Source organism: Castanea sativa, chromosome 1 (genome assembly GCF_040712315.1).
Source record: "Castanea sativa cultivar Marrone di Chiusa Pesio chromosome 1, ASM4071231v1".
In the NCBI taxonomy this organism is placed as follows: domain Eukaryota; kingdom Viridiplantae; phylum Streptophyta; class Magnoliopsida; order Fagales; family Fagaceae; genus Castanea; species Castanea sativa.
The window spans coordinates 64,898,931-64,960,452 of record NC_134013.1 but is presented as its reverse complement, the minus strand read 5'-3'; the positions used below and the strand labels follow the sequence as shown (position 1 = coordinate 64,960,452).

At 36.2% G+C, this 61,522-nt stretch overlaps 3 protein-coding genes and 1 non-coding gene across 4 annotated transcripts; 3 read left to right on the top strand and 1 right to left on the bottom strand.

The window, feature by feature from the left end:
- Positions 1 to 13,208: 13,208 nt before the first annotated feature.
- Positions 13,209 to 13,280, top strand: TRNAP-AGG (transfer RNA proline (anticodon AGG)). The gene has a single exon. It is a non-coding gene; the product is annotated as a tRNA-Pro (tRNA).
- A 3,801-nt stretch (positions 13,281 to 17,081) lies between these two features.
- On the top strand, positions 17,082 to 23,359 carry LOC142624341 (uncharacterized). The gene is made up of 3 exons (XM_075797909.1): positions 17,082 to 18,212; positions 19,549 to 19,806; positions 22,640 to 23,359. The coding sequence occupies exons 1-3, from the start codon at positions 17,412 to 17,414 to the stop codon at positions 22,661 to 22,663; spliced, it is 1,083 nt and encodes a 360-aa protein (XP_075654024.1). The 5' UTR covers positions 17,082 to 17,411; the 3' UTR covers positions 22,664 to 23,359.
- Positions 23,360 to 41,204: 17,845 nt separating this feature from the next.
- On the top strand, positions 41,205 to 41,978 carry LOC142622899 (17.8 kDa class I heat shock protein-like). The gene has a single exon (XM_075796459.1). The coding sequence runs from the start codon at positions 41,365 to 41,367 to the stop codon at positions 41,776 to 41,778; it is 414 nt and encodes a 137-aa protein (XP_075652574.1). The 5' UTR covers positions 41,205 to 41,364; the 3' UTR covers positions 41,779 to 41,978.
- Positions 41,979 to 52,105: 10,127 nt separating this feature from the next.
- Positions 52,106 to 53,364, bottom strand: LOC142621842 (BAG family molecular chaperone regulator 2). The gene is made up of 2 exons (XM_075795210.1): positions 52,976 to 53,364; positions 52,106 to 52,559 (listed from the first exon to the last, which is right to left on the bottom strand). Exons 1-2 carry the CDS (start codon positions 53,229 to 53,231, stop codon positions 52,333 to 52,335), a joined length of 483 nt encoding a protein of 160 aa, XP_075651325.1. The 5' UTR covers positions 53,232 to 53,364; the 3' UTR covers positions 52,106 to 52,332.
- Positions 53,365 to 61,522: the final 8,158 nt, after the last annotated feature.

Below are 61,522 nucleotides of genomic sequence, written 5' to 3'. Positions count from 1 at the left end.
AGAAGGTTCTATTGATTCCTTCATGGAACTCACACAGGCATTTGGGTCTCGTTTCATTAAGTGTAGTAGAGTTCCTCGGCCCTTGGATTTGTTATTGTCCATGGCCATGCGAGAAGGGGAATCCCTGAAAACATACTCTAACAGATACTGGGAGATGTTCAATGAGATCGATGGAGATTTTGACGATGTAACAATAAGGACTTTCAAGGTTGGCCTACCTACCAAGCACGACTTAAGGAAATCTTTGACCAAAAAGCCTATAAGGAGTGTACATCGGCTTATGGATCGCATTGATGAATATAAACAGGTTGAGGAAGATCAGCAACAGGGTAAGGGAAAGGCGAAAGTTATCCCTTAGGAGAAGAGAGATTTTAGGCCGGATAGATACAACAACAATAGGCCCTAAAGAGATTTTTCCAGACAATCTGGTCCTACCACTCCTCACTTGGTTAATACTATATTTCGGGAACCAGTGCATCAGTTGTTGGAGAAAATTCAGAAGGAACCATATTTCACATAGCCCAACAAGATGGCAGGGGACCCCATGAGGCGTAATCAGAACCTTCATTGCTAGTATCATCAAGAAAGGGATCATACCATTGAGAATTGTAGAACCCTGTGGAATCATTTGGAGCAGTTAGTTAAGGACAGAAGGTTAAATTAGTTTGTGTATCGGCCCAATGGGCAGGGAGACCATTCAAGTTCGGTAAATCAAGGCAACACTTCTTCAAGACCTCATTTCGGTACGATCAATGTTATCTTTGCTGCTCCTAGGAGGACTAGTTCTCGTCCTTCCAAGGTGATGTCTATAGCATGAACACTTGCCGAAGATTCTAGTTTTGAGCCGAAGAGGACTAAGGGAAATATCCTACCAATTTTAGGTTTCTTAGAAGAACAAGACCGAGACTATCCAACCACATAATGATGCTTTGGTGGTTACGCAAAGGATAAGGGGCTATGACGTGAAGAGGGTGATGGTTAACCAGGGTAGTGGTGTAGATATTATGTACCCTAACTTGTTTAAGGGGCTAAAATTAAAGCTTGAGGATCCTACGGCTTATGATTCACCACTGATAAGCTTTGAGGGAAAGACTATCATACCAAAGGGGCAAATTAGGTTATCTGTGCAATCAGGCCCAAAAGTGGTAAAAGTGAATTTCATTATGGTAGATGCCTATTCTCCCTACATGGCCATTGTGGCAAGACCTTAGCTGCATGCTCTAGGTGCCATTTTCTCGACTCTACATGTCAAAGTGAAGTTTCCATTTGGGGATCAGATCGAGGAACTAGTTAGGATTCAGTCTGTGGCAAGACAGTGCATAGCAGCTGCAATCCTACATCATCCTAGGTCGGAGTCCTCGGCCTCTGCGGAAGGGGGCTTATAGCAATCAATGTCTCTAGCCACACCTAGGGTAGCAACAGTAGAAGAACTTGCGTGTGAGGAGTTAGAGGAAGTTATTATAGATAATAACCCTAAAACATTCTTTCAGGTAGGAGTCTAGTTGCCACCTCAAGAGAAGGAGGAGCTAGTTATGTTTTTGAGAAAGAACGTTGATGTGTTTGCATGGAATGCTTATAAGGCCTCTGAGGTGGATCCGAGTTTCATTTGTCATAATTTAAATGGCAATCCAGCTGTGGTGCCGAGGAAGTAACCACCTTAGCGCTCATCTAAGGAGCATTCTGAAGCCATCAAGGAAGAAATACTCAAGCTCAAAAAGGCTAGTGCTATCAAGGAGGTGTTTTATCCAGAATGGTTGGCTCATATAGTAGTAGTAAAGAAGAAAAATAAGAAGTGGAGAGTGTGTGTAGACTTCACAGATTTGAACAAGGCTTGTCCTAAAGATTCTTTCCCAATGCCTTGTATAGATCAACTGGTGGATGCCACTATTGGGCATCCTCGGATGAGTTTTTTGGATGCCTTTCAAGGTTATCATCAAATACCTTTGGTTTTGGATGATCAAGAGAAGACACCCTTTGTCACTCCTATAGGGAATTATCACTATAAGGTGATGCCTTTTGGTTTGAAGAACGTAGGAGCTACCTATCAAAGGATGAAGACCAAGATGTTTGAGCCACAACTAGGAAAGACTATTGAAGTGTATGTGGATGACATGGTAGTGAAAAGTAAAACGGTTTCCATGCATGTGGAAGACCTACATGATACCTTTTAGACGCTAAGAAAGTACAATTTACGCCTTAATGCTTCTAAGTGTTCTTTTGGCGTGGGATCAGGTAAATTTTTGGGTTACATGGTAACTCATAGGGGAATTGAAGTTAATCCTATGCAGGTCAAGCAATTAATAGCTTACAGCCTCCTTGGAATCCTAAAGAGGTTCAGAAGTTGACAGGGATGACCACTGCTCTCAACCGATTTATTTCTCGGTCCGCTGACAGATGCAGGCCTTTCTTCTAGTTATTGAATAAGTGGAAGGGGTTTAAATGGACCAAGGAGTGTGCTTTAGCTTTTTAGCAACTTAAGGAATATCTTTCGCGACTACCCATTATGTCTCAGCCAGAAATAGATGAAGTTCTGTTCACATATATTGCTGTGGCTAATCATGCCATTAGCTTGGTTCTGATACGGGCGGATAATGGTGTACAAAGGCCAACTTATTACGTGAGCAAATCTCTACATGAGGCCGAGATGCATTATTTACTGTTAGAAAAAATGATCCTCACAGTGGTGCATGCTACGCGTAAGCTTCCCCATTACTTCCAATCTCATACAGTTGTTGTTTTAACTTAGCTTCCTCTTAGATCTATACTTCGAAGTGCTGACTATATGGGAAGAATTTCCAAGTGAGGTACTATTTTGGGGGCTTTTGATATCAAGTATATGCCTCGCATCTTTATGAAAGGCCAAGTCCTTGCTAATTTGGTGGCGGTATTTGCTGAGCCCTCATTAGAAGAAAATGCTAAGGGGTTGGACATGGATGAAAAATCAATTGGCATGATTTTGTGCAAAGAACCTTTGATATGGAAAGTGTACGTTGACGTAGCAGCGAATCAAAGAGGATCTGGTGTAGGGCTATTTTTTGTGTCTCCTGAGGGAATTACTTTTGAGAAATCCTTGAGACTGGGGTTTTCGGCCACCAACAATGAGGCAGAGTATGAAGCTTTATTGGTAGGAATGGCTATGGTTCAAAAGATGGGTGGAAAAATAGTGAAAATATTCTTAGATTCGCGATTAGTGGTGGGCTAGGTGGAAGGAGAGTTAAAGGCCAGAGATCTGAGAATGCAAGAGTATGTATCCCAGGCCAAATGTTTACGATCAAAATTTGAATCTTTTACCTTGTTACATATCTCTAGGAGCAGGAATACCCATGCGAACTCCCTAGCCACCTTCGCAACGTCCTCGGCTCAACGCCTTCCTTGGGTCATTCTCATTGAAGATTTGTGTAAAACTATTAGGATGAACGGTGACACCATCCGAGTTCATCAAATCAGGGTTGGATCTAGCTGGATGGATCCTATAGTATTATTCCTTAAGGATGATATTTTGCCCGTAGAGAAGTCTAAGGCGGATAAAGTACTCTAAAAAGCACCTTGGTTTTGGTTGTCCGAGGATCAAAAGCTGTACAAACGCTTTTTTTCTAGACTATATCTGCTATATGTACATCCTGAAGCAACAGAGTTACTTCTGGAAGAGTTGCATGAGGGAATTTGTGGAAGTCACACAGGAGGAAGAACCTTGTCTCATAGAGCTCTTACTCAAGGGTATTGGTGGCCAAATATGCAGAGAGAGGTACAAGATTACGCAAGAAAGTGTGACTAGTGTCAGAAGTTTGCTCCCAACATCCATTAACTAGAAGGTGTCCTTAACCCCCTATCTAGTCCTTGGCCTTTTGCTCAATGGGGTTTGGATATTGTAGAACCTTTCCCAAAAGCAGCAAAAAATAGGAGGTGGTTGCTCGTTGGAACAAATTATTTCACTAAATGGGCTGAAGCTGAGCCATTGTCAAACATTAGGGATGAGGATGCGAAGAAATTTGTTTAGAAAAACATTATCACTAGGTTTGGAATCCCTCGTACTCTTATTTCAGATAATGGCCTGCAATTTGATAGTAAGGCTTTTAGAAGATATTGTTGTGACCTAGGCATCACGAACAGATATTCCACTCCAGCTTATCCGCAAGGGAATAGACAAGCCGAGACTATCAATAAGGTTATAGTTAATGGGCTCAAGAAAAGACTAGATGATGCTAAGGGAAGTAGGTGGAAGAATTGCCACATGTTTTGTGGACGTATCGAACTACACCTCGGAGATCCACTAGAGAGACACCTTTCGCTATGACTTATGGAGCCAAGGCTGTAATCCTTCTGGAAACTAGGTTTCCGACATTGAGGGTGACCTCTTTCATCCCAAGCAGTAATGGCAATTTATTAGAAAAAAGCTTAGACCTAGTTGAAGAACAGCGAGAAAATGACATGGTTCAGCTAGCTTATTATCAATATAAACTCAAACAGGGGTATGATTCCCATGTGAAGCTATGACCATTTGCACTTGGAGATTTGGTATTGAGGAAGGTTTTGGGTACTACAAAGAATCCAGCATGGGGAAAATTGGGACCTAACTAGGAAAGACCTTATCGTATCACTTCGGTAGCTGGCATAGGGGCATATTATCTTGAAAATCTAGATGAACACGTTGTATCACGTCCCTGGAATGTAAATAACCTACGAATGTATTATTATTAATGAAAGACATTTCTGCCATCTTATTTTTGTTGACACTGTGTTATGTTGTTTACTATTTTTCTAAGTATCAAATTGAAACTTTGTTATGCCTGACTCCTCGGACCATATACCTTGTATAAATTGATATTTTATTAAGTGTTGAACAAAACCTTAGTTATATCTGGTTCTCAGATCATCTACTTTGGAAAAATTAACACTTCTATTCATTTATCTAAGTATCAAGCTGAAACTTGGCTATGTCTGGCTCCTTGGACTACATACCTTGTATAAATTAATATTTTATCAAGTGTTAAACAGAACCTTAGTTATGTCTAGTCCTCGGATCATCTACTTTGGTAAAATTAACACTTCTGTTCATTTATCTAAGTATCAAACTGAAACTTAGCTATGTCTGGCTCCTCGGACCACATACCTTCCTTGTATAAATTGATATTTTATCAAGTGTTAAACAGAACCTTAGTTATGTCTGGTCCTCGAATCATCTACTTTGGGAAAATTAACACTTCTGTTTATTTATCTAAGTATCAAACTGAAACTTGGCTATGTCTGGCTCCTCGGACTACATACCTTAAATAAATTGATATTTTTATTAAGTGTTAAATAGAACCTTAGTTATAGCTGGTCATCGGATCATCTACTTTGGGAAAATTAATACTACTGTTCATTTATCTAAGTATCAAACGGAAACCTGGCTATGTTTGGCTCCTCGGACCACATACCTTGAATAAATTGATATTTTTATTAAGTGTTAAACAGAACCTTAATTATATATGGTCCTCGGGCCATCTATTTTGGAAAAATTGACACTTCAGTTCATTTTTCTAAGAATCAAACAGAACATTGCTTATGCCTGGCTCCTTAGACCACATATCTTGGCGAAATTGATATCTTTCATTGTTTGCCTAAGTATTATATAAAGCTTAGTCTTAGATCATATTTCTCTTGTTTAGGGTTTATGCACATTCTTTGGTATTCATTTGTTTACTACTGCTTGTTAATCTTGGAAAGAAAATAATCCCAATATACAAGTTGTCAAATGAAAACATAGGTGTATCCAAATTAATGATACAAATGTTTTAAGAGTTCATTTATTCATTTTTGAAATGAGATTATTTCCTTGTCGGATTACATATATTATCAAATTCTATATTAAGACTTGCCCTATTCAATTGAACTTCAAATCATTCATATTGTGTATGTGAGTTTCATTAAGACAAAGGGTTAAACATCCCAAATAAATAAAATCTGTATGGAATAAAAGATAAAAAAATCTTGAAATTGTCATTATAAATTTGCATAGTTACATTGTAGATAAAGACATATGCAGAATCACCAAAATAAGCATATGATAAGCTGGAGTTATCATAAAGGTGGGCAGAGAGAAAAGGGAATTCTGGTCTACGCCTTAGTTTTCAGTGGAGGGTCTTCCTTGGACTTAGCTGCAGTTTTCTTTGTATTATCTTCAGTCCCCTTTGATTTGGCCTCAGTCTCTTTAGGTTGGGGAGCCACTTCTTTGATCGTGAGGGGAGCAATTGAAGCTTTAGCCTCGGACAGGGTCACAACTTCTTTTCCCTTGTCTTTCTCCCCTGGCCGAGGATCACCCTAGCTAACCTTCCCGCTCAAACCCTTATCAGTCTTCTCACCTTGTTCCTCAGCTTGGTCAGGACCTATAGATGCTTTAGGAGGTGGAAGAGAGCCTTGGACGGTGGAGGGTTGTGCAGGGAGCATTATTTTGGGGGCAGTTAGAGGGGGAGGGATGGCTTCAATCGCACAGATATCTAGGGGATACCATATGTTTTCGGCCTTCCTCCACTCGGAGGTAGCAGAGCCTTCTGCCACATTGAGGGCTTCTGCCCATACTTGCTGGCAGTAGTCCCTACATACTTCAGCAAGCTCTTCAGCTAGCCGGATCTCCGTTTCTTCGACCCCCTTGTTGAAGGAAGCTAGTGATGCGGCCTCCACGGTCACTTTGATGGTGCGAGTTGCTTCCTTGGCATAAGTTAACTCACCCTTCAAACCCATAATTTATAGTTGGACAGTGGCTAGCTCTATTCCTTTGTTATGGAGCTGTTTGCGTTGCTCCTCTTCTTGAGTCTCGGCAGTCTTAAGTCCAGGCTCAACACTTCTCCTCCCTTTCCCCACTTCTGCCAGCTTATTAGTAAGCTCTTTTTTCTCTTGCTTGGCCAAACCAAGGGCTTTTTTAGTATCGGCCCTGAGGTTGGCCTCGGCTTTGGCCTCATTCTGAGCGTCATTTACCCATTCCTTTGCAACAAATACCTATTCAATAGTCTGCATAAATGTGATAAACCAGTGCATCATAACCAAATAATACTAATAGATAACGAATGATAACCAAACAACATAAGAGGCGATGTTGATGCTAATAATTACTCTTACCAAAGCTAAGTCCCTTTTGAGGGACAGGAAGAGCTCTTGCTGCCTTATTTTTCTTAGAGTGACCATATCCTTAGGCAAAAGTATAGGCTACTCTAAGGCCTCCGCTAGATAATGAGCATGCCCTTTTTGAAATTCCCTTATGGTGGAATTTCAGGGAATAGCAGCTTTGTCCAACTCCAACCGATGAGCCCAATTAGACTGAGTTTGACGCACTTGTACCACATCATGGCTTTCTTTGCTCTCCACGGAAGAGGCTTGTGTTTGGCCCTTTGCCTTCTTTTGTTGCTTCGGTTTTTTCTGCTTTGCCAACTCCCCTTCCTCAACCTCATTTGTTCTTTTCTTTTTGAGTTTGGTTATTGGAAGAAGGGTACCTGAAGGAGGAGGAGGGGGTGAAAGATTGGTAGGAGGTTGAGATCCCGAAGTGCCCTTCGTAGTGGCCTGCTTACCACTTTTAGCAAGAAGAGTCTTCAAGTTTTTCCCTTTTTGTAGAGACATGTCTTCGTCTTCTTCCTCTTCCTTAACGTTGCTATCCACACGCGCAACTACGAAACCTCTAATATCGAAACTCTTGTCGGATTCTTTTTCTTTGTTCGAGAGGTTGACAATGTGGCCCTTTGAAGTTCTCTCTACTTCCTCAAGCCGAAATTGGTATATTTCTTCCTCAAAGGACAATCGTGAAGATGCAAACTCCTCTCGAAAGGCTGCTGCTTTAGGTTGTATAGGTAAGGGGACTTTTGTTATTGGGCGTACGTAAAGGATGATAGAAGGGTCGTCCGACAGGTCACGTGAGGCAAGGAATCCTGTTTTTGAGACATCTATTCTTTTACGTCTCTAGTCACTCGCAATGATTGCGTTACCGATGTCTGAAAGGTAGTCAATAAAGGTTCGTATCCTAGGATGAGATGTGTTGCCCTCAACTGCCCGTCTTCACTCACAAATACCTTGAATCTTAAAACTCTATTGAGGCCCTCGATGTTGGATAGGCTCAAACAAGGTGATACGTACTACTTATCTACAAAGACGTCTGAGAAGCCAAACATGCTCAGACCAATAATAGCCTCCAATCAAAGAACAATTGAAGTGCAATGTAAATCTGAATGATAAAATTAGAAGAACTAAACCCCATGCCAGGGTACCTAAATTCTATGGAATTATACTTGGTGTTTCCTCTTTGACGGGATAATGAGGACCGTCGTACCACTCCTCACAGACGATTAGGTAGTTGTCCTTTATGCATTTGTTAGACTTGGGAAGACACAATATGAGTCTAATGATGTTAAACCTAGACTTGAGGCAATGCCCCGCGTCCTTAAGTGAGTGACACTCATACATATGGACAATGTCGTGCCATGTGAGTCTCAAACCCATTTGCTCACTGAGAGCATCGACACAACCTAAGATTCTAAACATGTTAGGTGTACATTGGTCTGGACATAATCTATGATTATAGAGGTAGTCACAGGTTACGTTCCCCATAGGAAGTGTCATTCCTCCTTCTAAAAACGCGATTATGGGAATGACAACTTCCTCTTCTTTCCTATCGTCGTATATGGCATCTAAGGCACAATACCTCAAACCCTCTCTCTGGGGAATGTGGTATTTAGCTCGGAAGCCCTCCATATTGGCGGCAATATCTACTAAAATTTTAAATCTACCCATTTGGACGAAATAAAAATGATGATTTAGAAGAAAAAGGTAAAATTAATGGATCTGAGAAGAACGACCAAGAAGAAAAGAGCTTAGGGTCGTGAAAACTTACTGGAAAAGAATATGTGATTCTTCAAGAGCTTCTTGGGAGTTAGGAAAATAAGTATCTCTTAAGGGCTAATCGATTTCTGAAGTAATGGAATAATTGCAACCTTCCAGGCGTTTTGTATGAAATGCGACACTGAGTGAGAATTATCCCGCTCGAAATTTAAGGGAAAATTCTGATCGTCAAATTTGCATCTCACCGTTAGACGTGAGGGACAGGGCGCTGCATGTAGTATTTAATGAAGACATCGTGGGTTTCGAAGCGTCAAGAGCCGTTTCAAAAGTGGGAGGTGACGTTCTCACATGTGAAAATTTGAGAAGTGTGCAAGAGTTGTGGCATTGGGTCAAAACTCTCATTTTCTCTTCGGATGGAAGAGAAAAATGAAGTTTTGAGGGGCTATTGTGAGGATAAAAGGCCCAAGGCGTATTTTTGGGCCCTGGGCTTGATTTGAGAATATTGCTTGCCCGAGGACTAATTGATGGTAGTAAGGATGTCAAGCTTAAGCGCCTATGAGCAAGTTATTGTGTATTGGGTTTGCAGAAGTAGTATGAGAAGGGTTATCTCCTCGACTAGGTGAAATGAAGATCAGATGGTACGTCATGTTGACTATAGTGGTGTCTTGGAAGGCCTTGTAGATGAAGATATGTTTCACAAGGGAACAGTAAGGAAGAACGGATGGGAAATATCTTGAAGAAAGTTGCTACCACCGCATTAAATGCTCTGTACCTAAGTCTCTTGCTGCATTAATGAGGAAGTGATTTTTGAACAGTGATCGTCAGTCTTACAAATATTACCTAAAAACTATAGGAAGGTGCGGATGAGACAAGTATCCAAGGGAACTGTCTAAAGCTACACATGGAAAGGGAGGAGGAAAAGGGGGAGGAGGTGTAAGAAGGAGAGAGGTCCTGGAGATAAGGGGGATGGGAAAAAAAGGAGAGAAGAGAACACTGTAGAAATGAAAATCAATAGTTACAACTCTGTACTTGAGAAAAGTGAAATATAAAATCTGGTATTCTTGGCTTGAGTCCGAGAAAGGTTACTGTTATATAAACTACTTCATGTGTATGATGTTGTGATCCAGCCTATCATCGTTGTCGTAGAATCACTAGAACCTAAGTTTAAAGCCATTGTCTTGGGTTTTTTGGGGCCTATCCAAATCTTAATCTTGGGTTTAGGTACAAATTGTGACCATACAATAATAATAATAATAATAAATTCATTAAGATGAAATTCTTTATTTGTTATTTTAATTTTTTTTAGATTATACTTTTATCCTTAAAGTTTAAAGTTGTTTTCATTTTGGTCCCTTAAGTTTGAAATTTTTATTTTAGGTTACCAAATTTGATTCCATTATCAAAAATAGTTATTTCATCCATCTCTATGACTAATTTAGCCGTTAAGTGCCAACAAAAAAATGTTATTTATTTATTTTTGTTCTCTCTCTTAACAGTAATATTAGTCACGGACATGGATAGAATGACAATTTTGAAAACGGAATCAAACATCGTGGACCAAAATTTAAATTCTCAAAATTAAGAGACTAAATTGAAAAGAGCCCCAAAATGTAAGGATTAAAATGAGAAATAGCTATTTTAAAATTTTAAAATACAGTAAAAAATAAAAATCCCACCCTTTAATTTTGGCAAAAATCAATTCAATACTGTTTTTTTTTTTTTTTTTTCAGTTCATTCCTTTAACGTTCATTTGTTCTCAATTTAGTTTTTTCGTCAACTTTTGTTTGGTGGTTCTTTGTTTGATACCCAAAGATGACACAGTTCTTTTTCTTTTTCTTTTTTTAAGTTTCTTTAATAAAAAAAATTCTAAAAAACTAATTTTAAAATTTTGATTTCAAAAAAGACAAAAAAATCTATCGGTGAAAGACAAAAAATAATCAAGAATTAATTGTAGTATGAGATTTTTTCCCCCTCTCTTTGGGCGACAAAAGGCCAAGGTTGTTAAAGGTTTTACTCCACCCACAAAATAGATGGACCAGAAGCAGCAGGCTTAGCCTCAATTTCTTATAAGTTCTTTGAAACCCCTCTACGCCCAATCTTTTTCTTCTTTTTATTATTATTATTATTTTTTATTTGTAGATCACCGTTTAAGTCAAATGTAAGCCCAAGCCTTATAATGAACAACCAATATATATATATATATATATATTAGAGAAAAAAAAAATAAAGTCCCATTTGTGGCTCAAATTCGGCTCATTTCATTCAGATTCTATTTTTTTTCTCCTTGTATTTTTCAAAAAGAAAGCGACTGTACTAGACCACTTGCATCAACTATTCAATGTTGATAAATAGAGAATCTTTTGTTAGAGCATCCACATCAGTGGATGTAAAGTCCTGCATAATAGAAAAATACACAAATTTAACACATTTTATTTCAAAAATACTCCACATCAGTGCTTCTAAAAGTATACATATTTGCATATTTGCAAAAGTAACCGTGCATATATACACGGTTACTGTAGCACTTGCATTTAATATTTTAATATTTTTTTTTATCTCTCCTTCTCTCTGGTTGCTCTCACTCTCACTACTGTTGTCATCAGAGAATGCCACATCAACAGAGAATGCCACACCATGCATCAACAGAGAACACCACATCAAAAAATTTCTTCCAAAATCAAGTAAAACAAGAAATTAGTATTACACATGATTTGTTTGGTTGTCGAGAAAAAAACAAAGAAAAAAAAAAGAATAAATAAGTAAATTTGCGATAAACCTTACTCAAATTTGAGTGGAGTTGATTGTCTTTCCCTCTATTTCTACTCTTTTCTACCACTTTCTCACCAACCAAACAAGAAAAAAAAAAATTAACAACAAAAAAGGTGTACCCTTGAAGGACCTGGATCTTTAGTGCTAAAAGGAGCATAAGAAGATCGGTTAGAACCAAGAAGCGAAGCCATTTTGATCACTGGACCACTAGAACCGGACGCCAACAAAAACAATGGAGCTCGCGTCAAACAAACCAACCACTACTTTCCTTTGCGCATTGGGTTTGTGAGAGAGTGCGGGGTCTGTGAGAGAGAGGGGCAGTGAGAGAGAGAATAATAAAAAAAATGGTAAAAAAATGAATATTTTATTGAATAAATGTGTAGAATAGATAAACTGATATGATTAATTTGTAAAAATAGATATGCAAAATAGAAAAAGTAGTTTTTGTGTGCAAAATAGATGGAAATTTTGCATCTACTCATGTAGATGCTTTAATTCGAAATAGCCCACACTCTAAACTTATGGGATTGGTATAGTGGGTCATGGTCATAGTTTAAGTCTTTCAGATTTTAACCAACATCTTGAGGAGTTCACTCCCATAAAGTTCCTTTTTAAAATTATCCAGTTTGTATAGAACCCAAGACTAGTCAAGCAAGATTAATCTTATTATGCTCTTAGCCTCAGGAGGTCTACCAAAAAATTTTAGGTGCTTTTGAAGCACATAAAAATTTGTATTTCTTTTTCTTACATTTATAATACATCTTATTATAAATTTAATGAGCAAATTTTATCATAAACGTAAAAGAAAGAAACACTATTATTTCAATTTATTTGTATTCCAAAAGTATCTGACAATTACTCAGATCTCCACACCCATGTCAAAAAAAAAAAAATGGCCCATCACTCAGGCCTGTACTGCATCTCCTGTCTCCAATAGGGTCCCTTTATACAGGTTGGCTGCCAGGATTCCATAACTTTGAATGGATAATCAATTCAAGAGAATCAAGACAAGTCCAATAGAATTCTATGATCTGACCTTTCTGTACAGCTGCATCTCCCGTTTTTTTGTTTTTTCATTCAGCAAAAAGAAAATACAAAACAATAAGTTGAAAATCATACATTGCTCCCTCGATCAATGTTTTACTTTACGTTGAGTTCAGAACCGTAACTTTTTTTTATAAAAAATAAAATAAAATTATATTCATTAGTTTCTCTCTTTCTCTTCTCATTCTTAGCAAATTACCTTTACTGTGATTTTAATAAATATCATGTTTATTGTTTTAGCAAATTTGAAATTGCATTAAGATCTTTTAATAGACACCAAGTATATTCCACAGTTCTTCTCAAAAAGAAAAAAGAAAAGAAAAGAATATTCTACAGTTTGTTTATACAGAAACATGATTGGTCAGACACACTGTTTCAGAGGTCATCTGTCACAAATAACTTTCAAACAATGAGCACTCCTATTAAATCCACCCAACACCAAAAGCAGCATTCAAGAAACACCGACACCTTTCCCCAATCCCCAGTCCCCACCTCCAAATTCCAAGGGTAGCTTCACTATCTTGGGCTAGTAGTGGGCCCAAATAGGTATTTAGTTATACTAATATAACTTGTTGTTAACACACCCAACAGAAGGGCATTTGGTCTAGTGGTATGATTCTCGCTTAGGGTGCGAGAGGTCCCGAGTTCAATTCTCGGAATGCCCCCACATCCCTTTTTTACTTTAATTTTACTTTTACAAAGTAGCCAAAGAGAGAGAATTGAGAAAAAAGTGAGAGCCCTTTCATGGGGATATCTTTTGCCAACTGAGAGAGCTTTGTACAGCAAAGAAAAGTGTAGACAAAAGCGATTGGGATGATGGTCCCACACTGCACTTTCTCGTGTATCTATCTAACTCTGCAATTTTTCCTGTTGTGCCAAACACATGGAAACCCATACGCTAGCTAGCTAGTTGTTGTAGTTGATTCCCTTTGATATACATACGTAGATGATATGAGTAATGACGAGTTGTGATTGTCATGGTGTGTGCAATGATATTCATTCAGACTATATTAAGCCTATCATACAAAACTCTTCATAATTTTTGTTTTCATATTTATATTTTTGATATTCAAACCAATAAGTCATGTAGTTTGCCCCTTCAAAAAAAAAAAAAAGTCATTTAGTTTGCTTGACTATATGTTGGTGCGTACTTACTGCTTATTAAATTGCAATTTTAGGAAAATCATTGACATATTTTAAGGTTCAATCTTATCAAAGATTGTCTTCCTTATTTGGTGATTATCAAAAAAAAAAAAAAATGTCTTCCTTATTTGGAGATAGCATAATGCATACTTACCTAGCATAATTGTTTTCATTTTTGGAGTGACAAGAAAGCTAGAACAGCAATTGAAACCATAATCAGTACACATATGAAGTTAAATGAAGGCTTCTTGATGGCATAAGGAAATCCAACAATCAGTACCCATTTTACACCATAATCACCATACATACTTGAATTGTAACCTATGTGATGTCGAAAGCCAACATTGTCATATTATACATAGTGGACTCAAAATATATCCATATGAGTGGAACTTAAATTTGTAATCTTTTATTATTGAAAACCAATGCACAAGAAGAAATGGATCTAATTCGGGGCAGAATTTGATGGTAAAATTCTTCCACAGGGCTTTGGTTTTACAATCCCATAAGGGACAGAACCAAGATTTGGAATTAGCATGGTAGCTCTACTATACTAGTGTGCGGTGGGTTTGTGGTTTTGTTGTTGCTTAGCGGCTGAAGGTTTTTTAAAATTTTTATTTTTATTTTTTTAAAGCGTATTGGATCTGAATTTTTTTTTTTTTTAAAAGCTTTGTTGTTGGTAATTTTTTTGTTGAGCTAATTTTTTGAGGCTTGTATATTTTGTTTTAGATTTAAGATCTTTAATTTTTTTATGGCCTTTAAAATGAGGAAAATACTAAAGTTACAATTTTTTTTTTTTTTTACAAATAGCTAATATAGTGAATGGTTATTGATAAGTAAAAAAAATAATGTAAATAGTGGGTTGAGATGTGAACTAATAAGAATTTACTACCTTAATAGTTTGTAGAAAAGTACATAGCTATAATATTACTCTCAAGAGAATCAATGGTATTATTAAGGGAAGACAAAGTGTTATTTTATAAAATGAAAATTGGTAAAATTAGTACCACATATATACTAACATTTTTTAAGGGGCATTACCCTCCAAAGCCAATGAGTGGCTCCCTCCCTGAGTCCCATCCTATCTGGATTTCTTTTATTGCAACAAAGGAAGAGATTTTACCTGTATTTTTTTTTTTTTTTTGGCTGAAGAATTTACCTGTATTACGTCTTGAATGTGTGTGTGTGTGTGTATATATATATATATATATTACTTTATTTATTTATTTATAATCTAACATTTTTTTTAATGTACATATCGTAGTACCACCCTCAGAACACTAGTGTGTAATTTGCAATACTCTCATTATCATCAGTCTCTTCTTTCTCATCTCTCTTATGTGATTAGTGCCGACACCACTTCTTTAAAGATGGTAAATGACTTCACCCCATCCCAACCGTCGGTCCGTTGTACAACTTTTTTCCTTCTCGAAGAGGGAGCAAAAACATCTATGATTTGATTTCGTCTTGCCTCTTAACTATCCCCAATCCCCTGGCTGATAGTAAGCCACAACCATATGTTGTCTCATTCCACAAAGTAGCCTTCGATGTCAACGTGGTGCATGACTCTTCTTACAAACTTGATCATAAATCTTAACTTACTAATAGAATACACCTAAATCCTATCGCATTGAGCATTCACATTGAGTCTTATAAATGTCATATGTCGGTAATATTTAGCATTAGAGCTCTAAGAGCATTTACATTGAGTCTCTCAAATGCCATATGTTGGTATGATTTAACATTAAAGCCCTAAAAACTCCCATTACCCGGTCTTCCAATTGTAAACAAATTTACAATTATACTACTATACCATCCTAAATGTAGGATGGTACTGTAGCTTAATTGTAAAAATAAAATATTACTTTTTATTAATCCTCTTCCTTGACTCACTTCTCTCTCTTCAGTTTTCATCACTCTCTCTCTTCAGTCTTCATCAGTCTTCACTCTTCACTATTTTTTTTTCTTGTCACCTACCCATATTAAGTGTTCACCGACCCATCTTTGTCGACTTGTTGGTGGTTATGGGTTGTTTGTGGGTTTGGCTAGGTTTTGGGTTTGATTGGTTTCAAGATCAGTTTGTTCTAGGTTGTTGATGGGTTGATCGGTGGTTATGGTTTGTTTATGGGTTAATTTGTGGTTGATGGTTTTGATTGCGAAATCGGTGTGGGTTTGGTCCATTGGTGATTGCAAGATTGGCGTGGATTGATGTGGGTGGTGTTGGCCGTGGGTGATGGGTATGGGTATAGGTATGGGTGGTGTTGGGTTTGCTTGCTAATGGGTTGGGTTTGCTAATGAGTTGGGTTTGCTTGCCGTGGGTGGTGTTGGGTTTGCTTCTTTTTATTTTTTATTTTTCTAGTGGTGGTGGGTCTGAGGAGTGTGGGTGTGGTTGGTTTGTGATTGATGGTGATGGTTTCAATCTGTGGTGGTTATAATGGTTGTTGATTGCTTGCTAACATGTTGTGGTTGTTTAAATGTTTAATTTAGCTGCTTGAAGGTTTTGTTTTTAGGCAATGAGGTAGTGGTGGTTTGTTTTAGTTTGGTAGCTTTTTTTGGGTTTGTTCGTGGTGGTGGTGATGGGAGTAGGTGGTTGCAGTGGTAGGGTAAGAGAGATGGGAGAGAACAGAGATGGATTTAAGATATATTATTTTATTTGTAAATATATTATTTTAATGTAGTATATGAAAAAATAAAAGTTGAGATATTGGGCGAGTTATAAAATAGTTTGGTATAAGAGATAAAGTAGGCTTTAAGATGGTAAAATAAAACACTTCGAAAATAGTGGATGTAAATGCATTAAAACTTCCCATTACCTGATCTTGCAAAGTCTTACAATTGCAAAAATATTTGCAATTGTGCTACAATGTCATCACTGTAGCCGCTTGTGAAAGGTTTATATTGTATTTATGGTGGTGGAGTATTTTTAATTATTTTTTATGAAAAGAAAGAGAAACAAAGAGTTGGTGAAATTAATATTTTAATAAATAGATGAAATAAATAAAAGTTAAAATGTAGTATATGTTATAAAATAATATGATATAATTAATAAAGTAATTTTTAAGAGAATAAAATAGAGTAGTTTTAATTTTCAACATAAAAAATCACACTTCAAAGAATATTTACACTAGCACGAACCAGTGCGTACTCCCATTTGGTTTTTCTTGTTCCTTTTCATTTCTTGGCTACTTTATGGTGGAAATCAAAGTCAGAACTATTTCATGTGAAGTGAAAAAGTAAAAACGTGAATGCTTGTAAAAAGAAAGAAAAATTTGCAGTTTTTCCCTTGGGCTAGTCCAGCAAAGTAAAACTATCACGTGAATAGCAACATAGCATTAAATTAAAAGGCAATAGATACACAGTTTCAGCGCAGTGCAGACAGCAGAGTAGTGAAACTAAGTGCAGCCCAATCCAGTCACAAAAAAACGAAATCCGGATAACAACACAATCCACTCCCTCAACCAATCACCTATCTCCACGTGTCAAAAGGGCATTACATCACCTTCATATCTCTCACTCTCTCTCTCTTCACAGTGGGTCAAGCCCTTTCTCTCCCCCACAAAAAGTTCCTCTTTCTCACTTTTTTTCTCACCTAAACTTCACTCCCACTCAGAAACTCAATAGAAAATTAAAAACTTTACAAAGAGAGATCGTGTATGAGTGGAAGAAAGATGTGCAACAAGAATAGTCCTGATATGAAAACCAGGTCTATGACCAAGAAAGAGAAAGCCAGAGGCAGAGTTAGAGTTAGAGTTAGAGAGCCACTTAAACCAGCTCGCAAATCAAGAACCAAAACCAGAAAGCCCAAGTTCCTCAGTCTCCGCTTAGAACTCTCCTCAGAAAACTCAAATACTACTAGCTCCACCCAAATGATCAAAAACGATAAAACCAATAGCACCCACCAGCAACAACAACAACAACAACAACAACAACACCAGCTAAACCTTTTCCCTTTACACCCAGAAAACCTAGTTGAGGACAAAGACTTACACGACGAAAACGTAGCGTTCCTCTTCAACAGCACCGAGAGTGGTGGTGCAAGCCTCAACTTCCTTGGATCATCTTCAGAGGAAGACTCGCTCTCTCCCCCAACACCATCGCTAACATACCCTTATGGAAGCGAGGAAGCCAATAACAATGGTGACTGTAGCAACTACAGTTCCAGTAGATCCAAGCTTTTAAGAACAGCCATGAGGATCAAGGAGAGAGACCCGAGTAAAGAGAAGTGGGTGTGTTACTCTGAAGTGGTGGAGAAGAAGCAGAAGGTGGAGCTAGAGGAAGTGAGTAGCTGTACAAGGCGGACTATGACGACTACGACGACGATGATGAAGACACAGGGTTTGTTGTCTTTGAACCTTGATTATCAGGGGATCATGAATGCTTGGTCTGATAAGGGCCCACTTTATATTGAAGGAGAGTCCCCACAGACTGTACCTGTGTTGCATGATGAAGCCAATGTGAGATCTTTCATCTCTCTTACTTTTTCTTATTTTATTTTCAATTATTTTGTACCATATATATGTCTTCGGTATATAAACACATACCTCTCTATGTGACTTAATGAAGTGTGTACATACCTATATCTACCCCCAAGCGAGTATACTCTGAGTACTATAAAAGTGTATTTTTTCTATAACAGTAGGTCTTATTAATTAAATTTATAATGAAACGTATCATTTATATGCGGGCTACTTAATAATTTTCCTTACTTATGTGTATTTTTTTATGGACTCATTTGTTTAGGGTGTGACATAATAAATTTAGAGGTTGACAGTTGAATCTGTCATATAATTGATTAATGGGTATTTTTAGTCTATTTCATAGACGAGAGAGGTTGTATATATGCTTTTTTTTTTTTTTTTTTTTTGTGTGGTAGTAAAAGTTTTTTTTTTTTTTTTTGAGAATTGGTAGTAAAAGTTTTTAAGGTTAGGAATATAGGATCTTAAATTTAGCAATGTTTGTACAATGGCACATGGTACATAGCATTGTCCATTGAGTATTTTATTGACCATGGGGCAAATGGCAATTAAAGTTTTGAATGGTATTGCTAACTGGAATCTTCGGCCCATGCACAATTGCACTTTTCGCTTTTTTGGGGCCCAGTAAACCTTAGCCAGCTGTGGCGTATGGCCCAGTCCACCAACATTTTGTTGGTTGGAATTATTGGTAGTTTTAGACATCGTACGTATATTATAGAGATTCATATCTCAACCCTTCGATCTATCTCTAGACTTTTTAGGTATCTTTTTTGTTATATCAAATCAATCATGTTACAATTCAGTGAGTGAATATCATTGGAGCAGTTGATGGAAGCAATTTTGCTAAAATATATAAAACTAAATCATACACAACATTCAGTCTATTTGGTATATATATGAGTGACTAGATATAACTATTTAAGAGATGCTGCCTTCTTTAGATACAAGAATGGATTGGATTTGGTTTATTGGAATATATAGGTCTCTTATTTTGATACTAGCAATATGTTAATAATGAATTAACAAGTTTTTCTTTCTTGGTCTTGGAGTTGCATTGATGTTGGCTTGTAACATGTCACATGCTTGGATCTAGATTTTGTAAATTAAGGTCCACATATATATATATATATATATATATATATATATATATATATATATATAATTCTCTCCATTTTTGAGATAATTCGATAGTTGAAAAAAGGAAATAATTTGAACTCTAAATATTTTTGTTGAAAGCGCTAAGAAATACCAATTGAGTTATAAAGTTCTTAACCACATATGTTGATAATCATATATAATTTTGATCGGCTTGTAGGTGTTGGTGGATGGGTATGGAAGCATTGGGAATATATGGAGGGTTCCAGAAATGGGTAGTAGTGATGATATTGGTTGTAGAATGAAAGTGAAAGAGGAGGAATTGGAATTGGAATTGAAAGGCAAAGATGGTTGGAAGATGAGGCACAGAGAAGCTAGTGTGTTGAGATACAAGGAGAAGAGGCAAAACAGACTCTTCTCAAAACGTATTAGATACGAAGTTCGAAAGCTTAATGCTGAAAAGCGACCCCGTATGAAGGTAACCCTCAGCCTATATAATTGGTATGAGTTTTTGAGATTTCACTTTCAGCTTTTAATGCAATGCTTCAAATGTTTAAAATTGTGAAAGGTGCATTTCCTCCATTATTTTCTAAGTCCTGTTTTTTTAGTCTCAATCTCAAACAAACCCAAGTTAATATTTCAAAACTGTGGTTCCTGTGTCAACAATGACACTGAATGATGCCATATTTAAGTCATGAAATGTGACATTTGCCTTTGCGTATAGGAAGGTTATGACCGCTGCATGCAAAATGACATTTTTAGAGTGTCCAATATCTAAGTGGCACGTCAACATTTTAGTTGAGTAAAGCTACATGCTCACCAATCTATGTTAAACTACCCAACAATACTATTCCTTTCAACGTTTTAAATTGTTGAAAATTTTTCTAAAACTCTGCATAAGTTAAAGGTTTGACTGGAATTTGAAAGCTCCATCTCTATAAAGCCCCTTGCCATTGTTACCAATATTCATAATAAACCAAGGATTAGATGATTTGGGGCATTATCATTAATAATATTCATTATCCCAGTAAAAGTAGAGATTGTTGAGAATTTAAATTTCCTACTGTAGTTAATAATGGTTTCATAATTGTGCTTTCTGTAGCAATATTTGTGGGTTTTATTTTTTACCTACTAGAAAGAGTGAGGAGTGAAGATTTGAATTTAGGTTATCAATAAGAGAGATCTGAACCACAATATATATATAATGTTTTGGGTATACTACAAGAGCCTTAGGTTTTATTTATTTATTTATTTATTTTTAATTTTTAATGCTAAATTAAAGTGTGATGTTACAGACACAATAATTTTCACAATTGTTGATACTGACACTTGGACACTGAAAGTCTTCCTCCCTTTAGTCTCTAGTTTGAAAAAGTATTTTGTATCAAATGATACCATATTATCTGTATCAAAATTTAGTAAACGAGATATATGTGTTCAAAATAACTACTATTAACATGTCTTTCAATTATTAGTGGGTTAATTATTATTTGCTGACATGTCTTATACTTATTAAATTTTGATAACGTTGACATTTGATACCAAATACTTTATCCCCTAGTAGAATTCTCTCTAAGATCTTTATATATATAATTCAATAAAACAAAGTTTGTGCGATTTCTAGGATTCCTTGAAGGGACGATTTTCTCTCCAAAAAAACTACAATAAAAAGAAAAATATCGTGTTTATTTTTCAAATTCAATTCCCGGCGGCTAAAGAAATTAATTTCAAAGCTACCCCTGTTTATGACTAGTCTAAACAATGACGTTCTTAATTAACGTGGCCCTTCATTTTTGACAACTACATTTTATTTTATCTTATTTTGGCTTATCGTCTTCATTCGTGACAAGTAGTAACAGTTTGCTCTGGGTATAAAGTATAAATTAACAGTTGAACAACCATCGTGTGTGATTGGATTGATTTTTTTATTTGATGCAAATGGTAAATATATTACACAGGTGAATACAGATTCAATAAATAATTTCCAGGGGGCCAATTAATAAATATTAGTAAGAAAGGGACTCGCATATCCCAAACAAGCTTTATAAATTGCATCCCATAGCCTAATTGAATGTTAAAATTATCGATCACGTGACAAGTCACGTGACCAAAAATTTGATTTTCATGTATTATCCTTGTAGTCAATGGTAGAACCAAGATTTTAATTTAGGAGGATCAGATTAGAAGACAATATTAATAGAATAAAAAATATTGATTGATATATATTAATGATAAAATAATTAAAACAATTGTGAGCAACTGTAATTGCAAAATCAATCTACCTCAATATGAGTTTGTTAAGAATTCAATCTGAACCCATTATTAAGCTTAAATTTTTCATAATCTTAGTTAACTACAAGTGAATTTTTCATATCATTAAAATAATTAAACAAAAACAATCAACTCCATAGTTACTAACAATCAAAGTATGAGTTTCATCTAATTACATAAAGTTACTAACATGCAAATTTCACTACCTTGATTGCTTTTAAGCTTTTAAAAAATATGTAGTATTCAACCCTTAATTTTCGTCTATTCTTCTCAACGGTGGAAAAAGTAAGAGAACGGATGGAAAAAAATAGATAGGTGAAGGCTTTAGGTTTTAGCATGGTTCAAGCACATTAAGAATTTATAATCATTTTGTGAAAAATATTAAATATGGATGAATGAGTTGCCACTTGAATAATAGCGTGGTGAAAATGTGTGACAATGACTGAAATAAATTGAGAATTTGATGCCATTTTTGTTTTTTCTAGGTGCTAGATCGATTCTTTAAAGTATAATAGGTCTTTTTTGTCATTTTTCTACGTCGGTATAGGAGTGTGCTAACGGGCTATTGGGAAAGTGGGAATGCTCTTTTGTTTTTGTTATTTGATTTGCTAACTATGAAGGTACTGAAATTTTATGTTTGTGATTTGCATGTGATCCTTAATTTTAATGGTTAATGGGGATGGGGGGGTGCAATTTGTAAATTTGTTACAATTGGGTTGGAGTTTGGAGAATGCAAGTTTTCATGGTTTTTACTTTTTGGTGCAAAATGCAAGTACCTTCATAGTTTAGGGTGGTTTTCTACAATTGACTCAAAACAAAATAAAATGAGCAAAAATATAAACAGTTCTTAATACCACTATTTTTTTTTTGGGTTGAAAACAAACATAAAAGACAACAACAAAAAAAAAGTTTGTAGATTGTTACTATAAAATGATATCAAGAAATGCTGGACATTTTACTGCTCTTATATGTTTTAAATCTGGTTGTATTTACGTGAGTTATTTCTATCATTTTTTTCCTTATAATTTGTATCTTTGCAGGGTAGATTCGTGAAGAGAAGTTGAGAAGTGTAGACTTTTGGACATAATATCAGTTGGAGGGCATCATCTTTTGGAGAAAATATACTGTTCTAATGGTGGATCACGGCACTTATTTATTGTTCCTCTAAAGAGATCTCACTTGTTTAGAATTGTTAAGTCAGCTTATGATAAAAAAAAAAAAAAAAAATGTTAAACTGAGTTAGAAATTTTAAATAGGTTGGAATTTTTTAGTGGAATGAAGGATAAGTGATATGGTCCACCATGATGACGTATAATTTCTCCTTCTTTTGAGCGTCTATATTAGGTTTTCTTGATTAGTTTTTTTTTTTTTTTTTTTTTTTTTCTTACTTGTTGCATACGGCTTGTAAGTTGTAGCATAGTAAAGGCATGAATATAATAAGCACTGCGTAAAACAAGAATGGGAAAAAAAATTAAAAAGAAAAAAGAAAAGAAAGCTGTAGAATTTAGGCACCAATTAAGTTCTAAGCAATGCCTACTTTGAAATAACGGATGAGATCCGATCTTGGTTGCTTAATTTTCCCATGAATGGGCTTCTTTCCCATGTTGCAGGTTTGATCTATCTCCCCCAAAAATCAAAGCTAAAATTTTTATTTGTGAAAGCAAAATTCACAATTATATTAGTGGAGTTACCACTTACCACAAAATTCTTAAAGGTAATAATAAATTGGATTGGACCAATATTTATCTTAATACGACATGACTCTGTTTCAAGCAAATTTTGGAGGAGTTAGTTGATTTCATAACTATATCAAAGGTGCCAAGTAAACATATTGTGACCATGAAATCTGCATTGTCTATAATCTCATCTTGACATTTAGGTTAGGTTAGGGGTATAAATGAATTTAGCTATTTATGAATAATTTAAACTTGGTTCTAAAATGTCTTGTTTATGTTTGTTTGTTTAGTAAGTCAAGTTCAAATTAAAGTTTATATTTGATTATTAAATGAGCTAAGTTCAAACATAATTATGTGTTCACGAATGTTTCAAGTTAAATTTTTTATAAAAATATGTTAAGATTGCATGTATGCTAACAAATTTAGATAAAATGACAAGTTTTTACAAAATAAGAGACCAAATTGACAAAAATGAGTCTTATGTACTAATTTGACAACTAAGGTAAAATTCAACTAACTAAATTAAATCTTAACCTATAATTTTTTTGAAGGGTAAAACATGATTTTAAATATATATAGAAATAATTTCTTGAGAAATTATGAACACAATTTTTGGAGGAAAGTTCTTCCAACCCATTATATGACAACTCAAAAAAATACGTGTACTTTTAGTTATATAATCTATTTAAATAGTCATGTGACTTATTTAAATAATTTAATAAACTGTATGATTTAATATAGGTTGATGGTCTTATAAACTCTCCCACATAATCAATTGGAGGAGATTCCTCAAAACTAGTTTGAGGAAAAATTTAGTAAAAAAGATTATATATCTCAAACAAAATATTCATCTAAGTTGGTTTGGATGAATGTTTTCCAACCTCTTATGTGGCGATTTATAAAATCATACACCCATATTAAATCAAATGAATTATAAAATTGGAAAGATCCATGGATCCCCAATGAAACAGGTTTCATTCCCAAGTCAGAAGTGGAGTTATTGACATTGCTCATCTAGTTTCAAATGTAATTGACCAAGACACCAGGCAATGAGATATAGGGAAACTGTCTAATTTGTTTGAGCCAGCAACGGTGAATATGATTCTTAATATCCACCTATCTGATCAGCTATTGCATGACCAAGTCTTTTGGTGTTTGTCCTCCTCTAGGGAGTTCTCCTTGAAATCAGCCTACAAAGCCATTAACAGTTCAAATACTCAAGCTCGCCCTCTATTGCAGGCTAAGGATTGGAAGGAGCTATGGAAAATTAATGCAAATGCTAGACTCAAAAACCTTATATGAAAAACAAGTTGGAATATCCTTAACAACAGGTTCCCTATTCCTTCACTAAATTTTTATGTGTAATAATGCTTCAAAATCTTTAGAGCATTGTTCCTTCAATGTGATTGGGTTGCACAAATCTGATTGATTTCCCCATTGACTACAAACTTAAGTAATTTGTCAAATATATCTATTATAGATTGGGTTAAGATTATTCTCAACCCAAAAACTATTTTGGGGTTGGATGATGATTCTGCCAAAGAATTTCAATTGTATACCTTATTTATTTGTTATCAAATACAGTTTCCAAGAACAAAGCTAGGGTGGAGGGATCTAAAAGCAGTCCAATTGAGCTTGCTAGACAGGTGAGGTGTGTCTTTGAAGAGCGTAAACAAGCTTGGAGTGAATTACCAAGGAGACCACCCAAAATTGATATTTGACAGCCTCCTCCAAACAACTGGATTAAGTTAAACTTTGATGCAGCAATCAAGGAAGAGAAAACTTCTATTGCAGTAGTGGGTAGAGATGACTTAAGAAAGCTTCCGTTGGTGTGGAATGAACAATTGGAGCAAGGGAATTCTTTGCTAGGGGAAACCAAAGTAGCTTGGTGGTGTGCCATAAAGTGCACTGCTAGGGAAGGTTACTGAAATATAATCTTAAAAGGTGATGCTCTAAGTGTTATTGAGCCCTTGAAGAACTTAGAATATGTCCCTCATTGGAATGTCAAGCTCATATTCGATGATATTCTATATTTAGCTAAATCTTTTGCAAAATTTTCATTTTCTTTTGCAAATAGAGAGATCAATGTCCTTCTTCATCTCCTTGCCCAATGGATTGTTTTTGTTTATTAGTCTAGGCCAATTCCCATCTCCAATCCGTCTCTTTCTATTATGGAGGCTCTAGATAGAGATAATTTCAGGCACAAACCTTTTTATATATAATTCCATTATTTTGGGTTGAACAATAAAGTATATATTCAAAAAAATAGTTTTTGTTGATAAAATTATTATTAAATAAAATACATAAAGGACCACTTGTGCTCCCTTTGGTCTTAAGACAAGCTCTATGGTGTCAGGAACACATGTCAACGGGAAAACAACCAAAGCAGGACCTGCCTCACATCATGATTCCGACATTTGAATTGTTTGTTTGTTTGTTTTCTTGCGTAAATTGGGTCAAAAGGAAACGGAAAAAGGCAAATGTTCCTAAGAATATTCACGGATCAAAATTGATACCAAATGGTTTTTTTGGTTAGTATTATGAATATTGTCTGCCAAAATTTTAAATGAATCCTTTTATATTTTTAAAAAAATATTTTTAAATACTGCAATATTTAATTTAGTAACCATCAATTTAGTTAATATTCTATATTGTTTTTAAATTTAAAACTCATTATTCTTATTTTAATATATATAACTAATTCACCTGAGCAGTGCTAGATATATTACAAATTTTACTATATAAGCATTACATGATTACATGTTATCAATCGGAAAATATTTTATTTAAACATTCATTTATTATGTTGTTTAAGTATTACCAATTATATTCTTGCCACACCAACACCATTGACAATATACTTACACAAAAATAGTCAAGAGCCGTGTAACTTAATTGACACCTTTGTATATAAAGTACTTGAAAATCTGTAAGAAAAAAGGTTCAAACAGCAGAGACAATAGCATATTGTAAGTTTGTAATTTAATTGACAATATAATCTTTTATTTTATTAAGACGTATCATTATATATGCCAATGACATTGTTAAAATTAATATTTTTAGTTTCATATTTTACTATTTATATTAAACATTGATATTTTCATATTATTTTTTATTATAATCTTAAATTTTTTATCTCTTAAGATTTTTTTAATATAATTTGACTGATTAGATCTTATTGTCAAGTATTGTATATTATATATTAGATTTTAAATAAACAAAAAAAAAATAAAAATAATTTTAAATTATTATAATATAATATGAGATAATATTCTTTTTCTAGAGCCAAATGAGTGAATAAAAGAATATTATATAGATTATCATCTCATTCACTAACTTGTTATATATTTTGCTCGAAAGAACAACTAAAATTCAAAAAAGAAGTAACTTAAAACAGTGGTCCCAGGACCACCCTAACTTGCAAAAAAAAAAAATGTTTGTGAGTGTGTCTATATATATATATATATATATGAGATTAAATTATGTAAGGACGTGATATAAAGCTCATGTTTTACCCTTCCAATCCTAATATACCACATCATCTTATCACATATTTAAAAATAAGCATAACCACACTCAATCAATTCTAATACCCATGTATAAATCTAACCAAATTGAGAGTTTATTGAGATCTTATGAGTGGTAGGATGTATTGAATTTTAAGGAAAATGTTGATATGACAATCTCTTATTGAATAGTGTAAACATAGGTTTACACCCAACCTTACTGAATTCGAACTCTACACACACACACTTGCCAATATATATATATATATATATATATATATATATATATATATATATATATATATATATATGCACTAAACTAACCTGTTTGTGTCCACACTAATAAAAATGTTGAACAATGACTTGAGAATTACAAAAATAAGAGTAATGCTACATTTACAATATTTTCACAATAATTTCATAACAAACCCAATGTGGTAAGCTATTACCGATTTTAATTTGAGCCCAATATTGATATTATTTTTTTTACCAACCAATAATAACTTTTTGTATAATATTTATTGTAAAAATGTTATAAACGTAGCATTATTCCAAAATTAATTCTGCCCCCTAAGTATAATCCTTAATCCCTTAAAAAAAAAAAGCTTAAATAACAACAAAAAATATTAGTCCAAATAAAAACAAACATAAACCAAACAAGACCAAACAACAACAAGTGAACAAATTATTCAACAAAAAGCCTATTATAAAAATAAATAAAAAAGATAAAATTTGTAACTTGTTCAACCTATTTAATAAAAATAATCTCTAATTTCATTTTTCTTAAAAAAAATGGTAGCAAGAAAAATAATGTGATTGTGAGTAGGGGTGTTCACCAAACCGCACTAAAACTACTTACAAAATGGCATAACCGTACTGCACCGCAAGTAACAGTGCATTGCACCGTATGGTACAATGTGTTTTTATAATAAAAAAAACCGCACAAACCGCACCGCACCTTACCCTCTCTATATATTTATATATTTATTTATTTTTAATATTAAATATATTATTAATAGTTTAATAACCCTAATTTAAAAAAAAAAAGTTTGATAACCCTAACAAGTGTTGACTAGGAAAACCAACCCAAAATAAAGAAAAACTAGATCAATAGTTTAAAATTTGGCCCAAAACAAAGGAAAAATTAGTTTTGGGTTGAGTAGGAAGTGGCCGAAATTTGAAAAATATACCGACTTCAAACTGTTCAAACCTCATTTTATACACTGCATTGTACATGTGACTGCAAAAATGAGGTGCAGTGCAGTTATAATTTTGGCAAAACTCTAAACTGCATTGCACTGTACCGCACTGCACTACAAGCACCCCTAGTTGTGAGTTTTCCTTAATAGTGACTACAGTTACACTCTTTTTGGTTTACAGTTGCAATAATATTACTCTCCTTAACGACTTGACTCGTAATTGTAACAAATATTCAAGTTATTGCTTTATTAGATTTATATAGTTTAAATTTCTTAGTAACCACATAACCAAAAAAAAAAAAAATCTAAAGCCACCATTGACCTAAAAAGATGTTATATTATTTAGTAATTAACTAGCCTCGTTAAAGTGCTTGTGATGAGGCCTTTTTTAAAAAAATATATATATATATAGTGTATGTAAGATTAAGAATTAAGAAAATTAAAAATTAAAAAAAAAAAAAAATATATATATATATATATGTGTGTGTGTGTGTGTGTGTGTGTGTGTGTGTGTGTTAGAAAGTGGTCTTGGGGGAAATATCAAAGTGGACTAAGAAGTTTTTATTTTTTTTATTTTTTATTTAATTTTTGGATAACTTTGTTTCGAAGACATAAATTAGTAAGAGAATGTCCTATTTTGTAAGCATTTTATGTTGAGTTTGAAATATATTTTTACCCTGTTGATCTCAAATTTTGTCCCTATTAAACATAAGATCCAGGGGTATTTCAAAATCATATAAAAGTTCAATTTAAAAATAGAAATCATGTTATAGATAGTATAGATATATCAAAGGCTTAATTAGTTGTATTTTAATATCTTTTTTTTTTTTTGAGAAACACACACACACACACACACATGTAGGAGAAGGGGAATGAGATAAGGGAATACACTTATACGCCAACACCAAGGCAGTTAGTGTCGTGGAGTAAGTAATAAACTCCTTCTCAATATTACACCTTACCGATGTGGAACGACTCAACAACACTGAGGAGGTGTTTGGTAGAGTATTTTGAGATGAAATTTTTGTAATTTTTTGAAATACGTGTGGGTAAAAAAGTATATGAAAATGTGTGTAATGTTGTTTAAAATATAAAAATGTGAGTTTGAAATGGAAAAACAAACGGGCCCTGAGTATCTTTATTTTTTAGAAACACACACACATATATATACAGAGAAGCACACACACATAACATGTGTATGATACAAAATTTAGAATATACTCAAAAAAGAAATAACCTACATATGTTTATTTTCGTTTTGTTTTCAGATCCGTACGTAATGTACCCATACATATGTTTATTTACGTTTTTTTAATGGATAGAAATCATAGAATTTACGTTTTGTTTTCATTTTCGTATTTTATGCCATTGAAATCTATAATCAAATGAAACAAGTATATATTCTGTACCATATATATTTGTTCCGTAGTAGGTTCCAACTAACTCAACTGGTAGAGTTTTTGATAGTTAAATAAGAGATCTGGGATTCAGTCTCCGACTACACCAAAAACTGATTGATGTCTTAATCTGATGATAAAATGCTATTATCAAGAGAAGACGCTATAAGTTGGAACTATATATATTATGGGGACACGATTTTCAGACCAAACCCAAAAATGTGAGGATCTTAGCCCAGTGAACCCATTACAATAAATTTGTAGAAAGTGGGTCAAAGAGCTAAGTTTTAGTGCATGGATAATAGTTAATATGGTTTCGGATGATGAGCCAACAAGAATTGTACCCGGTTTGTGCAAGAAAGTTTGTCTTCGTCACAGTCCGAGGAGCTCTGTTCTAGTATAATTAAATGACAATAGTTACAGGAGCTGTTGAGATTGCTATAGTGCTTTCTCTTCTCCTTTTTCCATCCCTCCTCCTTCTTTGGGATCTCTACCCTTATTTATATTACATATATCTCTCCCTTCATCCTTACCTTACACGTGGACTACATGTGGACAGTTGATGGTTTATGCTGATACTTGTCTCATCAACCCCCTCTAAAAGTCTTCTGGGGTGGCTGTAAGACTGCCATAAAACTGTTCAGAGGTCACTTCCTCATTAATGCGGTGGTAGCAGCTTTCCCTTAGACATTTTTGAATCCTTATCCCTCTTGTACGTTCATGATGCTTGTTGCTATCATTAGAACTTCTTGAATGGTCATCCTTGATCCTTAGGATCTATACCAAATTTGTGTTTAGCTTTATCCGAAGAGATAGTACTCCTCGAACTTGGACCACCCATGCTTCTCAGCCAAAACTATATGCTCTCGGCCAAATTCCAAAATCCATGACCCCACACACACACACATATATTTGTTCCATATATTATTATGGTATAGAGGGCAAACGTGCACAACTTTATATTGGCAGAATAAATTTTCTGCATGTTAAAAAAGATGAAATATATTTATATATATATATATATATATATATATATATATATTATTGAAAATATTTTTTTATATTAAAACACAAACAAACAATTCAATTCTGAAACTACAACTAGTGCTAGACTATAGAATATAGATTCCTTATGAAATTGCTATAATTGGCCCTACGTATCTCACATTATTTAATTTTTATAATATTTCGATAATTATAATAGAGTTAGAAGATTTGAACTTTAAATGTTTTTATTGAAAATGCAACCATTGAACTACAAGCTAGACTTTTGGTTATATATATATATATATATATATATAAGTTTTATTATTAGAAGTGTGAGAAAAAGAATAAGATTCCCATTAAAAACAAAGTAAGATTTTTTTTTTCTTCCTTACAAGAAAGAAAGAGAGAATTTGAATTTTCTCCCTTACGAGAGAGATGAAAAAGTGTTATTAAATTACAAACCTCTTAATCTAAATCTATATTTCTATATATAATATAAAATCGAAACTTTTGACCATTTGTTGACCTTCTAATATTTTACCACAACTTACTCATCATTTTTTTATTAATTTACTTATTATGTCAAAAAGAGATTTATAAACCAAATATTACTCAACAACATAGAAAGTTTTAAACCAAATAAAAAACTTTTGACTATTAATTGACCTTCTACTATTTTGCTACCCAAGTTCTAAACCAAACTAAAGACGTTTGACTATGTGGTTTACCCTTTCTATGTTATTTTTGCTCTTTTATTTATAAAAACCCTTCGTCCTCAAGTCTCAAGGTATTTTTATATGAATTTCTCTTTCTTAGTCACTTTTGTTTTTCATTTTTTTTTTCTTTATATTTTGTGCTTGTTTAACTTTTTTCGTATTTTGGCTTCCATTGTCCATGTGTTGGTTGAAGATCAATTACAAAGCATTTTGAAAATGAGCACTCTGTTTATTTATTATTTTATTTTATTTAGTATTAGTTATAATGAGTTAGATTTGTTATAATATTATTATAATAAAATAAAATAGTTTTGTTTGTTGCATGTCCCCATCAGTCAAAATAGAAGGCACTATGGGAAGAACTAATTAAAGGTTGTTTGTGTACTATTTTATGAAGAACCAAACTTCATGATACCATGTTTGATTCTAGAGTTTTTACAGATGAAGTAAATGCTAAAAGAAGGCAAGAGGTAATGGATGCCACCAAAATATCATGACTTTTTTATTCTCATGTTTGACATCTTAGTTTTAATTTGTTGGATGAATACTTTGTGTTATAGAATGTTATTTTTGTATATATTACTTTATTTTCTTTTTTCCTCTAAAAGTCTCGGTGGAACCTAGAAAATTTTCTTTTGTCAATAAGTTGTATTTTGTTGTTCCATGTTTCATAAAAATATAAACATGGTAGAAACATAAATGATATACATTTATTTCATTTTTAAAAAATATATATGATATGGTTATTTTTTTCAAAATATGTATATCTTTATTTCCTATTATAAATATTTTGTATATATTATAAATATATAAATGGTAAAATGGTGAAGCATGTATATTCGTATACCGGACAATATTTAGTTTAGTTTAGTAGTACTGTGGATGGTACTTTTTTTTTAATACAATTTATAAATTTTATTTTAGTTTAATCTAAGTGTATATGTTTGTAAAGCTTATTCTTAGAAACTTAAACCCCAACCCTTACCTCTCACACTTCACGAATATACTTATATTTGTGAAGTAATCATTACACCAAATACATAGTGGTAGATGGTACTTTTTGAAATGCCTAATTCTTTACTAAGACAATATGTAACAGTTCAAATCAAGTTTGAAACATACATGTCATGGATTACCTTCGTCGAAATATCCAAAATATTTTTAAATTCAGCAACAAATAAATAATGGGTCAACTTGACTTTTACGTGCTGATTATGAAAAGACTCACAACTAATAACCAAATAGCACATGCAGTTTCTATTATTTATTTGAACCTAGATATTAAGGGCCGGTTTTTTTTTCTGTCTTAAATTCATAATTTTACATATTAAACAACAATACACATATTTTTACACATATTTTCATTCACACATATTTTTAAAAATTACAAAAATTTCATCCTAAATTCCTCTACCAAACACCCCTAAACATTCTAACAAGCATTCTCCTTGATTTTATGAAAACTGGTGACAAAACTTTTTAGGACTTAAGAGCAAATATTTTCATCATCTTTAATTTGTTCACTAATTAAGTGGCAAGAGATAATTATCGGAGCTCTTTAATTTGGTTACCTAGCTGTGAGGCTCTAATGCTAAATTTGCATTTTCATCATCTTCCATTCGATCAAGTACCTCATGTTCCGAATTATATGTTTCTCTTTCATTTGATATATAGTTTGATGGTGTCAAAAGCACTCCTTTGGATTTATAATAATATGTAGTAAACCCTACCAAGAAACCAAAACCAAGGGCATCCTGTCTAAGAATACTAATTGCTTGTTAAGTATTACTATATGAAGAAGTGGCGCAGCAGCAAATGAGAAAAAGAAATTCCACCCATAAAAAAGGAGAAAAGGAAAAGCGAATATGGGAGAAATATATATTACCTTAATTAGTCGTACTTCAAAAAATATGATAGAGAAACCCAAGGAGATGTACTCACCAGCAGAAGAAAGTGTTAACAGAAGAAAAGAGAGCACAAAACTGCTCATACACAAACCTTCTTTGGTATGTTCAACTGTGCTCTCTATCTTCTGTCAACAACACATCGATCATCATGAATAAGAACCATCACCAGAGTCCTTGAACAAGTAAAAAAAAATCCATCTGCATCAGCAACCATGCACATAGAGAGTGATTGGGATGAAGGAATAAAAATAAGCTGACGATAATAATAAGAGAGAGAACCATTAATGACAAGTTAAAAATATGTTGGGAATTAGCGGATAATACTATGTGATATTGTTTTCCCGTACCAATGAGAAAATAGACTCCTTTGGTTGGAACTGGCAACTTGGAACACTCTAATTTGTCGAGTTGTCAACACACAGGAGAAAGTTAAAAAGAGGGCCATCTGAGCCAATTGCTTTAACTTCTAAGAACGCGTAAGTGAGAGGCTAACATGATCTTGTAGGGATAAGAACGAGAGCATAGTGTCGTCCTAAAGCAAGTGGCTCACTATTTTGATACGTATAGGTTTTATATCACCATCACTCAAGTAATTACTACCTACCTTTCTTCTTAAGTTTTCATTTTCATGGTAGATGGCTTTTGGATGTGTGGTCTGGACGGTTTGTGACGTGATTGTTGCGTATTATTATACATGGACACACGGGCGTACAAACAACTAAAAAATGTGAGTTAATAGTCACTATTAATAGCCAACCGTGATTGTTGTATATTATTGTATACCGACACACAGGTGTACAAATAACTAAAAGTGTGAGTTAAAGACATGATTTCGAGTTTGTGCAACAAGTATTATCTTAATACAATAATACTTGTTAAACATATTGGGTTTATATGGACTTAAAAATGGCCCAAGAGAAGGCTAAAGTGAGTTGTAGATTCAACTAGGCTTAGCCTAATCCTTATGAATACCTTATTTAGAGCAGCCACGTCAGTTCTTTCATTTTGCACATTCATTTTTACACTAAAAACCTACTTTATCTATTTTACACATCTAATTTTATAAAACACCCACATCAGTTCATCTATTCTACATATCTTTTAATTAAACAATCAATTTCCTCACATTTTTTATTATTTCTCTAACTACTCGGATATATATACGCGCCTCTCTCTCTCTCTCTCTCTCTCTCTCTCTCTCTCTCTCTACCCATTTCTGTTTGTTGCTCTCTCTCTATACCCATCTCTCCCTTGAAAAACTCTCCCTCTCTCCTAAAAAACTCTCCCTCTCGATCAACTCTCCTAGTTCCAATCTGCTCCGATCCACAAGCTCCGAGCTCCGATCCACAATCCACGAGCCCCAATCCACGATCCATAAGTCCCGAGCTTCGATTCGAGCTTCGATCCACGATCCACAATCCACGAGCCACGAGCTCCGATCCAAGCTCCACAAACTCTGATCCAGTCAAGCACCGATCTGTGTTTGTGTATCTCTATTTTTTTTTTTGAGCAAGTGTATCTCTGTGTTCATTTGTCTATGTGGATGTGTTTGTGTGTGAGTGTATTTGTGTGCATCTAAGGAAAAAGAAGAAGATGAGCAGTTAACTGAGTTTGTTGAGCATGGAGAAGAGAGAAAAGAAAAAAAGAAAAGAAAAAAAAAGGAGCGAACGGAAATTAATAAAATAATGTATAAACGAGCTACAGTAACCGTGTAAATATACACGGTTACAGTAGCTCGTGGATGAATTTGCACAATTTTGCATATTTTTATACCCACTGATGTGGGTGTTTTTTTGCTCAAAATGTGTAAAATTGGTAATTTTTTATTATTATTTTAGAAGGTTTTAGAGGGATTGATGTGGTTGCTTTTAGGATTCACTATAATACACACACACACACACTTGAATATGGTAAAGATGTAACAGCCGATAGCTTTCTCCTATGGATATAGGCCATTAGGTCTTATCACATCATCCTTGCACTCCCTCTTTCTTTCCTTCCTTCCTACACCAGCTTCTCTACCATCTCTACATCAATCATTTTATTTTCCTATTCTAATATGGAATTAGAGCCGAAATATCCAAGGCTTTGATTTCTTCTCCTATCACTTCAATCATCCAAATCTTCAATTATAAAAACCTAGATGCTTCTTTGAAAATCCACAACACTTGTCGCACAGTACACGATGGTCAAGGGACACTTGCTCTCCATCAAAGCTTAACTTTACACTGTCAAGCTCAGATATGAAGTCTAGAATTAGGTCTTTGCTTAAAAGAGTCTTGCGTTGTCTGTTTCCATCAAATTTGGTCATCTATGATCATTTGCATGGTGTCGTCGAGGCATCTTCATGGGTTTATACTCCAAACTTAAGACATCAGCAAGCCTCTACCTAAAGTTGAAGGGGGAGTGTTAGAAATACTGAATTGAATAGTATTGCATTTCTCACAGAAAGAATATACATGAGTGCCTTTATATAGGAGGCATATGAGTGCAGTACAAGTAAATATGAGTGTAGTACAAGTAAGAGTGCTATACAAGTAAGAGTGCTAAATAAGTAAACTAGTTAGGCCTAAAGCCCACAACACTATATATGTTAACAGCCCCCCTCAAACTCAAGGTGGATGTGAGACCAACTTGAGGTTGTCAACCAAAGTACGAAGGCGTCCCTTAGGATGTGACTTGGTGAAGATATCTGCAAGTTGATCTGTAGAGGAGACTGAGATTAGCTTGAGAGCACCATGGACAAGATGATAACGGATAAAATGACAATCGATCTCGATGTGTTTAGTCCGTTCATGGAAGACATCATTGTAAGCAATATGAATGGCACTCTTGTTGTCACAATAAAGAGGAGTAGTAGAGGATGTCGACACACTTAAGTCTTTGAGAAGCCATCGTAGCCAAAGAAGCTCAGATGTGGTATTAGCAAGGGCACGATATTCTGCTTCAGTACTAGAACGGGCCACATGAGTTTGTTTCTTGCTTCGCCAAGAAATCAGAGAAGAACCAAGAAGAAAGCAATAACTAGTGGTGGACCTGCGATCAGCGGGATTTCCTGCCCAATCAGCATCAGAAAATGCATGGAGAACAAGAGGAGACCGAGCAGAGTAGAAAAGACCATGGAAGAAAGTGCCCTTTAGGTACCAAAGAATACGCAGAACAGCAGCATAGTGAGTCGATCGTGGAGCAGACAGATATTGGCTCACCTAGTGAACAACATAGGAAATGTCTGGACGAGTAACAGTGAGATAAACTAGGCTGCCAACTAAGCGTCTGTAAAGAGATGGATTAGACAATGGTTTCCCCCCTGAGGGAGTTAGATGCGCATTAAGCTCGACTGGAGTGTCCAACAGGTCCTTGCTATCGGTGAGTCCGGCTCTAGACAAGAGTTCGAGAGGCATACTTGGCTTGAGTAATGTAAAGTCCATGTTTGTAGAATGAGTGATTTCAAGACCCAAGAAGTAGTGAGATGTCCAAGATCTTTTATCTCAAGCCGATCGAGAAAATCCTTGAGTTCTTGAATGCCACCGAGGTCATCACTAGTTATGATCATATCATCCACATACGGGAGAAGTAAAATAGTGCCTTTGTCGGTGCGACGAAGAAATAAGGCGAGAATCATAATGACCGGCCATGTAACCCAAACGAGAGATGGTAGAGGCTGAACTTGGCAAACCAAGCACGTGGAGCTTGTTTAAGGCCATAAAGTGCACGTCGAAGGTGACAAACCTTGTTTGATTCAACGAGAGAGACCGGGGAGGAGGTTGCATATAAATTTCTTCACTCAAATACCCATTAAGGAATGCATTTTTGACATCCATCCGGAAAAGATCCCATTTGCGGCAAAGAACAAGCTAAGAGGGCACGAACAGATGAGATACGAGCAACCGGAGCAAATGTCTCTTCATAATCAATCCCATACTCCTGTGTAAAACCTTTTGCAACAAGACGAGCTTTGTAACGCTCAATGGACCCATCAGAGCGAGTCTTAATCTTGTAGATCCACTTACAACCAACCACAGATTTCCTAGGGGGGAGAGTGACCAAGTCCCAAGTATGGTTTTTAGATAATGCATCAAGTTCCTCTTTCATTGCAATCTGCCATAAAGGGTCAGTGGAAGCCTCACGATAGGTGTGAGGCTCGTGCAATGTAGCAAGGGCAGTGTAATAATGATAGTTAAGTAAATGTGCAGGAATGGACCTTACCCGAGTTGAGTGACGAGGTGGAATGTCTTGTACATGATCTTCAGGCGGAGCAGGAGCAAGGGAACTAAGATCAAGGTTGGGTAGCTCGTCTTTGACCTGTTCATCTTCCACATGTTCATTAAAAGGGGAACTAGGAAAGGGATCAAGGATTTCTGGTGGTTGGACAGAGAAGTTAATAGGAGAATCAGGAGCAGCTACAGGAGGATCAGGATCAGCTATAGGAGGGTCGAGAGCAGCTACAGAAGAAATTTGCGTCTCATCTGGAAATAGATCTAAGACAGAAGAGGAAGATAAAGAAGTACGGAAGTGAGAGAGCTCGATAAAGAGGCGATGTTCCCAAAAGACAACATTGCGGGAAACACGAAGACAATGAGAAATAGGATCATAACACCAATACCCCTTTTGAGTTTTGCCATAATCAAGAAAAAAACAAAGCTTTGACCTAGGCTCAAGTTTGTTATGCTCATGTGGCTGAAGAAGAACAAAACAAGCAGAGCCGAATGAGCGTAGGTGGTGATAGTCTGGAGGTGACCCAAAAAGGCGCTCATATGGAGTTTGATTTTGGATGACATGACTGGAAATGCGATTAATAGTATGAACAGCATGAAGAGCAGCTTCGCCCCAAAAAGGAGCAGGAACTTTAGCAGAAAGAAGAAGAGCACGAACAGTGTCAAGAATATGACGAAGCTTTCGTTCGGCTCTACCATTTTGCTGAGAGGTACCTGGACAAGTTAGTTGATGAACAGTGCCATAGGAATGCAAAACAGCTTGGAAAGCATATTGAGTGTACTCAAGAGCATTATCAGATCGAAAAATTTTGATACGTTTAGAAAATTGAGTTTCAACTATTTTTGCAAAATTAGAATACACTTGCAATAATTCAGAACGATGTTTCATATTAAAGATCCAGCTATAGTGAGAGTAATCATCAACAAAGACAATAAAATATCGAGATCCACCAATACTAGAGACAGAGGAAGGTCCCCAAACATCAGAATGAATAAGGTCAAAGATATCAGTGGATATAGATTCATTAGAATTGAAAGGCAAAGCTGGTTGTTTTCCTAATTGACATGAAACACAATCAAAATTTTCTGTAGACACTGAACCTAGCAAACCTCTAGAAGCCAATTGTTGTACACGGGAATAAGATGCGTGACCAAATCGAGCATGCCAAAGAGCAAGAGAAGGAATAGAAGAACCAGAATGACGTGCGGCAATAGAAACGAGAGCAACGAAGTGGAAGACGAAGGTTGTCCACTAAAACATACGCCCAACTACGGGACCGGTCCTAGCTCTGTCCCTGCGTCCTTGGATCCCGCACAATACACCCAGAATAATCAAATATGATTTGATAACCCAACTCAGCTAATTGTCCCACAGAAAACAAATTGTAAGAAAGGTCAGGAACATTAAAGACCCTAGAAACGGAGAGGTTGGAGGTTGAAACGAAACCTATATTATGACCAGACATTGTGGAACCATTTGCTGTGCGAATAGTAAGAGGGTGTGGTGCAGGTTTAAGTTCAGAAAATAAGGACGAGTGAGGTGTCATGTGATTGCAACAAGCAGAATCCATAAGCCAAGAGGAAGGAGACATACCGGACAAAGTTGAGAGAGAAGAGGAATAAGATGCATTACCAACCATACAAATAACATTGGCGATGATGTTTTTAAGGTCATCTGTGGTCATAGTGAAAGTGCGACCTGAAGACTTAGACTGTGCAAAGATGGGAGCCATTGGTTGGACACTCTCAATGTTAGCAATAGTGGCAGAAGAACCTGAAACAGCTGATTTATTGCGCTGAAAGCAAATCTCAATATTATGGCCAAAACGTTTGCAAAAATTGCAAAAGCGTTTGCTAGATTGTCGGCGACGATTGTTGCAAAAGGAAGAAGACCTGTCCTTATTCTTCATTTAGAAGCAAAAAATGCAAAAATGGATTGCAAAAATGAAATTTACGCGAAAAACTAGGTAAGGAGCACCTGGGCTGCAAAAAGTCAACTCTGCAAAAAAAGTCAACGGTCAACGGCTGGTCAATGGTCAACAAAAGTCAACAGTCAACGGCTGGTCAATGGTCAACAAAAGTCAACAGTCAGTCAACGATGACGTGGCCGGTGACGTTAGCAGCGCGCTGGAAGGTGACGCCGGCGGCCGGCGTGCGGGCGATGTGGGAAGGCGACGTGGCAGGATGACGTGGCGTGACGTGGCTTGGGGACGACGTCGGCGGGGAGCTCGGCGCGCGTGAGGGCGCGTGGAGGCTCCGATGACTGTGAGGTTTTCACGAAAAGGTAGATCGGAGCAAGACGATCTTCAGGGTACCTTCGGAAAATTTTTCGGAGCAATATTTACGGCGGTGCCAAAAAGGGCAGTGGTCTTTGTAGTGTTCGAACTCCCCAACGGCGGCTGCTACAGGTCCGGAACCTGAGGACGATGTCTGGAAGACTCGAAGGTTCAACGGCGAAAGGCTGTGGTAGTTGTTGTGACAGCGGAAGCAATATTGAGAATGGAGTTACACCAATAAAGACAAGACTGCTCTGATACCATGTTAGAAATACTGAATTGAATAGTATTGTATTTCTCACAGAAAGAATATACATGAGTGCCTTTATATAGGAGCATGATACGTACAAGAGTAAATATGAGTGTAGATAAGTAAGAGTCTTTATCATAAAGTCTTAAACAAGTAAACTAGTACAAAAAGCCCACAACACTATATATGTTAACAGGGAGTATTAAAAATATTGGGTTTATAGTCATTTGTGTTCGCCCAAAAAGCCCAAAGTATATTGTATGCTCAACTAAGGTTAGCCTACTCCCTACCTTCACCCCACTTATAGTTCACTATAATACACAAATTTCAGCAGCGTAAAGACGTAATTGCTAATGGCTTTCTCTCATGGACATAGTACTTCAAATTGAACACATAATCCCTGCATTCTCATTCTTTTTCTCCTTCTTACTTCCACTTCTCTACAATCTCTACATCAATCTTTTATTTTCCTATTCTAACACTTGTTAAGAGGCCTGTTGTTTGGTTGGTATTGTCTAATAGAGAAGATGAGTTTATATACCCTCACTTGTAAGAAAACAAAAATTAATACTACTTATTTTCTCCCTACATAAATGGTTTCTCAACAAAAAAGAAAAACGAAAAAAAGGGAACATGGAACATGGAACAAGAAGAGGCAATATAAAAGCAATGTTGTGTACGTTCTAGTTAATTTAAAATGTAAAATCTCTTAACCCAGAGCTAGCTGGTTCTTTCCGAAATGCGTTGAGGCGCAGCAGTTGACTGGACATCTAGGGGTAAAGCACTACTTCAGTGTGGGCCGCGAGAGCGGTACCAAATCGAGGCAAACTCTGAATACTAGATATGACCTCAAAATAACAGGGGTCAAGGTCGGCCAGTGAGACGATGAGGGATAAGCTTCATCGTCGAGAGGGAAACAGCCCGAATCACCAGCTAAGGCCCCTAAATGACCGCTCGCCTAATATGAGAGTTGGTTTTGAATTCAGCCTATGCTAAAATCAATTGGTATTTTAATATAATGATAAATAACAATTACTATTGAAAAAAAAAAATCATACATTCAAATCTTTCTTTTATTGAAAAAAAAAAAATTTATTATTTGCTGGATCTTGGGAGACGTATTTGATAGTCTTGGGCTTACAAGCCCAAATCAAGACTGGCAAATTAAATTCTAGTGCCCTACGTAGCCCATAACTGTCTCTATATGTGGGCCAGGCCGGGCCAGTCTTTGATCCAGAAATTTCAAAAGGCTTCAGTGTATATAACTATATATGAAAACACTTATCTGGAACTTTCATAAGATAATGATATTGAATAATATTTGAGACATGAAGGTTTTTTTTTCTTTGTATACAGAGACATGGTTATTGAAAAGATTGGAGAATGTCATGCTGTGCACCTACCGAAGATTGTAGAACCCTCACCTCATCTCTATTGTTCCAAATCATGATAAATCACAATTATAATAATTAGAAAGAAGAGCCAAGAAAGTTCAAGACCCACCCTAAAGTCTCCTTTATATCAGACATTTATACTCCCTTCTTAAACTCCTCACACCAAACCCAGACTTCACTTCTTAGCCACAATATATTGCAATCAACCTAGCCTTCTTCTTTTTGTAAACTATTTTAGCATATATGGCACTCATTTCCCAAGTATTTGGTAATGAAATTATTGACCCTTTCCTTTCCATGATCAACAAGTGTCCTGTGCTTAACACCCCTACAGATTGGAAGGAGAGCCCAGAATCTCATGTGTTCATTGCTGATCTTCCAGGGCTCAACAAAGAGGAAGTGAATGTACAAGTAGTTGATGATGGGAGGGTGCTCCAAATAAGTGGTGAAAGGAAAGAGGAAAAAGGTGATGAAAATGTGAAGTGGCATATGGGAGAACGTTTCCGTGGCAAGTTTCTTCGAAGGTTTAGGTTACCAAAAAATGCTAAGACAGATGAAGTTAAGGCCTCCATGGAAAATGGTGTGCTTACTGTCACTGTGCCAAAACAGGAGCCCAAGAAACCCGAAAGGAGGGTGATCGAGATTGAAGAAAAGTAGAGGATCGATGGAGAAGGAAAGAAATTCAGCGATCGAGTTAATTAATATGAAAATAAAGTTGTGTTATGTTCCATAAAAGTGTGATTTGTGTGTGCTTTATTACCCTTGTCATGCATATTATTCTCTTGAGTTGTACTAATTAATTAACTCATAAATAAAATTTGTTGATTTCGAGTCAAGTCACAAGTTTTTTTTTTTTTTAATAAATTGGATGCTTTTTTTTTTTAAAAGAGAACTAACGAATTTATATCTATCAAGTTTTGTTTGATTAAATAATGGATATTATATTTAAAAAATTAATTAACGTAATTGAATAAATTTCTCTCACACTAACAAAATATAAAATAATAAATACATGCATACATGTTGATAACATGTATGTTTAACATGTTGAACAAGATGATGTAGGCTTGAATGGCAAACTCTAAACACAACTCAATTATTAAAATTTACAAATTTTGCTTGCCCATTTTGTTTGGAGTTTCGCTAATATAAACATTTTTTTCTTTGCATTATATATCCTCTCTTTAATCAATTACAGGTCAAGTTAAATTATGGAAACCAAAGTTATAACTTTCACCCTCGTTTTCTTCAAGCACAAATATACCATTTTCAAAGAACATTGATAAAAAGATAAAAAGCTCCCATAGATTTTCTTCGGAGTTTCGCTGATATAACAATTTTTTTATTTGCATTATTTCCTCTCTTTTCTCAATTACAAGTCAATTTAAATTATCAAATTATGGAAACCAAAATTATCACCATCGATCTCTTTGTTAAAGATAAAATATAATGGTTGTTGTATAATGGTCTAAGAGAGCTAATTTAGTGTAAGTCCGTTTGGGACTAACCCTACACTTTGTAGCTCCTATATATACTGATAGGCCAAGAATATATACTAATAAGCCAAGAATGTATTGACCCCTTGTGATGAATTAATCAATTAATTAGCCAAGTTAATTATTTAATCCAATTAACATGCAAAACAGGTGGTAACACAAACAAATCACCAACTAAGTTAATATGTAACGGAAAATAAAGTTGACACAGTGATTTGTTTACAAATAGGGAAAACCACCGAGGCAAAACCCCACCAGGTAAATTTAAGGTCACCATTCTCGAGAATCCACTATTATTACAACAAGTGGTTACAAATAAAGGAATCCTAGTATTTTATACCAACTTGTAGTCGAACCCTTACCCCAATACACAATTGAACTTGTTTTGTAGTGAGAATCTCTCATTTTCAATGCACGGCTCCTACTATGTGACTAACCAATCGATGCGCGGATCTCAGTACGCGGCTTACTCCTTTACACGCATCCAAGTACATAACTAACCACCGATTTGAGAAAGATGTTGGCTGCAAAGTTCTTCAGTTCATCAATACGATGAAGATCATGAAACTCCTTAGTCACAAAACCCAACGGTGTACAAACGCAACAGCTTCTTCAAGAAAAAGATGAAATAGGGCAAATTATGTTTCCAGTCACAATTTGCATGAACAAAACTTTGCTTCACACTCGTGCCACCTTTGACGACTCTTAAAATAATTTTTATATATGTTTAGGGTTGTGAGAAAAGAAAGCCTAAACATATACACACGGATTAGAGTGAAATCAGATCTGAAAAACTGATTTTTATAAATCTCGATATATAGGTTATCTATCGAGCAGCTGTCGAGTATCGGGCTAAACAAGCCTATTAAATCTCAATAGATGCTAGTTGTCGAGTTTTAAAATTCAGCACTTCTTCACTTATTTCTTGGACAGATTTGCATGGCTTCAATACTTGGACTTGAACTTTTGTTCCTTGAAGTATTAAATACATCCTAAATCTACCCAATTACATGTAAAGTGCATTTTGTTAAATGATTTGTCAATTCTAAATAACATATGTTCCTAACATGATTCACATATGTCCTAAAAATCTTCCCCTTTAGCAATTCGTGACAAAACCACGACAAAAAAAATGAACATATGAGATAAGTCATAAATCACTCAACTCATACTTACTTGTTGAATACAATAAAATCTACCTTAACACAAACTCTTGAAAATTTTTGCAAGAAGAGAGTTCATGGCAAGGGAGACTTTGACAACCTGTATTTCTGAAACACTTTAAACAAAACTCATCACAACATCTTAGTGTGAAACAGAAATAAAAGATTGCATACAAGTAATAAGAAGCATGTGCATAAAGAGAGAAAAGAAACAACACATAAAGAGATAGGTGAAACTGTAATAACAACCTCAATGTAAGAAACAGATACAAATAATCCTCATTACATACCTCAAAGATTAATTAAAAAAAAAACTAAGCACCACCCTAACAAAAATATCTCTTATACTAACTTTCCCCCTAAGTATATGACTACTCTCATACCCAAAAATACTCTCATTTTTTGTTACTACTGACAAAGGGTAAGTCATTGAGAAGCAATCATCTCTTCGTCACTGGAAGAGCTGCACCATCATCCTCATCAGCATCACCACCATTGGAGTTACCATCATCATCCTCGTCCTCGAAGAGGGAGACTCTACGAAGCCACTAAGATGAGCCTGTAGTCATGCAATACGACTGACACGGGTGTTCACCTGACATAACTCATCACTGAGAGTGTCAAGGCAAGCATCCATGTACCAAAACTGCGTCACAATCATCTCGAGGGTCACACCATCCGCAGAAGAAGAGGGAGCGAATGTGGATGGAGCTAAAGAAGCCGGAGAAGTCCCTGTCTCGGTCCATGGCCGCTTTGGTCGAAGCTGGGCCTCACTCAGTCGAACGATCGCCTCAACTATGGCACAAATGACAAAGAAGTGGTCCGACTCAGGATAGGAGACAGAGAAGTGGTGAATGATCCGTGTGATAGCTAGGGCTGTCCACGGGTCGGTTCGCGTTGGGTTTGTGCCCAACCCGTAACCAACCTGATCCGAACGAGTGGAGAAGTTCCAGACCCGCCGCCGACCATGAAAAGCCACCAGTCGAGTCGGATCGGGCTCGAGTGGGCGGCGGTCAGCTTTGATTTTGACCGAAATACAAAGATCAAACATTGAAGTTTGATTTCTGAAGACCAAAATCAACAGATCTACAAACCCAAAGAACATATCCACAAATCCAAAGAACAAAAACAACAATAGACAACGAAGATTAAAGAGTAGAGATAGTGAGACGAAGAGGCGAAGATCGGCGATGAAGTGCACAGATCAAAAACAAAGAGGCATAGATCAACGATGGAGAGGCAAAGATCAACGACGAGCAGGATCAACGAAGGGTAGACATCGGCGAAAAGTAAAGATCGTGAGACTGAGAGGAAAGAGCGAGTTTGCTTTATCCATATCTCGGTTCGGTCAGGTTTCTTTAGGTTTTGGGGAGAAAACCCGCCAACCGACCTGCCGTTTTTAGGTTCTAGAGGCAAAGACCCGTCACTGACCGTCACCAGCATAGGGTCGGCTGGTTCTCGGATCGGATCGGACGGGTTGGGTGAGTGGGTTGGGCCTTGGTTTCTGTTAGACACCTCTACTGATAGTAGAAGGAAAAATAAGCTTATCACGGATCGTAGTATCCTTATGGACATCTATAAGGTAGAGTATGAAGTGAAAGGGAAAATCAATAGAAAGATCCTCTAAGAGAGATAACAAAAATCGAGCATAAGACTCTGTGATAGAGTTATAGTGAGACAATGGATGAATAACGAATGTCATCACCATGTTAAGGAACCTTGGGCCTTTAGCAAAGGTCGAGCAAGGGGTGTTTTGACGACCACCCAAAGAAGAAGGTGTCTCACAAAATAGAGACATGAGTTCGTCTCTATAAAAAGTCTTAAGACAATCACAGTCGGGGTAGTTAGGATACACTACCCTTGATATGTGTAGCACCTTTGGATATAAGATCCGGAGTAACTGCAATACACGTACCTCAAACGCGAGTGATGAAATGAGGTATAGAGTAGTCAAATCCGTGCATATTGGAGTAGAACTCCTGTATAATCACGGAGGGACAAGTGATTGGGATGTCACAAAGTGACTCCCAACCCCTACTGCAGATGACAGTGGGAAGGTCAGTATCTGAAAAGTCCGATAAGATGACTTGGTGTTTCGAATGAATGCCTCGTCGAGAGAAGTTTTCCGAAAAGTCCTTACGAGCTTTATCATCACAGAACCGAATGTGAGAGGGGGTAGAATCAGAAGTAGATGCCTTGGAACGAAGAGGGTTCCGAGACGGAGTAGATTTCCGTCTAGGTGCCATAGAGCAACTAATTGAGAAAGAGAGAAAGACAAGTAGAAAAGCACCAAACACAATTAATATAAAAAAAGATAGAAAAATGAGGTACGTATGCATGAAGAATGCATGAACATGTGACATGCAAAATTAAAAACATCATGGGCTCAGCCCAATCCAAACCTACCTACACACATGCTTGCAACAATGTAAACACACATCCAAAATGCGTGAATCATTGTTAAAATGCAAATTTGATGCAATGCATGAACTTTTTAAGATCATTTAAACAAAACCCATTCCAAAAATTTTGCAAAAATCTTATTGATTTTGAAAAATCCCAAAATCTTTCAAAAACCCCAAAAGTTAGTTCAAAAAGATGAAATGCATAATTAAATGAGAGAAATAGAATCATACCAGAGGAAGAAGATGATCTTGAGGCTGAAGATTGAGTGGGGAAGAGGTCTAGAGTGAGAGATGGGTGTTTGAGACGGTGGGGAGTCGGAAAGAGTCGAGAGAGATTGAGAATAATGAGTGAGAAATTGCGCTGAAGCTTTATATAGAAATCCACAAAACTTGATGGATCGAGAGGTGTTGAGATTTAAAACTCGATGGATATAGCTATCAAGGAGCTATCGGGAGGTGTCCATAGCAAAAGAACCTCGATGGATCGAGAAGCTATCATGCATCTATCGAGCATACAGAAACTTTCTAGATGGATCGAGAAGCTGTCGAAAAGTGATAAGCCAAAAATGTATTGACCCCTTGTGATGGATTAATTAATTAATTAGCAAGTTTAATTAATTAATCAAATTAACATGCAATGTACGTGGCAGCACAAATAAATCACAAAATAACAAAATATGCAACGAAAATTAAATAATACGGTGATTTGTTTATGAATGGGGAAAACCTTCAAGGCAAAAACTCCATCATGTGATTTTAAGGTCATTACTCTCGAAAATCCACTATTATCAAAACAAGCGGTTACAAGTAAAGGAATCACACTACCTTATACCAACCTACAGTTGAACCCTTACCCCAATACCCAATTGGACTTGTTTTGTAGTGACAATCTCTCTTGTATTGCATGGCTCCCACTACGTGACTAACCAAAAGATGTGTGGATCTCGATACATGACTTGATCACCAACTTGAGAAGAATGTTAGCCGCAAAGTTTTTCTGTTCATCACACGATGAAGATCATGAAGTTGTTTGGTTACAAAACCCTACGGTGTACAAACACAGTAGCTTCCCTAAGAGAAAGAAGAACTAAGGAAAATATTCCACAGCTTGCCACACTTTTTCATCTAATGACTGCAAAAAAGCTATCATGTGTATTTTCTAGTATGCATAGTTAGTGTCATCAAATAAATGAGGTATAATGAGAGACTGTCATCTATCCATGACAAACATGGGTCAATGGATCACACAGCAAAGATTAACCCTAATCAGAGTGTGTCTGCTCTGATACCACTTGATAGGCCAATAATGTATTGACTGTTTTTAATGAATTAAACAATTAATTAGTCAAATTAATTAATTAATCCAATTAACATGCAAAATGCGTGGTAGCACAAAAAAATCACCAACTAAGTTAATATGCAGTAGAAAATAAAGTTGACATATTGATTTGTTTACGAATGGGAAAAACCAATGAGGCAAAACCCTATCGGGTGAATTTAAGGTCACCACTCTCGAGAATCCACTATTATCACAACAAGTAGTTACAAGTAAAGGAATTCCAGTACCTTATACCCACCTACAGTTGAACCCTTATCCCAATACACAATTGGACTTGTTCTGTAGTGACAATCTCTAATTTTCAATGTACTGCTCCTAATACGTGACTAACCAATCGATGCGCAGATCTCAGTACGCGGCTTACTCCTTTGCAAGAATCCAAGTACGTGACTAACCACTAACTTGAGAAAGATATTGGCTGCAAAGTTCTTCAGTTTATCAACACGATGAAGATCACGAAACTCCTTGGTCACAAAACCCAATGGCGTACAAATGCAGCAACTTCTTCAAGAGAAAGATGAACTAAGGCAATTTTGTCTCTATTCACAATTTGCATGAACAAAACTTTGCTTCACACTCGAGCCGCCTTTGACGGCCCTTAAAATAATCCTTATATATGTTTATGGTTATGAGAAAAGAAAGCCTAAACATGTACACAAGGATTAGAGTGAAATTAAATCTAAAAAACTGATTTTCATAAATCTCGATAGATAGGTTATCTATCGAGCAACTGTCGAGCATCAGGCTAAATAAGCCTTTTAAATCTCGATAGATGCTATCTGTCGAGCTAGCTATCGAGTTTTAAAATTTAGCACTTCTTCACTTGTTTCTTGGATAGATTTACATGGCTTCAATACTTGGACTTGAACTTTTGTTCCTTGAAGTATTAAATACATCCTAAATATTCCAAATTGCAAGTAAAGTGCGTTTTGTCAAACGATTAGCCAATTCTAAATGACATATGTTTCTAACATAATTCACATATGTCCTAACATATTCACATATGTCCTAATATATACCCTACTAGGGTTCTTTATATAATGTTTTTAATCATATATATCAAAAGATGTAATTATTTAAGACTTTACACCATAAATGTAAACAATCAAACTTAACTAAACTGAACTACATAACTCTTATATTTCCTCTTTTTCGGTCTCATTGCTTTCACTTTCACATCTATTACGTATTTCCATCAATTTATTTTAACACCCTTGAAGCGGAAATATATATCATTTTCAAAGAACAATGATAAAACGACAAAAAGCTACCAAAGATTCATATATTTCTTATCACTCTTCGATGATTAAATGTCATTCACACCGATCCCAGCACCATATAAACAATCAATAACTTCTTTCTTTTTATTTAGTTGTGTAATACGTTTTGTGCTTGCTTCTTTAATAAGGAAATTTCCAAGACTTCCAATCAGCCAAAATTGGTTGACTTTGCTTCTTCATCTTCTTGTTTTGGGGTTAAGTTGTTACACTTCATCTTCTTCTTTTTTTCTTTATTTCTTTTGGTCGCATGGGCAAATAGATACAAAATTTTCATGTGGTTTGTATTTTTTTCAAGTGGTCGACTGAAAAAAACTTGTTAAAAATTTTTAATCGGATTGAAAGCCTTCAATCCATCCATCTATAATTTCAGTTTCTAATCCAATTCAAAGAATCAAAGCTGGCATCATATACATAAATATAAGGGGGTAATTACACTAAATATAATGCTAAAGTTTAGTTATTCGACTTTGTTTCTCTTTAGCTATTGACATTTTCTTTAGGAAGCCCAAAACCATGCCCACACTAAATGTGAATAATCTTGCCCTTGGATTTCTGGCATAGAGAAATCATGTTCCCCATAATTGTATTTCTACCTAGGCTTCATCATAAAGACCGGTCTTGCACTAGGCATTGTTAGAGTAAGAATGGGCTTCTTGTGAATATGTTGTTGTATGATACAAAATTAAGTTATCTTTCGAAAAAGAGGACAAAATAGTGCTAAAATACGAAAATGGTCATTTTTCTCATTTGAGTTTATCAGCATCACAGGTTCATAGCATCTCAATACTAAAAATGTTCCAACTTTATTCATTGTCTCGAGATATATTTTGCATATTACCTAGGGGATGTGCATGAGTTGGGTTGGACAATCTTTTCAACCCAACCCCCAAGGTCAAGTTGAGAAATTCCCAACCCAACCCATATCTAAGTAAAATCCACTGATCCAACTCAAACCAACCCAACCCACATAAGTCGTGTTATGTTGGTAGGTTTTGCTTAAATGTTTCATCTCTAGTAAAAAAAAATTAGGTTATATATAGTTTTTGTTTTCTATTTTCAAAAAGTTGTTTTTAGGACTATAAAGAAAAAAAAAAACAATTTTATTGTATTTTTTAAATAAAAAACATGTTTGGAAAGTTGAAATTAAAAAGATAGTTTTTTGAAGAAAAAAATAGAAAATACTGAAGCATGTTGTTACTAGGATTTGAACTCTAATGCTAACTCTTTAAATGAGATAGATTCATTAAATTAAATACGTGTTTTCATTGTCTTTTGAAAATTAGAGTTTCCTTCACAAATTGAGTTTTGAGAACAGTTTTTGTTTTCAGACTATTTTGGGTTCCCAAACAAATTTTTTAGTTTCAAAAATAGAAAATTGTTTTTGGAAACAAAACATAAGGGAGAAAAACAGTTACCAAACATTTAAGCCTTTTTTTTCAATAAATAATTATAATATTCTTAAATTATATTTTAACATTTCAAATTCATCCTAAATAATTCTCAAAAGATCAAAAAACATTAAAATAAGAACAAAACTTAGATACAGTACCTTCGGTGCAATTTCTTAGGTTCTTCTCTTAAGATTCAGCCATATGGCTATTTAACTAAAAAATACACTTCCATCTCATGAGGAAAAATTCACATGGTTGAATCTTAAGAGAAAAACCTAAGGAATAACACCTAAGTATTGTACCTAAGTCTTGTCCTTAAACTAATATATGTGTGTATGTGTGTGTGTGTGTGGTGGGTCGAGTTGGGTCCTATATATGGACTGAAAAAATAATCAACCCAAATCGAACCCAAGTCAAGGCTTAAAATAAAATTCTAACTCAACCCACCCATGAAAACCACCAACCCAAATGTTACCTGTAAAAAGAAGATAAGAAGGGAGGAACATCCTCGAGCATTATGATTTTATGTGTTTTGAAAAAGATACAATTATTGAGGATTAAGCTTAAAAATAAAAATATTTAGCATAATTCCTGAGCATTATGAATTTAAGTGTTTTGAAAAAGCTACAATTATTGAGGATTAAGCTTAAAAAGAAAAATAATCAGCATATTTCCCGAGCATTATGAAATTAAGTGTTCTGAAAAGCTACAATTATTGAGGAGTTAGCTTAAAAAAAAAAAATATATATATATATATATATATATATAAATAAATATATAAAAAGAAAGGTTGAGCATAAAGCTTGTTTGAGTGCCTAGGAATAATTTGGCCTCTTTGTCTTCAAGTGGGAAGTGCAATTCATGTCATTGGGAAAGTGGTAACCAAATTATTTTTGAAGTCTTGGGCTCTACGTACAATCCTTTCCAAACAATTTTTTTAATAAGAAGTATCGTTGTCTAGCTAGAAATCATTTTTCTGGCCACTGAGAAGACAAAATCTTTTGAAGCTAATTCCCTACACATAATACTATAATAGAATGCATTACAACAAAGGGTATGGAATACCAGTCATGGGACCCTGGTTGTCCCAAAGTTTGAGAGCCTAGCTAGAATCTTTAGGGTATTTTCTTGGCACGAATTTATTAATGAAATCTTTATGTTCACTTCAATTGGCTCAAGAAATCTATACGGTGGAACCCGTAAAATGACAGCTTTTAATAATAAAAATTAGGTTGATTTGCAAATTACATCCCTAAAGTTTGGGACTTTGGGGGATATTTGGATTTTACACTTTGAAATTTTAGAATTTAGATTTTACCCCCCTAAAGTTTGAGAGTTTTTAGATTTTACATCCAGAAATTTCATAATTTGGAATTTACCCCTGAAATTCTATTGCGTTTGTATCAACAGTCCCTCTATCTATATTTTCTATTAAATGCTACATAAATTTGTCACATATGTTTAGTATATCCGATAAAATGATGCAACATTATTTTTGTAACCTAAAAAAAATTAAATAATTAAAAATGGCAAGGCAGCATAAAAATGACGTTGCATCATTTTATCAAATAAACTAAACGCACGTGTCAAGTTTTGTATGACACTTAATGGAAAATATGGACAGAGGGGTCGCTAATACAAAAGGAACAAAACTTCAGAAGGTAAAATTCAAATTCTGAAACGTCAAGGTGTATAATTCAAACACCCCCAAACTTTAGATGGCAAAATCCAAATTCTGAAATTTTAGAGTGTAAAATCTAAATACTCCTAAACTAAAAGGGTACAATTTACGGTTTAGCCTAAAAATTAAATAAACTTTCGTATTACTTTCACTTTACGCGACATAATTTTATGTGCGTAGGCGTGCACGCTTGGTTAGTATATAAATAAGGATAAAGGGAACATTATAATTTGTAGGCCACAAAGAAAATCAAACATTTCTATTAACATATGGTAAAGTATTTGCAATTTGACACAGGACGAGCATCAGCTTACATATTTTAAAACTGCCCAAACCGACACAAAAATAATACGAAAAGTCCCTAGTCTAGTCTAGTGAAGAAGGATAGCCCATCACCAAGTTTTAAAATTTTTGGTGGTTAGTAATAATTAACAAGAAGGTTATAATTAATTAGTGTTATACACTAATAGTACGACAAGGAGTCTCAATAGGTTTTGTCCCAGCCAAGCCATAGAGTTTCCTCTCCTTGGTTGCTGGATCTTCTAGCAATAGTACCTTGTCCTTGTCTCTAACCCCAACCATGTGTAAGTATTCATCATCCTCTCTCTCTTTCCCTTTGAACAATACCCTTTGCTCCCTTGGCTCCAAACTAGTTACCAATGACAATATCATCTTCAATTCTCCTGAAAACAAAATTTAAAGAAGAAATTCAATCAATCATCATCACAATAGAAGATTTGCAATGGTAATACAAATTTTGACCCATGACCATTGGCCAATTGAATTGAGGTGGAATAAAGTAAAATTAACCGAAAATTAGGCTAATTTTCGGTCAACTATACTCTACTCGCCTAATTTCTGGCAAACTTTACTTTATTCTCCCTCCCTCTCTCTCAATTCAAACTAGCCCTTAAATAAAAATATATGGTATTTCTGATAAAAGTAGTGTCAACGATGAAGTTGCATGAAATTAATATTGTACTAATCACAATTTTCTTTGTATATCTAGCTTAATAATTCTTAGATAAATATGGTTTTAAACCCTTTAACCAATGTAATATAAATGAGTAGCATTGTAGTAACATGTGAAAAGACTTACCAAAAGTGGAAGTGGCTTCAATAGAAATGTCATGCCATTTAGAGACAGTTGAGACTCGAATTGTGATCATCCCCTCTCCCTCACTACTTCCGCCATTGTCTCTCTTCTGAACAAGCATGCCACCAGGACGAAGTTCCCATTTGATTTCAGTCCTAATGCCTCCACACGCTTTCTCAGCTCCTCCTTTAATGCTATTCCCACCATTATTCAGCTTAGAACTGCTTCTGCTAAACCTCTTTGACCTCAACTTGATCATTGTTCTTCTCTCTTTCTCTTTCTCTTTCTCTTTTAGCTTTCTCTATCTCTCAAAACTCAAAAGTCAGTGATGGAGGAAAAGAAGTGTTGGGGTTAGCTAGTTATATAATAGTAGAGAGAGAGAGAGAGTGTGTGCATTTGGATTAAGGAAACTAAGAATGAATAAAATAAAAGCAGCCATTGAGTATTACCAAAAGATTAAAAAAAGAAAAAGAAGAAACTTTGCATGTTAGTGAATTAAATGGGACAATGAGAATGTGACACGTACATGGTGAAGAATATGGGCATGGTGTTTGTAATGCTAATATTATGGGCAGATAAGGCACATGGGGGAGTGGGTGCTTCAAGACACGCTTGCTTGATTAGCGGGCCAAACGTAATCAACTTTATTGGTCGGTTGGTCTTTTAATAAAATTTGGGTTTATTCATTTTCATTTTTTTTAATGCTTCTTTGAATCTTTGATTGTGTGTCTATGAGCTTCGATCTTCGTTTAAGAACCGTTAATATATAACGGCTTGTTTGGGGAAACCAAAAAGTAGAACCACCAAGTGTTTTTGGCAGTGCTGTATTGTCCCCTACTTTTGTGAACATCTTTTTCTTTTCCTCTTTTTTCTTTTTCTTTTTATTTTTTTTTTAAAAAGGCTTCATTTCTCTCTTTTGTATAGTAGTTAATTAAGAAGGTTTCCTTTTGGGAATTATATAGGCAGCTTTGAATTTGATGTAAGTATTCATCAATTAAGTGGTGAACTCTAAGGTTTTCTATTCCCATTTCATTGAAAATGAAAGAAAAAAAAAATTATCCTGATTTGAGTGTCATGTTTATATGATTAATCAGTTTATCAATTAAAAAATGTTAAAAAAATATAGAACATAACATATTGAAATTTGTGGAGTATAAGGTGAAATTCTAAGAATAGAACCATTGGCGAAGAGAGGATATTTTGAGGGGTGGGGAGGGCCCCTTACTTTCGAAATCATCCTCACCCTCGTTTGCTTTTCATATAAAAAAATCGTATACTTTTCATATAAAAAAATGAAAGCATATCTAAATTTTAGTTAATGATCCACCTTTTTTTTTTTAAGAATTATATTACATTAATATATATATATATATATATATATATATATATATATATATATATATATATATATATATATGACTACTATATCTCCCAACCTCTTCTCGTATTATAGTTATTCTAAACCATCTCATTAATATAAACTAACATATAACCCATGAAAATGCATAGAAGCATTTAATATTAAACACAATTTTTATTATAAAATATAAATAATTAGCCAATTACTAAAAAAATAGTATGTAACACATGCATACATATAAATATATTTAAAATTAAACACAATTTTTATCATAAAAATATAAATATTTAGTAAAATTATTATTTTTAGTAAACGTAATTAGTTACATATTAAAATTCTTACCTTAATTTTAATACTACTTATGATCATGTTTTTCTAATTTTTAATAAAATAGAACGTGTGGTGATTTTTATTGAATATATGTGATTGCTTTTTTCAAAAAATAATTTATAGTTCATTAATATTAGATTCTTAGTATTTTGTACTCATTAACTTACTTGGCACAAATATTAAAAAACTTAAATGGACATATGACACAAACTTAAGTAGATAATTATTGTGTAGTCCCTACATAAATTTAGACACATAGTACAAATTATATTCTAATTTCAAATTCGATTTAATTGAACATTCTCTGAGCTTTACTTTTATATATATTTATATATATATATATATATATATATATATATATATATATATATATATATATATATATATATATATATTGTGAGGACCCGAGGACCTAAGAGCCCGAGGACCCGAAGAAAGGAAGGCCAACATTTAGAATGAAAAGATGAGGTCTCTCAGGTGTGCCCGAAGATGAGGTGGCGTGGACGATAACTAAATAAGGGGCATGTTACAAATATCCGGTTGTAATGGGATCGACTTGGAAGGTTGCATTAAATGCTTGGCAACAACCATTCGGCCGCATTAATTAGCAAGCATCTCCTCTATCCGTCGCATTAATGTGGACATGACACGAACGATGCGGGATGTAAAGTGGAATCTTGTTCCATTGCCGACGGACAAGTGTCACGGGAGAAGGACCGCATTGCAAGGTGTAAGGCTACGATGAAAATAGAGAATAGTATAAATAGGAATCAAGAGATTACGAGTAAAGGGCTTTTTGTTGTTGAACCTCTCTACCAAATGTGTTGTATGAGGACTCTAAGTGAATAGAGCAACAGTGAACGTTCGAAGTTGATTTTATGAGCTTTTGGTCCTTACAATTGGCGCCGTCTGTGGGAACAACAACAGCGTAGCATATTCCATTTAGAGGTGTATGGGGGAGGTGTATTTGGAAGGGGAAGAATCAGTAAGCTCACGAAGCAGGGACGTAGCTGTAAGTCTCCAGCGTGATAAGGGGAAAGGGCCTACTTCGGGGGTGGTGAAGGCATATGATGGCGATCTTAGGGCTGAGCAACGATCGTTAACTGAGGGGCATATGTCTCGCGACGATGTGTTGCGACAGATGCAATGCGAAGATAGCGTACTTACGCAAGCGTGTGGATAGTAAGAAGCGAAGACGTAAGGATAATGCTAGCTCTTCCAAGGATAGTTCGAAGCAAAACCCAGGAGGAATTCATCCCCCAATGTTTGAGCCTACTCAAAGTATGACCCGTGCTAGTGTGTCTTCGGGCGTTAGGGCAAAGCAGCTGAAAGTGACGAAGATGCCCGATACTGATGGAATATATCGCGAGGACGGGAGTGATGCAATGGGTAAAGCCCTGAGACAAATTGCCAAATCCCCTTTTGTGGCAAGGATAAACAGGGCAAAGCAACCTCGTAGGTTTTCCCAACCCATCTTTACTGTGTATAATGGGAGGACTGACCCTGTGGAGCACGTTAGTCATTTTAGTCAGAAGATGGCCGTTTATTCGAATAATGAGGCATTGATGTGTAGAGTTTTTCCCTCCAGTTTGGGGCCCGTGGCTATGAGGTGGTTTGATGCTTTGGCAGAAGGTTCCCTGAGGTCTTTTGAGGAATTGACTAGGGCATTTGGATCAAGGTTCATAACTTGTACAAGGATTCCAAAACCTTTGGATGCTCTACTGTCTATGTCCATGAGGGAAGGTGAAACACTCAAAACCTATTCTGACCGATACTGGAAACGTATAATGAAATTGATGGGGATGTGCAGTGTAGCCGTGAGAACTTTCAAGGTGGGTCTTCCCACTGAGTACGGGTTAAGGAAGTCTTTGACAATGAAGGCCGCGATAGATATGCGTCGGCTTATGGACCGGATAGATAAATATAAACGGGTAGAGGAGGATCGTATGCAAAGCAAAGGCAAAGTGAAAGGGTATCTAGAGAGGAAGGATCTTCGGGAAGGGGGTTTCAAGGTATTCGGCCCAAACGAGACTTTACAAGCCATCCGAGGACCGCCGAGCCTCCTCTAGTTAACTCACTGCTTTAAGGAGCCCGTGCATCACATCTTGGAGAAAATTCGGCATGAGCCATATTTTAGGCCACCAAACAAAATGAGTGGCGACGCATCCTTGAGGAACCAAAACCTCCAATCGCCATTACCATCGGGATAAGGGGGCATACCACGGAGAAGTGCAGACGTTGCGCGACCATTTAAATCAATTGATTAGGGCCGGGAAGATCAACCACTTATTGGCAAAGCCGAATGGGAACCAGGAACAACTAGATACTGGAAATTTTGGGGTGGCCCCTCAACCATCTTTAGGCACTATTAACGTCATCTTGACCAGTACCGAGAGGAGACTTTGGGAACCCTTCTCGGATCATGTCCGTTCAAAACAAGTGTGGGATCGAGGACGTGGAAGAGAATCATCAAACAAATAAAAGACTCAGATCCTCGGTGACGCTTACTTTGGGTTTTTCTGATAAGGATAAAGAGGGAACGTTTCAACCCCACGACGATGCCTTGGTCGTCACAGTTCGTATCGGGGGATATGATGTAAGACGAGTCTTGGTGGATGATGGAAGTGGTGCCGAGATTATGTATCCGGACCTATTCAATGGATTAAAGTTGAAAGAAGAGGACTTGGAAAAATACGACCATCCCTTGGTCGGTTTTGATGGAAACCAGGTGATCCCACGAGGAATGATTAAGCTCGCCCAGGTGTGGAAGGTTCTGAGGTACAGGTAAACTTCATAGTTGTTATGGCATATTCTCCATACACGGCCATTTTGGCCAGACCGTGGTTGCATGCAATGGAGGCAGTTTCATCAACTTTACATGTGATGGTGAAGTACCCTACAGGGGGAAGCATGGGGGTGTTACATGGCAGTCAAACGGTGGCTAGGCAATGTCTAATGTCTGCCACTATTCGTACGGGCCGAGGTCCGTTGGAAGGGGAAGTTCCTGAAACATCATAGCAATTAAAGGAGGTTGCTCAGGAAGTCGGCCCAGTTGAAGATGAAGGGTCTACCGAGAAGCTAACCAAGGTAATTATTGGGGAAGATAAAGAGAAGTATTTTCAAGTCGGATCCAAGCTGCCGACAAGGGAAAGAGAAGAGTTGATTCAATTCCTGCGAGATAACATTGATGTTTTTGCATGGACGACTTATGATGTGCCGTGAATTAATCCAGAGGTTATCTCGCCACCATTTGAATGTTAACCCTCATGCGACGCCTAGACGACAACCTCCCCGGCGAGCATCTCAAGAGCACGCCGAGGCAGTTAAAGAAGAGGAGGTTGGGAAGCTAAAGCAAGCCGGTGCGATCAAGGAGATCTTCTATCCCGAATGGCCGGCCAATACCGTCGTAGTAAAAAGAAGAATGGGAAATGGAGAGCGTATTGGATTTACAGGACCGAATAGGGCATGTCCCAAGGATCCTTTCCCTATTCCTAGAATTGACCAATTAGTGGATGCAACCGTGGGGCACCCCGAACGAGCTTCTTGGATGCGTTCCAAGGATATCACCAAATCCCGTTGTCACCGAATGATCAGGAGAAGACGGCTTTTCGTGCCCCGAATGGTAATTACCATTACCGAGTAATGCCCTTTGGTCTAAAGAATGCAGGTCCACTTATCAACGAATGGTGACCGAATGTTCGATGCGCTTGGACGTAACATGGAAGCTTATATCGATGACATGGTAATCAAAGTAAGAAGACAAGACCATCTCGACAGATTTGCAGGAGACCTTCTGTTAAGAAAGTATAAGTTACGCTTGAATGCATCAAAGTGTTCTTTCGGAGTGGGCTCGGGAAAATTTTTGGGGTACATGATTACTCATCGGGAATTGAAGTTAATCCCGACCAAATTAAGGCTGTCTTAGGATTGCATCCCCCTCGGAGCCCGAAAGAGGTGCGAGGTTAGCCGGCATGATTGGTGCCTTGAACAAAACAGGTTCATCGGCGTACAAAGAGGTGCCGCCCATTTTATCACCTTTTGCACAGGTGGAAAGATTTCCAGTGGTCTAACGAATGCAATTTGGCTTTTGAGGATTTAAAGCAATATCTATCTAGACCGCCGATACTATCAACGCCCGAGAAGGAAGAAGTGCTATATGCTTATCTAGCCGTCACAAATTACTCCGTAAGTCTTGTCTTAATACGGAATGATGACGGGGTCCAGAAACCAATATACTATGTCAGCAAGTCCTTGCAAGAAGTTGAACAGCGATATCTACTGCTGGAAAAAGCGCTTCTAGCCGTGGTGCACGCAACAAGGAAATTGCCTCATTACTTCCAAGCTCACACCGTGGTGGTACTCACTCAGTTGCCTCTACAAGTTATCACGCGGAAATCGGATTATACGGGTCGTGTAGCAAAGTGGGGAACCAAGTTGGGGGCTTATGATATCAAGTATATGCCCCGGACGGCTATCAAAGGGCAAATCCTTACCGACTTCATGGCCGAGTTCACGGACGGACAGGCTTATCCCGAAGATGCCGTGATGTCAATAATGTCCATTGGAACGGAAAACATCACTCCATGGGAAGTCTACACGGATGGGGCATCAAATCGAAAGGGAGCCGGGGTTGGAGTTGTGTTAATATCCCCCGAGAAACTAGTCATTGAAAAGTCATTGAGGTTGGGATTCCCAGCAACTAATAATGAGGCCGAGTACGAGGCTCTCTTAGTGGGCTCCCAGATGGTTAAACATTTGGGAGGAAAAGTAGTGAGGGTGTTCTGTGATTCCCGATTGGTGGTCGAGCAAGTTAATGGAGAGTTTGAGGCAAAAGATGAGCGAATGAAAAGCTATCTGAAACGAGTCCAAGCGGTGTTGGGTTTGTTTGTCAGCTTTCAAGGTACAAGAAGTCCCAAGGGGACATAACTCTCATGCTGATTCATTAGCAATGTTAGCCACTTCACTGGGATCGAAGTTACCGCGTATGGTTATGGTGGAGGATTTGTTGTCCTCTAGCTTAACCAAAGATCCCGTAGTACGGGTTCACGGCATTCATGTAGGCCCAAGCCGGATGGACCCAATTATAGCTTTCTTACAAGACGGAATACTACCGAAGATAGAAAGATGGCCGAGACAATACGAAGAAGCGCACCCCGTGCGGCTATCGGAGGAGAAAAACTCTATAGGCGTTCCTATGCAGGTCCGTACCTCCTTTGCGTGCATCCGGAAGCCGTGGAACCTTTGCTGGAAGAATTGCATGAGGGTGTGTGTGGAAGCCACACTGGAGGAAGATCATTAGCTCATAGAGCCATGACCCAAGGGTATTGGTGGCCAAGCATGCAGAGAACCTCTCAAGAGTATGCCAAGAAGTGTGATCAATGTCAAAGGTTTGCACCCAATGTACATCAACCCGGGAGGTAACTTAAATCCGTTGTCCAGCCACGCTTTGCGCTAAGTGGGGTTTAGATATCGTCGGGCCGTTTCCTCGGGCAATGTAATAGGAGATGGCTCATCGTCGGCACGGATTACTTCACGAAATGGGTGGAGGCCGAGCCATTAGCCAACATTAGGGATGTGGATGCAAAAAGATTCATGCGGAAAAATATCATAACTCGCTTCGGGTCCCACACACCTTGATATCCGATAATGGTCTTCAATTTGATAGCAAAGTTTTCCGGCGATCGCGCAAATGGGAATAAGAAATGGATATTCCACGCCGTACTATCCCCAAGGAAATGGACAGGCCGAAGCAACAAATAAAGTCATCTTGGCGGTGTTTGAAGAAACGATTGGATGACGCTAAAGGAGGCCGGGTAGAAGAATTACCTCATGTATTACGGGCTTATCGTACTACACCCCGAAGATCAACAAAGCGAGACTCCCTTTTCAATGACGTATGGGATGGAAGCTATAATACCATTGGAGTCGTGTTTTCCCACCCTAAAGTCCGACCGGTATGACGAAGCGAGCAATCATGATCTGATGAATAATTGTTTGAATACTATCGAGGAAAGAGAAGTAGCCAATGTGAAGACGGGCAACTATCGCCAGAAGCTGTGAGTACATATGACAAGGGAGTTAGGACCATGCCCTTGGTACCAGGGAGATTTGGTACTAAGAAAGGTAGTGGGGGTAGCAAAGAATCCCGCTGGGGAAAATTGGGTCCTAACCGGGAAGGCCCATATAGAATTACCTCAATGGTGTATGGGGGCTTATCGTTTAGAGGATCTGGATGGAAGGGTGATTCCTCGCCCTTGGAATGTAAATAACTTACGACGATATTATTATTAAGAAAAGAATCTCCTTTTGTATGAGGCTTCTGTTCGTTTCAATTCTGTATCGGCAAAAACCTAAGTGTTAAACTGACCTTAGTGCTTGTTCGGCTCCTCGGGCCACAAGTCTAAGAGAAATTAATCACTTGCAAAAACTAAGTGTTAAACTGACCTTAGTGCTTGTTCGGCTCCTCGGGCCACAAGTCTAAGAGAAATTAATCACTTGCAAAAAGCATAAGTGTTAAACTGACCTTAGTGCTTGTTCGGCTCCTCGGGCCACAAGTCTAAGAGAAATTAATCACTTGCAAAAACTAAGTGTTAAACTGACCTTAGTGCTTGTTCGGCTCCTCGTGCCACAAGTCTAAGAGAAATTAAGCACTTGCAAAAGCATAAGTAGCAACCGACCTTAGTGCTTGTTCGGCTCCTCGGGCCACAAGTCTAAGGGAAATTAATCACTTGCAAAAACTAAGTGTTAAACTGACCTTAGTGCTTGTTCGGCTCCTCGGGCCACAAGTCTAAGAGAAATTAATCACTTGCAAAAACCTAAGTGTTAAACTGACCTTAGTGCTTGTTCGGCTCCTCGGGCCA

Bases quoted from the DNA above. Each gene is read 5' to 3' on its own strand.
- LOC142624341 (XM_075797909.1), top strand. From the start codon at position 17,412: ATGAGTGGAAGAAAGATGTGCAACAAGAATAGTCCTGATATGAAAACC. The intron at 18,213-19,548 runs GTGAGATCTTTC...ATCGGCTTGTAG, and splicing joins TGTTGCATGATGAAGCCAAT to GTGTTGGTGGATGGGTATGG. The intron at 19,807-22,639 runs GTAACCCTCAGC...GTATCTTTGCAG, and splicing joins AAAAGCGACCCCGTATGAAG to GGTAGATTCGTGAAGAGAAG.
- LOC142622899 (XM_075796459.1), top strand. From the start codon at position 41,365: ATGGCACTCATTTCCCAAGTATTTGGTAATGAAATTATTGACCCTTTC.
- LOC142621842 (XM_075795210.1), bottom strand. From the start codon at position 53,231: ATGATCAAGTTGAGGTCAAAGAGGTTTAGCAGAAGCAGTTCTAAGCTG. The intron at 52,560-52,975 runs GTAAGTCTTTTC...TTTTGTTTTCAG, and splicing joins TGAAGCCACTTCCACTTTTG to GAGAATTGAAGATGATATTG.